Source organism: Ambystoma mexicanum, chromosome 1q, assembly GCF_040938575.1.
Source record: "Ambystoma mexicanum isolate Mex_15411 chromosome 1q, UKY_AmexF1_1, whole genome shotgun sequence".
Taxonomy (NCBI): domain Eukaryota; kingdom Metazoa; phylum Chordata; class Amphibia; order Caudata; family Ambystomatidae; genus Ambystoma; species Ambystoma mexicanum.
In genome coordinates, this window is record NC_090922.1 from 1,506,238,846 (window position 1) to 1,506,310,934 (window position 72,089).

Sequence of the window (72,089 nt, forward strand, 5' to 3'; positions counted from 1 at the left end):
TCTGGTCAGGATAACACAGTTCTAAGCAGAACTCAGGGTTTCCCTCCCCAGGTTCCAAAAGAACCTTGATTGCAAGTCAATAAATAGTTCAAGTCCAACAGCAAATCTCAGGTCTCCTTTACCACAAGACTTAATTTCAGCACAAAATTAGCCTTTGTCTCTTTAAAGTTGGTTGTCACTCTTGGGCCTTCTTTGTGTGTAGAAATTGTGACTGTATTAAAATAATCTTTAAGCTTTGTTTCAATATATAAAGTTCCTTTCACTTTAGGATACAGCACAATTGTTTTCAGTTGTAAGGAAAGTATCATTAATTTTTAAGGTACAGCATCTAGTGGTTTTAGTTGAAATGTTCTGTTTTACTTATGAACTAAGAAAGTAATAGTTCTGCTCTTTTGTGAGGTTTACACTAAGTTAAGTATTAACAAAATAAAGATTAACCTCTGTTTTCATATTCATTAAACACAGTTTGTATACATTTTGCTCTTCAATAAGTCTTCAATAAGTACGGGTTGCACTGGTTAAGATTTTCAGTCAGTTTGATATTCAAAAAGTACATGTTTTGTATTCCGAACACCTTTTGGTCAACCCGTGGTACAGTGTATTTTAATTTACTTCAAATGTAAAGTATATCCTTCTGAGACTTTTGAAAACGTGTTTTCACCTACACGTGACAACTCCGTTAAAACTGTATTCTTGGTTATTCAGTATTGAACAATGGATTGAATTGAAGACCTTTGAAAACATGTTTCCTCAAACACTCGACCACTCTGATATAAAGTATTCATTGAATAATACAGTTTAATACTCGCGCACAGGTTTCTCACTGGATTAGAAACTCAGCGGCTGCGTTCAAAGGCTTCATAGCAGTCCGGATATTGCAGCCTCCTGCACCTCACGTCAGGGCTCTCACACCTGTGTCCACGTCCCAGCACAGGGAAGCAAGCATCTTGAACAAACATCAAAGGGGCAGCCTCTTCACAAGGCTCCCTTCTTAGCGTTCGGTTTACTGCACAGAGCCCCAATTCGCACACCACACTTGCACCGGCCTTCCTGCTGCTGTTTCTGCCTCTTCTCCATGCATAGGCTTCCTCGTTGTCTCTCATACTGATGGCCTGGCCTCCTTTTATACACCAGCTGCCCCTTGACAGGCTGGAGGTGCGGATGTCCAATCAGCCCTGCCTGCCCACAATCAACAGGACATGCCTTACCTTTACAGTTCCTTGCAGGCATCTTCTGCGTTCCAGTACCGGAGTGGTGAAGGAGAGTGATCTTCATTTTTCCTAGTTGCCTCTTCTTCGTCTCAGTACTGGCAAGTGTCAAATGGGTAGAAATGAGGGGAATGGACTTATAGCAGCCCATGAAGATGGGAGAAGAGTTGGGTTGGTCTCTAACAGGAAAAGGGGGATACCATGTCTCACCCAAGGGCACCCCACTTCTATTCCCCAAGTACTCTCCACTCAGGTGGTCCTCCCTCACTGCTCCGCCCCTAGGGTCAGGATCCAATAGTGATGGCCCTTCCCTGGCCACCTGCAAAAAGGATCCAATGGGTTTAGGAGTGAGAATACCCTCAGGTTTCTCACAGCGGGCAAACAGGCAAGTATATCATGGAAGAAACTAGTGTGTAGAAATTGTGACTGTATTAAAATAATCTTTAAGCTTAACCCTTCCCCCTTTAGGTAAAGGGGGAAGGGTTAGCTTTGCCGGATATCGAGTTGTACTATGAGGTGGCTCAAGCAGGATTTCTGGCATATTGGTTTGAGGGAAGGGTGGGAAGGAGGCATGTGGAAACAGAAAGGGCGCTGGCGGCACTATTCTTGTTAAGGGCAATACTAATAACTGCCCCTGGAAGGGTATCTAAAGTATTGAATATGGTGGACATGTCTTGCAGATTGTGGGTTCGCATTCAGGAGACAGGGGAGTAAAGAACATTCCCTCTCCCCAAGTTCCCAGTCACCCACATTCCAGGGCTGCGATTGGCTAGTGAGCTTGAATACGTACAATGCATGAAACGGCTGGGTATATCATGTTTTCGCAACCTTTTCCCAGATGGGCAGTTCCTGACTGTGGAAGGGCTGCGGAGTAAAGGGTTCACCTTCGGATTTATTTCTGTATTTTTGGTTGAAAACCCTATTCTCCACCTTTCCGGATGAACCAGAGGTAGCTGCTACACTGGACAGAATGACAGGGAGGAAGGGAACCGGTAAGGTTGTGTCAGATTTCTATCGCAAAGCACAGGAAGTTAAGCCGGGGTACACAGATTCATCTTGATGACACTGAGAGGACTCCCTGGGTGATACTATGGACTGTATCACAGCCTTGGCGGTATACCGGCAGTAATTGCACCAGGATAGCGCCAACCCAAATAGCGTTACCACTATTCGGTTCAGCGCAATTTGCACCGGATCCCGAGTAGTGGTAAGGCTGTTAATCCCCATTTTTTAAGAGTCCATAGGACTCTATGGGGATTTTAGGTGCTATTACCGCCAGTATAGAGACAGAGGTAATAGCAACAAATACAGCTGAAAACTTTAAACTCCAACTTTATGCCAACTCGTGATTGGGCCCTATATCTGATGATATGTGGAAATACTGTTGTGCACAGACGAGGTGAGTCGCCCTTAATAGTAGGTTCAAGCTAATTCATGTTAAATACATGCATCAATTCTATTATACCCCAGCGAAACTGCACATATGATTTCCGGGTTACCCCAGATGAATGCACCCGGTGCGCCGCAACACCAGCAGATTTTCTACATGTAGGGCGCTGCCCTTCAATATTTCATCTTGGGGGAGGTTTTGGGACGCTGAGTGATATTAAAGGGGAGATGGTGTTACCCGATCCGAATGTGGCAGTACTAGGATATGCCAAGCAGATTCCTGGGCGGGGGCGGAAGTTGACCAGACTCTTGCTAGTTTTGGCTATAAGGAGGGTGCCAATGGTGAGGGGAAGAGCGACAAGTCACACATTGGTGCAGTGGACGAAAGATATTCTTTATTGCAACGAAATGGAAATGGAAAATGGGAGAATGGTTATTTGGGGACCACATAAGCACTATTCTGTTCTGCAGGCCCGGGAACGGGAACATGGGTCTGAAGAGGAGATGCTGACGGCAGTCATGGAGGGATTTGGGGTACACTGTCATATAAAAGGGAGTCAAGGACCATTGAGGAGGGCAGTATAACTGTGCAATCGAAAGTGGACCACAGGTGGATCTCTATGCTCAATGCATAACGACAACAGGAAATGTGATAGAGATGAGCTATAGGGTTAAGTGGCGGGACAAAAATCACTGAACAACTGTCTTTTCGGCTGTTGTTTCTAATTGATGACAATAAGAGTTTTTAAAAAAACATTTTTTTTCTTTTAACTTAAATTCTGTTAAGATACACCACATAATATATTTGCACTCTGAACGCACATTAGCAATTCTCCATTAGTTTGTTTTGTAAACTGCTGACACCAGAGGACCCGATGCTGCTTGCATCGTAATCACATAAAATCTCAAAATACGCTGTCTCAGTCACTGCCATATTGCAGAACAACTCGGTAGTTGATCACTTCCGTTTAACAACATACTGACCTTTGACCCGCTGAAGATAGACATGGCCGTCGCTATGGGAACCGTGCTTAGCCATATCAGCCTGGGAGCAGTGCAAAACAGCCCCCTGTACTATCGAGAAGTGGATATTTTGTTCATAGCTGCATGATTGCTGTCGCAAACAATGAAACCTACAATATACGTACACAAATTGTTTAACTCAGGGGTTCCAAGTATATAAAAAAAAGTAGTGGAACTATGCTCCATTCTGGCCCTGCTCCAAACCCCCACTACGCAAATGACTCCATATATGTTTAACAAATGGGGATTTGTGGGCAGAATGGTGCACACACCCCCGTTTTTTGGCGCACAAATTCCATGCATCAGCCCTGTGGCTCCTGCCTTTCCTGCTCTCCCAAGCACTGCGTTATAATAATTGTACTACAAACACTGTAAGAAACACAGTAAAATAAAAATTAACCACTACGTCATACACCATTCACAACTCTTAAGGGACACGTGCCACACACCAAAGCCACACCTGCAGTCCCCATTACATACTCTCACAGCTGTGCCTGCAGCAATTTCACGTTAATGGGTTGCTGGAATGCAAAAGACAAACGCTGAGCAAAGCCAGTAAGGAGGCATCAATTGAAAAGTGTCCTTCACCTGCCGTCCAGGAACGGTTCTCAGCCAACAAAAAGTAAGGGGAGGATGCTGACTTTGGAACGCTGTACCCTTTAGCTCTGGGCCACTCGCAAAAACAGACTAAGAACACATAACCCCTCACAACAGCACACGGGAAGTCCCACCGACCCAAAAACCTCACTCAAGCTCAGCGAACGGTGCAGACCGAACTGAAGCTGCCAACAGGAAATCACAACTCTCATTTTCCTATCCCACTACACCCTACTAATCCCCCAGTCCCTCATTTTTCCACACCGTCCTTTTCAGATCCGCCAGAGCGCCTGGGACCCACTCCAGTGGTGTTGGTGCGCGATACAAATATCTTTAACATTAACACTTAACCTTCTGGTAGAACCCACAGCAATGCATTGATAGAAACGCAACTGTGCAAAGTGCCATGGACGCGTCTAACGTCGTACATTTATTTTGAGGTATTAGAACCACTAACTACAAGGCAACCGCAGGCCGAAAAGAGACAATCTGAAATACAGCCGGAAAAGGCAGGGACATTCTTTAAAAATTCTAGAACTCTATCTCAATAGATAAGCAAGAAGCAACCAATTGCTATAAAACAAGCATTGCCAATGCCAACAGTTTGGGCTTTTGTGTTGATATGGGAAAGGCACTTGCCAGGCGCTGCCATTGTGGTATTAACTGGCCACTGCTGGTAGCAGCTGCAAAACAGGAGTACCTGGGCATCTAATAGCAGTGCCTTACAAATGTCTAATAATGAAAAACAAGCATTGGCAAAACCAACAGTTTTTCTTTTTTTTTTTTTTTGCAGGGCAAACATAGTGCTTATAAATCGAGTGGCTAAAGGCAGACCTGGCAAATACATTTTTATTACACCAGTGGTGTGTTCACAGCTCCAATTAAGTCATTAACTCCCAGAGGACTGCTTTGAAAAAACACTGGCAGTCACTTTGAGTGCAAAGTTTGATGGTAAAGTTTCATTAAAGCGAGCTCAATGGGTTCCAATGAGGAGGTGTTTATATAGTCATAGGGTGGGTAATAGCCAAACAACACCTTCAAGCTTTGTCTCCCTCCTCATATGCCATTCTCCCTATTTGTACTAAAAATGCAATAGTTTCGGCTTATAGATAGTGCTAAAGCTTCGATAATATCCCAAATTAAAAATGTACCATAGCCTTGTGGAAGGACAAAAAGCAATAATTTCCACTAGCATGAGTGCCTAGAAGCGCAGTTCACCTCCTGTGGCATTCAATACAGCACAATTTAATCTGTAAATGGCCACTTCAGTTCTTGCAGCGCATGCGCGGCTGCACCAATGAAATGCTTCAGCTGGAGAAGAGCCATCAGTGAAGCAACTCGGCCTGCGCTGAAACATTTCCCAAGAAGCGGCATTTCAGTAACTACGGATACCGCAGGTAGAACGCTGTAAGAAGGGGAGCAAATCACACACTGAGAACGAGCAGTGCTCATCTATTCATAGCCGATGATTGTATGCTATATTAATCATTTCATGCATGGTGTTACCGGCTCTGATACTGCATTTTCTTTTGGTTTCTTTGAGGCCCATCTGGTGCGATGAGACTGGCTCACAGCTGAACACCTGTGCCAAGCGAGGTCGCGACACTGCTGGATCGATTCACCAAGGCCAGAGGCTGCCTCACAGATATGGCAGCGAAAGCATTTCACCACTGCAGGCTACAATCCTTCCCCCTTTTCCCCGAAATTGACCTTTTTGTTATTATACATGTTTATTCATGAGTGGAAAATGGGTTTTGCCACTCCATTTGTATATAAGGATGAGCCAGGTATGGGAGGGGGCAGATCAGTAAGAAGCCCTCCATGCACTGGTCTGCTTGCATTACAAGCCATTACTTTCTACTTTTGGTATCCTGTGTATTATTTGTGTCAGAGTTCCTGAGGTGTCGTGGGGGAGCAGGACGAGCCTGTAACACATGGATACACAATTGTACACACAGTGCCATGGCCCTAGTAGGACACGGCCAGCAGCCAGGGCAGTATGGACTCCAGCGCAGTTCCAAAACTTTCAAAATGGTGCCATGCATGCACCACTGTGAACTCCGGTATGGTCAGAAGAAATGCCACAACATAGCTTGTTACCCCATTGCTAACATGGCTGTATCACCAGGTAAGCATGTGATGTTCCCCCCTCAAGCGCCTTGCTCTGAATCAGGCTGCACTGCCAATGGTAAAAATAAACATAACTGATAATAGTTTGTTGTATGTAGCGCTTCTTGTCATGCTTAACAGCAATGGTGTTAATGCAGATTATTACCCATACACAAAAACGTTACCCATACAGAACATGTTATCTTCAATGTGAGCACCAGCGACAGCAGCAAGCACCTAACATGAAGGGCTATCTGCCCTGAAGGTTAGCATTTTATTTGCTGTGTAGATGGGGCTGACCAGCAACCAACCCTACAGTGATGACAGCAGGAAGTCTCACCGGCTCTTCTATTATGCTAATTATGTATTTTTAATTGTTTTGTCTTTGTTGGGACATCCCTTGGCCTGAGAGGGATGGCATGCAGGGAGACAGACCTAAGACATTATCAGACCGGCTCTGGAGTCTTTGATGCTGCTGTTCCACCTGGCGAATGTCCGACCTGTTTAACAATCATTCTTCCCCTCTACCCGGACACGAAACTGAAAACGAACACGCAGCAGATCCACAATTCAGAACATTTTAATACACATTTTATTATACATATTACACACACAAAACACAACAATTCATGTGAAAAAAACAATATAAAAGACAATGGGCCTCATTATAAGTATGGCCCTTAGGCAACAACGGCACCGGTATCGCTACCGGCACCGTTGCTACCGTACTGCCATACTACGAGTTGTGCTTGCGTGTCTCGCTCTGGCCGCCAGGTCCGACTGAGCGGGCAGTGCGGCACCCGCGAGCACAACTCGTGGATGCACCGGCACCGCTATGATCTGTGCCGGTGCACGGTGCCGGTGCATCCGAGCTCTCCATTCCCATTCAGCCCTATGACCTGGTAATTGGCCAATCGTGGGTGCTGGTAAAATCACGGGTCGGCGTCAGACGTGCCTTTGTTACAGGCACGACTACCGCCAAACCCGGAATGAGGCCCAATGTACACAACTCATACTCCACAATAATACACATATGTAAACACATAGAAGATGTCAATTTCTCATGACCAATAGTTTATAATCACTTCAATGTGTAACTTTGTAGACAATTCTAAAACATAGCCCGACCTGCACAAGTTTCTGTCCTAACAGCGAAGTTCATAGATGGACATTCATCAGGGGCGTAGATAACTTCTTCTTGTGTGTTTTGTCTGTAGGGCAACATATATAGGGCAACAAATCGAGCCTTGCCGAGCGATATATGCGTGCTAGCCATTAGGCTTTTGGATACTGGATAAGGATATATATTTCTCAACGGGTATTCACCCTTTAAAGCCCAGTGTGGACTCTTGTATTCACTGGTCATTTCCAAATCTTTTTTGCCTTGAAGACTACGCAATGGTCGAAACACGTGTCGGCTGTTCTTCATTCCATTAAAATACTGTACTTTAATTGTTGTCATATAGTCTAATGGTGTTTAGCGCAATTCCATTTACACTCCACTAACTATTTATGTAGTAAGTATATTGTATGTTAGAAGTTGAGGGTATTCAGATAGTAAGCATACTGTATGTTAGAAGTTGAGGGTATTCAGTTAGAGTCATGCATGCTGGACATAGTACCCCTGGACCTGGAACAACATCTTCACGCAGAACGAGTTATGCTCATAGAACTGCTAGACCGTTCTATTCTAAATGGAGATTGTTTGATGCACTGCTGGGAAAACGACGTCTGCATTATTCACGTCTTTAAATTCACGTGATTTAGGTTAGTCATGTGTGTTTTGGCAGTACGTTCATAAGCAGCGTGACTACGTTGTTCGCTGCTTCTGATTGAACCATTATGGCGTTTGGTAGCTGAAACCCTTGATCTGCGTCCTCGCATTTTCTTCAGTTACTTCCTTGGCTTCTTCGGCGTGTTTCCTTCCACACGCGAATTCCTGGAGCTGCTGTCTGGAAGTCACAGGTTGGCCGCACTGTCTGCGTGCTCTTCAGTTGCGTGTATTCTGACACGCGGGTTCCTGATTTCTTCGCATGCTGTTTTCCTGACTACGTGAAGATGGTCGCGTGGAAATCCCACGCGGACGCTGTTTCCAAGCGCAGCTGACCTGGGCTGCATGTACTTTGTTCACGGGTAATTCACATGCAGATTTTGGAACTCTTCAGGTACGGCTGCTCTGACTGCGTGCACTTTTGTTTGCTTATCGCACGCAAGCTACTCTACTCTTTACATGCTGTGGTCCAAGTTGCGTGTCCTTGTGTTGAGTGTGAGCGGCTGTCCCGGCTGCGTGAACTCTGTCGCGTGTAAACCTACATGTGGGCTTTTTCCTCAGGCTTGCAAGAGCGGCTGTCCCGGGTGCGTGAACTCTGTCACGTGTAATCCTGCACGCGGGTTTTTGAACTCTGTTGAACGTGTAATTCCACACGCATACTATTCTTTGCTTTGGAGTGAATCCCTGGCACCTGTGAGGAGATAACAGATGGACTCAGTTCATCTTATTTCTGTTTCTAAGTGGGAAAGGAGTATTTCTTTTGAAGGTGATTGTGCACAGTACTTTGGATGCTATCCTGTGGTGCACCAACCCGGTATCTAGAGTGAGCCTTGTGCCGTTCGGGATAAGTCTCCCTTACTAACCTTACATTCCTTTTCGTTCTTTCAACTCCTGGATTTCTTCAGAGACTTGGTGAAGACTTCAGTTCTAAGCCCACAGGTCAGTGTTGTTAACTAGTGATATTGCTGTTGTATAGTCAGTTGATTTGGGACAATTTCTTATGATACTTTATTTATCCTAGGCTGACTTCCTATAAAGCTCCCACGCCCTTTCTAGTGATCCCTCTCTCTGCCTGTGTCATCGGTCAGAGAATGGTATCATTTGGAAATTCTTATTTGACTTCACAACTATCAAGTCGTGTGAATAAGGATCCGGAAGAGCCACTACCAATTGTATCCTTTTTGGTTACCGTATCCTTTTCAAAAGATACCTGGGTGATTTATGACAGAATCAGAAGCCATGGAGGGTACGGATCCTTTAACTGTCTTGACTGAGTTAATCACCGATTTGAGAAACTAAATGATTACGCCACAGGACATATTACGGCATTGCATGGATGTTATGCAAGACGCCATTCATGCCAGTCCTCAGGGAGCACAGGCTCCAGTGGCCACTGCATCTGGATCTGGGACATCAGCACCATCACAAGAGACTCTTAAAGTAGTTATGCCAACACAATTTCCTTTGGCTCCCCCGGAAAGGTTCACAGGTGATCCTAAAACCTATAGAACCTTTGTCAATCAGTGCCAACTCCATTTACTGTGCAGGCCTAACTCGTTTCCCAATTTAAATACAAAAGCAGCAATCGTGCTTTCTCATTTGGGGGGTATAGCTGCTGCTTGGGCTAATCCTTTATTGGAATCAAACAGTCCCTTGCTTTACGATTGCGATGATCTTCTGGCTGCTATGAGTAAGGTCTTTGATATGCGTTACGCCACTCAAGCCACAGATCTGGAGTTGCTAAGTCTACAACAAGGTCAAACTAAGTCAAACTCTGTTGGCTTACTTAGCCAGATTCAATCAAACAGCCGAAACCCAATGGCCTGAAGACAAGAAAACGGCTGTTTTTTTACAAGGGTCTTTCAGAAGAGCTAAAAAACGCCTTGTCTACGGTCCCTGTGGTTCCTGCAGGGTTCACAGAATTTCTCGATTTGATTCTACAAATCAATGCTCGAAGAAATGTTCGCAAACGAGAGAGAAAACCTTTTTTGCAAACACTGGTTCATCCAGAGGCACCGGCAGCTTCCTCGAGTGACCCTGAACCAATGTTTATTGGTGCCGTGAGAGGCCGGTTATCTAATGCAGAGAGAGAGAACCAGAGAAAAAACAATTTATGCATGTACTGCGGTTCATCTGAGCATTTACTGGCGGCATGTCTCAAGAAACCAGTTCGGGAAACGCCAAAACTCGGCAGTAGCAGGAGTCCCTGTGTCGAGTGCTACATCGGACTCCCATACCATTCCAGCGTACGCACCTATAGTTGTTGAGGTGACGTTACGTTTTGCTGACCAAGAATTAGTTTCCAGGGCTATGGTTGATTCCGGAGCCACAAAAAATTACATTGATATTACGTACGCTAAGAAATGTTCTATACCCCTTGTAAACAAGAACAAACCTGAAACAGTTAATACTGTAGATGGGTCAGTCTTGATTTCAGGTATGGTAACCCAGGAGACTGTACCTATTCGGATGACTTTATCAAACGGTCATTCAGAGGAAATGATTTTTGATGTCATTGCGGCTCCGCAGTAAAAACTATTGCTTGGTCTTGCCTGGTTGACTCTTCATAATCCAACCATTCACTGGGTTACGGGATTGATCCAATATCCTTCCAGTTATTGCAATGAACATTGCTTTGCCAGTCAGGAGGTGTCAACCAAATCACATATTTAGACCTCTATGGAGGGTGGTTCCACTATCAATGTGGTACATCAGATCGGTACACCTATACCAAGTGAATATACGGAATATGCTGATGTTTTTGACAAAGGCCAGGCAGAACAGCTGCCTCCACATAGACAGTATGATTGTCCGATTGAACTAATTCCTGGGGCTAAAATCCCTACTGGTCGTGTCTACTCTTTAACTCCCAAAGAAGATGTTGTCCTGAAAGAATACATTGATAAAGCTCTTGATATGGGTTTCATACAGCCATCCCAATCGCCTGCTGCCTCCCCATTATTCTTTGTTCCAAAGAAAGAGGCAGATCTAAGGCCCTGTATTGATTACAGAGCTCTTAATGACATCACCATAAAGACGCAGTACCCTTTGCCATTGATAAATGTTTTGTTAGATCAGCTAGGTACTTCTATGTACTTTTCTAAATTGGACTTACGAGGAGCCTACAATCTGGTTCGCATTTGTGAGGGCGACTAATGGAAGACCGCTTTCAAGACGCGGTACGGCCTTTATGAATACCTGGTGATGCCCTTTGGCCTCTGTAATGCTCCCGCCACATTTCACTTTTTCATGAACGATATCTTCAGGGACATGATGGATCAATTCGTGGTGATCTACTTGGATGACATATTGATATATTCATCATCTTTCCAAGAACATGTTAAACATGTGTCTGCTGCCCTACAAAGGCTCAGAGAGAACAAACTTCTTGTTAAAGCCGAGAAATGTGTCTTTCATACACAAGAAGTTGAATTCCTGGGTTACGACATTACCAATCATGGTGTTCGAATGAGCCGTTCCAAAGTGAAGACCATATTGAATTGGCCCATTCCACATAATGTCAAGTCACTACAGTCATTCCTTGGTTTAGCAAATTTTTATCGCAGATTTATTTGTTCTTTCTCCAAAACAGTGGCCCCCTTGACTGCGTTAACTAGTTCCAAAGTATCATTCTGTTGGAACCAGAACGCCCAAGCCTCTTTTGAGATGTTAAAGGAAGCATTTACTACTGCTCCTATACTTCAACATCCTGATCCTGATTGTCAGTTTATCGTTGAAGCGGATGCTTCCAGTGTCGCTATAGGAGCTGTACTATCGCAAGTTTGTGCAGAAACCAAGGAAGAGCATCCAGTTGCTTTTTTCTCCCGTAAGCTAACTTCATGCGAACAGAACTATACCGTTACTGAGCGGGAATTGCTTGCGATCAAGGATGCTTTCCGAGAATGGCGACATTATCTTCTGGGGGCCAAACATCAGGTGTTGGTGTACTCTGATCATCGGAATCTTCAAGCATTCAAAACTATGAAATGCCTTACGGCTTGACAGGCCAGATGGCATGTGTTTTTTACTCAATACAATTTCCAGATTACTTATCGCCCTGCCAGACAACATGTCAAATCGGATGCTTTATCCCGCATCGGTGAGGAGTTGAAGGAAGAACCACTGGTGCAAAATACGTTGTTGGCAAACCATGTGATATGTAGTTGTTCTGCACAACCTTCCCTAAAATGTGAATTACAGGAATGGGTGAAACAAAATCCCTGATTGGTTCAGGAACTGAATCTAGACATACACAACGGTTTGCCTTTCACACAAGGGGTGCTTTATCTACCAACAGTTACCACCCGGAACAAGGCTCTCAGTTGGGGACACGATTCCTTGATGGCAGCCCATCCTGGACAGAAGAAGACCCTAGAGCTGCACAAAAGATGGTGTTGGTGGCCTTCCATAACACAAGATGTTATAGATTATGTTTCAACATGTTCGTATGCTTCCAATGCAAAAACACTCCCGGCAAACCTGTGGGTTTAATACAATCCTTACCTGTTCCTCACAAACCATGGGAGAAGATATCGATGGATTTTGTGGTAGAACTCCCAAGAAACAATGGTTACAATACCATATGGATGGTGGTGGACTACTTTACGAAATTGGCTCGTTTTGTTCCCTGTATTGGGTTACCAACAGCTGCTGTCCTAGCTGACCAATTCATCCGGCATATATTCCGTTTTTTTGGTCTACCTTCAGTGATAATTACCGACAGGGGCTCTCAATTTCATCACGTTTTTGGAGAGCACTAACCTCTGCATTACTAATTGATGACAGGATGTCTAGTGCGTATCACCCCCAAACGGACGGACAGACTGAGAGGGTCAATAGCACTATGGAACAATACCTGCGTTGTTTGTGTCTGCAGTTCCAGTCAGACTGGGTCAATGTCCTGCCGGCAGCGGAATTTGCCTACAATAATTCCTACCATAGTGCCATAGGTACTTCACCTTTATATGCTCTGTATGGGAAACACCCCCGATCCATTCCTTTGGATTCCGGTTTGTCTATGGATACTCCTGCAGCAGTTTGTAATGTCAGAGATCTAAAGAGTCTACAGAAGAAGGTGAAACAGCAATTGGAGCAGGCTAAAAAACGGGATAAGACCTATGCTGATGCTCATCGAGTCCCTCGACCAGTTTACAAAGCAGCCATGAAAGTATGGCTGTCTACTAAGAACTTGAGGATACCTGGTAAAAAGAAACTGTTGCCTAAATACATTGGGCCATATGAAGTGATCAACGTGATTAACCCGGCTGCTGTCTGTCTGGCATTGCCAAAACGATGGTGAGTGCATCCAGTATTTCACGTGTCACTCAAAAAACCATGCTCCGATGCTACTAGATTGCCTATACGGCCTGTTGCTGTTTCTGTGAAAGGTTCGGACGAATTCGAGGTACAAGAAATACTGCATATGAGACTACGTTCTGGTAGGCCGTATTATCTGGTGGACTGGAAAGGCTATGGTCCCAAAGATAGGTCCTGGGAACCTCTTTCCAATATCCATGCTCCTGCTTTATTAAAAAAAATCCATTTGAAAAGGGGAGAGGCTGCTCCTTTGGGGGGTGGCACTGTCATGCATGCTGGACATAGTACCCCTGGACCTGGAACAACATCTTCAGGCAGAACGAGTTATGCTCATAGAACTGCTAGACCGTTCTATTCTAAATGGAGATTGTTTGATGCACTGCCAGGAAAACGACGTCTGCATTATTCACGTCGTTAAATTCACGTAATTTAGGTTAGTCACGTGTGTTTTGGCAGTACGTTCATAAGCAGCATGAATACGTCGCTCGCTGCTTCTGATTGAACCATTATGGCGTTTGGTAGATGAAACCCTTGATCTGCGTCCTCGCATTTTCTTCAGTTACTTCCTTGGCTTCTTCGGCGTGTTTCCTTCCACACGCGAATTCCTGGAGCTGCTGTCTGGAAGTCACAGGTTGGCCGCACTGTCTGCGTGCTCTTCAGTCGCATGTATTCTGACACGCGGGTTCCTGATTTCTTTGCATGCTGTTTTCCTGACTATGTGAAGTTGGTCGCGCGGAAATCCCACGTGGACGCTGTTTCCAAGCACGGCTGTCCTGGGCTGCGTGTACTTTGTTCGCGGGTAATTCACATGCAGATTTTGGAACTCTTCAGGTACGGCTGCTCTGACTACGTGCACTTTTGTTTGCTTATCGCACGCAAGCTACTCTACTCTTTACACGCTGTGGTCCTAGTTGCCTGTCCTTGTGTTGAGTGTGAGCGGCTGCCCCGGCTGCGTGAACTCTGTCGCGTGTAAACCTGTACGCTGACTTTTTCGTCACGCTTGCAAGAGTGGATGTCCCGGCTGCGTGAACTCCGTCGCATGTAAACCTACACGCGGGCTTTTTCCTCACGTTTGCAAGAGTGGCTGTCCCAGCTGCATGAACTCTGTCTTGTGTAATCCTGCACGCGGGTTTTTCAACTCTGTTGAACGTGTAATTCCACACGCATACTATTCTTTGCTTTGGAGTGAATCCCGGGCACCTGTGAGGAGATAACAGATGGACTCCGTTCATCTTATTTCTGTTTCTACGTGGCAAAGCAAAGGAGTATTTCTTTTGAAGGTGATTGTGCACAGTACTTTGGACGCTATCCTGTGGTGCACCAACCCGGTATCTAGCGTGAGCCTCGTGCCGTTCGGGATAAGTCTCCCTTACTAACCTTCCCTTCCTTTTCGTTGTTTCAACTCCTGGATTTCTTCAGAGACTTGGTGAAGACTTCAGTTCTAAGCCCAGGTCAGTGTTGTTAACTAGTGATATTGCTGTTCTATAGTAAGTTGATTTGGGACAATTTCTTATGATACTTTATTTATCCTAGGCTGACTTCCGATAAAGCTCCCACGCCCTTTCCAGTGTACTGCATGTTAGGAGTTGAGGGTATTCAAGGAGGAAGTATACTGTATGTTAGAAGTTGGGGGTATTCAGGAAGGAAGTATACTGTATGTTAAACATTGAAGTTAATCAGGTAGTAAGTATATTGTATGTTAGAAGTTGATGGTATTCAGATAGTAAGTTTACTGTATGTTAGAAGTTGGGGGTACTCAGGTATTAAGTATACTGTTTAGGTATTCAGGCAGTAAGTATATTGTATGTTAGAAGTTGAGGGTATTCAGATAGTAAGTATATTGTATGTTAGAAGTTAACGGTATTTAGGTAGTAAGTATACTGTATGTTAGAAGTTGAGGGTATTCCGATAGTAAGTATACTGTATGTTAGAAGTTGAGGTTATTTAGATAGTAAGTATATTGTATGTTAGAAGTTGATGGTATTCAGGTAGGAAGTGTATTGCATGTTAGAAGTTGAGGGTATTCAGGTAGGAAGTATATTGCATGTTAGAAGTTGAGAGTTTTGAAGTAGTAAGTATACTGCAAGTTAGAGGACTATTCAAGTTGGAAGTATACTGTATGTTAGACATTGCAGTTATTCTGGTAGTAAGTATACTGTATGTTAGAAGTTGAGGGTATTAAGGTAGTAAGTATACTGCATGTTAGAAGTTGAGGGTATTCAGGTAGCAAGTATACTGCATGTTAGGAGTTGAGGGTATTCTAGGAGGAAGTTTACTGTATGCTAGAAGTTGGGGGTATTCAGCAAGGAAGTATACTGTATGTTAGACATTGAGGGTATTCTATTCATGTAGTAAGTATACTGTATGTTAGAAGTTGAGGGTATTCAGGTAGAAAGTATATTGTATGTTAGACGTTGAGGGTCTTCAGGTAGTAAGTATATTGTATGTTAGAAGTTGAGTGTATTCAGGTAGTAAGTATATTGTATGTTAGAAGTTGAGGGTATTCAGGTAATAATTATATTGTATGTTACAAGTTGAGGGTATTCAGGTAGTAAGTATACTGTATGTTAGAAGTTGAAGGTATTCAGGTAGTAAGTATATTGTATGTTAGAAGTTGAGGGAATTCATGTATTAAGTATATTGTTTGCTAGAAGTTGATGGTATTCAGAAAGTAAGTATATTGTATGTTAGAAGTTGAGGGTATTCAGGTAGTAAGTATATTGTATGTAAGAAGTTGAGGGTATTCAGGTAGTAAGTATATTGTATGTTAGATGTTAATGGTATTCAGGTATTAAGTATATTGTATGTTAGAAGTTGAGGGTATTCAGGTAGTAAGTATATTGTATGTTACAAGCTGAGGGTATTCAGGTAGTAGGTATATTGTATGTTAGCAGTTGAGGGTAGTCTGGTAGTAAGTATACTGCATGTGAGAAGTTGAGGGTATTCAGGTAGTAAGTATACTGCATGTTAGGAGTTGAGGGTATTCAAGGAGGAAGTATACTGTATGTTAGATGTTGGGGCTATTCAGGTAGTAAGTATATAGTATGTTAGAAGTTAAGTATATTGTATGTTAGAAGTTGATGGTATTCAGACAGTAAGTATATTGTATGTTATATGTTGATGGTATTCAGGTATTAAGTATATTGTATGTTAGAAGTTGAGGATATTCAGGTAGAAAGTATATTGTATGTTAGATGTTGATGGTATTCAGGTATTAAGTATATTGTATGTTAGAAGTTGAGGGTATTCAGGTAGTAAGTATATTGTATGTTAGAAGTTGAGGATATTCAGGTAGAAAGTATATTGTATGTTAGATGTTGATGGTATTCAGGTATTAAGTATATTGTATGTTAGAAGCTGAGGGTATTCAGGTAGTAAGTATATTGTATGTTAGAAGCTGAGGGTATTCAGGTAGTAAGTATATTGTATGTTAGAAGTTGAGGGTATTCAGGTAGTAAGTATATTGTATGTTAGATGTTGATGGTATTCAGGTATTAAGTATATTGTATGTTAGAAGTTGAGGGTATTCATGTAGTAAGTATATTGTATATTAGATGTTGAGGGTATTCAGGTAGTAAGTATATTGTATGTTAGAAGCTGAGGGTATTCAGGTAGTAAGTATATTGTATGTTAGAAGTTGAGGGTATTCAGGTAGTAAGTATACTGTATGTTAGAAGCTGAGGGTATTCAGGTAGTAAGTATATGGTATGTTAGAAGCTGAGGGTATTCATGTATTAGGTATATTGTAAGTTAGAAGTTGATGGTATTCAGACAGTCACAGGCCGATTCATGGAGTAATTAGCGCGGCGCAAGTGGCCAAAAACGTGCGAATTGCAGTGGAATAGCGAAAATCGCAGTGCAAGTGCGAAAATCGCACGAAAAGCAGCGCACATCGATTCATGGAAGGCCGTGCGCGAGAAAACCATCGGATGTGTGATAAAAAAGTGCGCGGCGCACGTTGGCGCACAGGCCATCTAAGTGCGTGCACCAGGTCACAGCGAAAATCGCACAGGCCACAGCGAAAATCGCACATAGCGCGGCGCACGCAACAAAAGTAGGCGGAACACGGGGCGTAACACTCGGAATGGGGAACAACTTGCCAAAATGTGGGCGTCACGGGGGAAGTACAGGGTACAAGTGCGCGGAACGCCCACACGCTCACCTACAACACGTATTCATGGAATAGAATAGGGCAAAAAAGCGCACGCTCAAACCAGCGCACAGGCACAAACACGACCGCCACAAGAAAGCAGGCGGTAGCGTCTCTGCGCCTGTAAGAAATGTGCGCCAAAAGGTGCGCCAAAAAATAGCACCTATATACTGCCATGATGAATGTCCCATACTGTGGCCCTCCAGGACAAATGACGTGCAAAGGGGTACCCACAAACACGGACACCCACTGACAAAAAATACGTGTGCGTGTATACCGGGGTGCGCGGGAAGTCTCACATGCGAATTGGCAGGGCATGTGAATTCCACGGGTTTGCGGGAAGTTCCACACGCAATTTGTCAGGGTACGTGGATTACAGGGGTGCGCGGGAAGTTCCACACGCGATTTGGCCGTGTACGTGGATTTCAGGGGTGCGCGGGAAGTTCCACACGCGTTTTGACCGGGTACGTGGATTTCAGGGGTGCGCGGGAAGTTCCACACGAGATTTGTCAGGGTAGGTGGATTTCAGTGGTGTGCGGGAAGTTCCACACGCGATTTGGCCGTGTACGTGGATTTCAGGGTTGCGCGGGAAGTGCCACACGCGATTTGGCCGGGTACGTGGATTTCAGGGGTGCGCGGGAAGTTCCACACGCGATTTGTCAGGGTACGTGGATTTCAGGGGAGCGCGGGATGTTCCACACGCGATTTGGCCGTGTACGTGGATTTCAGGGGTGCGCGGGAAGTACCACATGTGATTTGGCCCGGTACGTGGATTTCAGGGGTGCGCGGGAAGTTCCACACGCGATTTGTCAGGGTACGTGGATTTCAGGGGTGCGCGGGAAATTCTACATGCGATTTGGCTGTGTGCTCCCAGGTATTCCCTGTACACCCTCCACGGCCCCTGCAGGCAGCACACACCACAGGGGACTACCCTGCACACCTGCTCATGTCACCCAGCACCCCCACCCCCCAGCATCCAGGGGCACCCTCCACCAGGCCCCCACTCATGTCCCCTATCACCCCCACCCCCCAGCAGTGCAGGGGCACCCTCCACCAGGCCCCCACTCATGTCCCCCTGCACCCCCACCCCCCAGCATCCAGGGGCACCCTCCACCAGGCCCCCACTCATGGCCCCTATCACCCCAACCCCCTGCCACCAGGGGCAGCCTCCACCAGGCCCCCACCCATGTCTCCCACCACCCCCACCCCCCAGCAGTGCAGGGGCACCCTCCACCAGGCCCCCACCCATGTCTCCCACCACCCCCACCCCCCAGCAGTGCAGGGGCAGCCTCCACCAGGCCCCCACTCATGTCTAAAACCACCCCCACCCCTCAGCCATCAGGGGCAGCCCCCACCAGGCCCCCACTCATGTCTCCCACCCACCCCCACCCCCCAGCCAACATGGGCAGCCCCCACCAGGCCCCCACTCATGTCCCCTATAACCCCCACCCCCCAGCAGTGCAGGGGCACCCTCCACCAAGCCCCCACTCATGTCCCCCTGCACCCCCACCCCCCAGCATCCAGGGGCACCCTCCACCAGGCCCCCACTCATGGCCCCTATCACCCCCACCCCCCCGCCACCAGGGGCAGCCTCCACCAGGCCCCCACCCATGTCTCCCACCACCCCCACCCCCCAGCAGTGCAGGGGCACCCTCCACCAGGCCCCCACTCATGTCTCCCACCACCCCCACCCCCAGCAGTGCAGGGGCGCCTCCACCAGGCCCCAACTCATGTCTACCACCACCTCCACCCCCCAGCCACCAGGGGCACCCTCCACCAGGCCCCCACTCATGTCTCCCACCACCCCACCCCCCAGCCACCAGGGGCAGCCTCCACCAGGCCCCCACTCATGTCTACCACCACCCCCACCCCCCAGCAGTGCAGGGGCACCCTCCACCAGGCCCCCACTCATGTCTCCCACCACCCCCACCCCCCACCATCCAGGGGCACCCTCCACCAGGCCCCCACTTATGTCTCCCACCACCCCCACCCCCCAGCAGTGCAGGGGCAGCCTCCACCAGGCCCCCACTCATGTCTACCACCACCCCCACCCCCCAGCCACCAGGGGCAGCCTCCACCAGGCCCCCACTCATGTCTCCCACCCACCCCCACCCCCCAGCCACCATGGGCAGCCCCCACCAGGCCCCCACTCATGTCCCCTATCACCCCCACCCCCCAGCATCCAGTGGCACCCTCCACCAGGCCCCCACTCATGTCTCCCACCACCCCCACCCCCCAGCAGTGCAGGGGCAGCCTCCACCAGGCCCCCACTCATGTCTCCCACCACCCCCACCCCCCAGCATCCAGGGGCACCCTCCACCAGGCCCCCACTCATGTCTACCACCACCCCCACCCCCCAGCATCCAGGGGCAGTCTCCACCAGGCCCCCACTCATGTCTCCCACCACCCCCACCCCCCAGCCACCAGGGACAGCCTCCACCAGGCCCCCACTCATGTCTACCACCACCCCCACCCCCCAGCAGTGCAGGGGCACCCTCCACCAGGCCCCCACTCATGTCTCCCACCACCCCCACCCCCCAGCAGTGCAGGGGCAGCCTCCACCAGGCCCCCACTCATGTCTACCACCACCCCCACCCCCCAGCCACCAGGGGCAGCCTCCACCATGCCCCCACTCATGTCTCCCACCCACCCCCACCCCCCAGCCACCATGGGCAGCCCCCACCAGGCCCCCACTCATGTCCCCTATCACCCCCACCCCCCAGCATCCAGTGGCACCCTCCACCAGGCCCCCACTCATGTCTCCCACCACCCCCACCCCGCAGCAGTGCAGGGGCAGCCTCCACCAGGCCCCCACTCATGTCGCCCACCACCCCCATCCCCCAGCATCCAGGGGCACCCTCCACCAGGCCCCCACTCATGTCTCCCACCACCCCCACCCCCCAGCAGTGCAGGGGCAGCCTCCACCAGGCCCCCACTCATGTCTCCCACCACCCCCACCCCCCAGCCACCAGGGGCACCCTACACCAGGCCCCCATCCATGTCTCCCACCACCCCCACCCCCCAGCAGTGCAGGGGCAGCCTCCACCAGGCCCCCACTCATGTCCCCTATCACCTCCACCCCCCAGCCACCATGGGCAGCCCCCACCAGGCCCCCACTCATGTCTCCCACCCACCCCCACCCCCCAGCCACCATGGGCAGCCCCCACCAGGCCCCCACTCATGTCTACCACCCCCCCCCACCCCGCAGCATCCAGAGGCACCCTCCACCAGCCCCCCACACATGTCTCCCACCACCCCCACCCCCCAGCAGTGCAGGGGCACCCTCCACCAGGCCCCCACTCATGTCTCCCACCACCCCCACCCCCCAGCCACCAGGGGCAGCCTCCACCAGGCCCCCACCCATGTCTCCCACCACCCCCACCCCCCAGCCACCATGGCCAGCCCCCACCATGCCCCCACTCATGTCCCCTATCACCCCCACCCCCCAGCAGTGCAGGGGCACCCTCCACCAGGCCCCCACTCATGTCCCCCTGCGCCCCCACCCCCCAGCATCCAGGGGCACCCTCCACCAGGCCCCACCCATGTCTCCCACCACCCCCACCCCCCAGCCACCAGGGGCAGCCTCCACCAGGCCCCCACCCATGTCTCCCACCACCCCCACCCCCCAGCAGTGCAGGGGCACCCTCCACCAGGCCCCCACTCATGTCTCCCACCACCCCCACCCCCCAGCAGTGCAGGGGCAGCCTCCACCAGGCCCCCACTCATGTCCCCCTGCACCCCCACCCCCCAGCATCCAGGGGCAGCCTCCACCAGGCCCCCACTCATGTCTCCCACCACCCCCACCCCCCAGCCACCAGGGGCAGCCTCCACCAGGCCCCCACCCAGGTCCCCCTGCACCCAGGTCCTCACAATCACCAACCATGTGCGCAATGGTCAGCCTCCACAGCCAAAAGGCCCTACCAAGTAACCCATTCACCCACATGGAAATAAAAATTACATGTTACACCCCCAACGTACATAAAGCAAATGAACCCATGTCTGTCACACACAATGGTTGCAAATGAATTTGAAAACACCCAACATGACATGCATGAAACCAATGAGATGATACCACACAGTGAAGTATGAAAACAAAAATGTATTAAAAAAATATGAATGCAAATAAAATGAAACAAACTACAATGCCAATGAAAAAAATAAAAGGTGCATGTCCGTCCCAAAAAATGAAAAACACCAAATCCAAAAAAAATGTACTTCAAAGTCACATTAAAAATGAAATCAATCCGACAGAAAAAAAATAAAATCCAAACACCATTGCTCCATGGAGAAGAAAAAATAAAATTAAAAAATAAAACAATCCAATGAAGAACTATGTACAAAATATCCAAGGGTCCATGAGCCCAACTGAACAAAGGAAACCTACAAAAAACCCTAACAAAAATGCAACTATATACAAAAAGTGGAGCTGTGTCCGTCGACTCCAAATCATAAGAATAAACAAATGAAACCTAAAACTAAAGAACTATATACAAAGGCGGCGGGAAAGTCCAGCGGCTCACTCCGTAGTGTTCCGGGCCAGGGCATCATCAAACTCCTCGTCTATGTCCCGGAGGCGGTCCTGTTCCATGGCAGGACCCGAGGGTCCGCAGGGATGACGCCATCTGCTCCTCCAACCCCATGCGGATTGCCCCGAGGCACTCGGCCCGCCTCAGGGCCCTCCGCATGGAGTTCTCCGCCCTGACCATCGTGAGCCGCTCCTCTTCCGCCCGCCGCCGCTCCGCACCTAACTGCTGGCCCAACCGCAGCCACACGGAAGACACTTCCTGTCCTGGGTCCTCCTGCCCTCCGGCCGATGCCTGCCCCTCCGATGTTGATGGCCCCGAGCCATGATGCCTCCCACGTTGACTCTGCTGCTGCCTCCGACGCAACTGCCTCTGCCAGCACGACGGCATCCAGGCTGATGGAATCCACCGACGCCGTCGTGCACGTGCCCTGCCTGATGATGCCGGCACATCCTCCATCTGCTGGGTTACAGTTCCTCTGGTGTCCACCCCTGCTGGACCTCCGACTCCCGACTGTGGCAGGGATGGGATCCCCACCGAGCTGGCTGCATAGGTCAGGGCAGGTCCACAGGGGGCCGCCAGATTGGCCGACACATGCAGGAAACCCCCGAACATGGAAGATCCCAATTGGGCCACGTCGGCACGGTGCTCTTCGTGATGATGTGCGTGCTCCTCCCGGGAAGCACGCACGTCATCACGAATTGCACCCGCACGCATCGCAACCCCAATCAGGACCTTCTCCATACGGACACGGGTCCCCTCGTCCGCAGGTGGAGGGGAGTCAGGTGACATGGACATCCCCTCTACCTGCGGACGGGCCTGGGACGGGGCAACCCTGCTGGTGCATGGTGGTGCACTCACAGGGTCAGGGACATCGACATGCACAGGCCCCTCCACGGTGACCTGTGCTGCCTCCTGCCCCTGGCCCTGGACTGCACCACTTGCACCAGCAGGGATGCCCCCACCAGGCCCCATGTGTGCCCCTGTGGCGGCCTCCTCCTCCTCTGTGGAAACCACCAACCTGGATGGCTCCTCACCGTCTTCCACCGTAGCAGGCCCCTGTGGGGGCTTACCCACCCCTTCCGCTGCAGCCGTGGGGGCATCCCCGCCGCCTTGCTCCACAGCGCCGTCTCCGCCCTCTTCTTCACTAGCCGCTGCATAGAGGGAGACAAAGAACACAAGCATCGGGGTACTGTACAATGGTCCCCTAGACAGGAAGCAATAGCAGATGAGTACCACTGTCAAAGTACACTTCCATCATGTCCCTCCACAACACATGGGTCAGTCCAGGCAAAACACACACAGTAACAGGCATGGTGCATGCCATGGACATTTCCATACATGTCCAATGGACTCTTGAAACATACAATGATATGGAACTCACATGCATCATGGGTCATGCTTATCACATGCACACACTTCACCTCAGTCACATCCATCTGGCCCCATACACCCCAAACACAGCGGATACAAGGGTAACTAGGCTGCATCAGTGAATCTGTGCATTGTCACACACATGTGTCAGGCATCCATGGCATGCACAAGTCACAGACACGCAGGTCAGGCACACAGACATGGCTACCATATATGTACCTGCCATCAGCACCCATCCCTCACCCGCACCCATGTCCAGGAACAGAGACTGGCATGCTCTCATGTCTAAAATCTGCATAGGGCTCCCCATGTGGCATTTAAACACATGCAACAACCATGTGGTTCACACATCACTGGTCGCACATGCATTACCATGATGCCCCTGCACACATACATGCATACATGGCCTATGTCACACATACAGACAAGTATCAGAGAACCAGCACACCGCAACATGCCCTGTCTCACACAGCAATGCTTGGACACTTACCGCTCAACTCCAGACGGGTCTCCCTCTCAAGGATCTGGGCGTGGAGCGCTGGGCGTACGCGTTCCAGGACCCTCATCTGGATGGAACTCATGCGGCCCCGGCCCCCCTCCACGAGGCGCCGGGCCTTCACGAGGGTCCTGGACCTCAAGTCCTCCCAGCGCTTCTTGATCTTCTGGACGTCGTGGGTTGCCACCCCCTCCGCGTTGATGGCAATCACACAGTCGGCCCAGATCCTCTCCCGTCCTTCCTTGCTGGCGCGGGACGATCCAAAGAGGGCATCATACTGCCCCAGGACATGCTCCACCAGGACACCAACTTCGGTGGCAGTGAAGCTGGTGCCCCTCTGCCCCTCTGGCCTGGGGTTGCCACTGGTGCCAGATGTGGAAGTGCCCGACATGGCAACCCCAGAGGCAGGTGTGGGTGGGCAACTGGGTCCTGGGGCTGGGCTGTGGAGCGATGTAATCCCAGTCGGGAGTCTTCAGTTCCAGCAGGGGTGGACACAGCAACTGGACCCCTGCAGATGGCTGATGTGCAGGCACCAAATGGCAGGGCACGGTGGCAGCAGGCAGGCAGGCAGGCAGGCAGCAGCAGATGGCACGTGGGAGGCTGCTCGGGGCACTGGGGGGCAGTAATTCGGCCTTCTGGGCAGGAGCGTGGTCTTCCGTGTGTTTTCGCGTGGCCTGCTTGATACGGAGTGATTTGGCAGGTGAAAATCCTGCACGTCAGCGTGAAATTCGAGGAAAGGCCCTTAGCGCGTAAGCGCGTCAGCACGCATACGCGATTCTATTGGACCAAAGGCCCTCAGCGCGTAAGCCCGTCTGTGACGTGACCCGCACGGGTGTTTCCCACACAGCACGTGATGACAGAGCACACGTGAAAAGACTGCACATCAGAGTATCATCGCGTGTAATTGGACAGCACGTCAGAGTGTCATCGCGTGTAATTGGACAAAAGTGCGCGTACACGCGATTGGCCTATGTACATGTATATCAGGGGTGCGCGGGCACTTACACACGCAAGTACGTCAGCGCACCTGTATCCCGGGGTGCGCTGGAATTTCCACACGCTATTGGACTGGGTACTGGATTTCAGGGGTGCGCGGGTCACACGCTCGCCTAGAACACGCGCAACGCATAAATTTGCGCGCTAACAAAATAACAAGCTCAGACTCAGGATGAACATACCGTTCCTAGCAGCAGTGGGCGTGGGCTACCAAAGGAGGAGGAGGAGGATAGTCAGGGCCAGAATATTCACACCCAGAACCAGCCTTTTCGGGATGCCTGATGACCAGGTTTATGGGAGGTACAGGTTTCCACCACACATAATACTGGACCTGGTGAGTGAGTGGGAGGATGACCTCACATCACCCACCCTGTGCTCCCAAGCACTCAGCCCCCTGGAGAAGGTCGTCAATGTACTGCACTTCTTAGCCACTGGATCATTTCAGCGGACAAGTGCCATAGTGGGTGGGGTATCACAGGCCACCCAGTCACGCTGCCTACACCAGGTCTTGAACATCATCACTGCACGCCCATCAGTCCGCAGGCACATATACCTGCCCAGAACACCTACAGAAAGGCATGCTGCCGCCCTGGATTTTTACGGTGTGGCACGATTTCCCCAAAGTGCTAGGTGCCATCGACTGCACCCATGTGGCTCTACGTCCCCCCAGGGCATCAGAGCACATCTATAGGAACCGCAAGCACTGGCATTCCATCAACGTGCAGGTAGTATGTAATGCCAAGGGAATCATCACCTCAGTATATGCCAACTATCCCGGGTCCACCCACGACAGCTTCATTTACCGAATGTCCACCCTAAGCCGGGACCTAGAAGCTGTGCGGCATGGCGATACATGGCTGCTTGGTGAGTATGAATGCCACTGCACATGCATGCATGTCAGATACTGAGCAAGGTCACAACCCCACCAATGATACCAATCACCACCTCCACAGGGGACAGTGCCTACCCTCTCAGCCCCCACATGATGACGCCAATTCGGAACCCCACCACGCCACCCCAGGTAAGATATAACACAGCCCACATTACAACCCGGGGCATAGTGGAGTGCACATTCGGAGTGCTAAAGTCACGCTTTCACTCCCTTGACCGTTCTGGCGGGCAGCTGTTATACGCTCCCCTAGTAGTGTGCAGGATCATAGTGGCAGCATGTGTCCTGCACAACGTTGCAACACGCCGGGGCCTGGCCGTGGACATGGTGGTGGCCCCACATCCCCAACCACATGCACAGCCGCTGCGCATGGGAGGGGAAAGGGCACGGGGGGAGGCAGCCCGTACACAGCTAGTGGCTAATTACTTCACATAGAAATTACACCCCTGTGGAGTGCACACTGCCCTGGCACATTCCATCTGACAATCAATGATGACTCAACCTGACACTGATCCTGAATGTCTGGAGAATCAACCGTGAAAACCATATCAGCCTGAGATTGTTCACTTGGAAGTGTTACAATGTGTGCATCCCTACCCACACAGACACCACCAACCACCAATGTAGTTTTGTGAAGAAACACATTCAAGCAGCTAAAATGAATACCCACTTGCAAAATGCAACAAGGGGACAGTGCCATGTCAGCCAACCCATCCCCAGCACCGCCACACAACACACCGTGCCATGTCATTCTATTTGCAGGTAAACAAAGTAATCCCCACAACATGACACTAGTGTCACAATGTACAGTGTCCCTAATTGAAACTTGCAACACCTGAAATGCTCACAGTAATGCAGGACCAACAACCAACTTGAGCAGGTACTACCATTAACATGACATCACAAATGTAATAAATTAGTAGTCTCACCACCTGGAAATGCCTGCACTCCCACCACTACCAACTGTGCAGTGTTGGCGCCATGTAGAGTTGTAGGTGCACTGCTGCCAACATGGACCCCATCTCCAAACTAGAGGGCCTTGTGTAGACATGAGGAAGGGACCTGCAAATTGGGAGGTAGACACAGATGATGAGTTACACATCAATGCAACATGCAGTGTACAACACAACAGCAATATGCACTAGGAATGTATACACAGTATTGACTAGACTACCCACATATGTAGTGGGAGTCCAATGTCACCATGTACGTCAATGTCACTTGGGCACACCCTTTGCAAGCCCATGGAAACGGGAAGCAGGAGGGGTGTGTGTGACTCAAACCCAAGCATCTGAACCAAATACATGACAAGCCTGCATGTGCCCAGCCACAATGCAGCATATGCCCACAGGAACCACGGAAGGCAACAAATTGTCCCAAAAAAATTGGGAAAAAAATAATTAAAAATAAAAATAAAAATAAAAATAAAAATAAAAATAAAAATAAAAAAAAATCAAAAATGGCCATTGATGGGCCCGGGGGGGTTGGGGAGGCCACCTAGGAGGTCCGAGGACAGGGTGCACACCAAAACCCACCTGTGTGGATCCTGGGGAAAAAAAACACCTCCATGGGCTCATGGCCCACACGGCTACCCTATTGTGGGAGTATCACTGCTGTCGCTATTATCACCCTGTGCAGCTGCATCCAGAGGTGGTTGCACTATGGGAGGCAGCCCACGCAAGGCCCTAGTCTGCTCCTCCATGGCTGCAAGCATGCGGGTGTTGTAGGTCTCGTTCTGGAGGATGAGTGTGCGGAGATCCCCATGCAACAACTCACGGGATGCCCGGACCTCCCCCCTCATTGCCTGCATCTCAGCTGAGAGCGTACGGGTGAGACGCTCCAGCTGCTGTTCTGTCCTTTGGTATGTTGAAGCCTCAAGCTCAACAAGAGTCGTCCTGAGGTGAAGGAGCTCCTGCCTCAGGGCTTCCCTGTGGCCCTGGGACTCTATGGAGATGGCCTCCTGAAGAGTTGCCAGTGTCGCCCGTCTGTCCCTGTTGGACGCCAACATGTCCTCCCTGTGTGACTGGCAGATGGAGTCGGTTGCCTGCTGTAGTCGCTCCATCAGCCTTTCAGGGGGTACAATGGAAGTGGCCACCCTATCCATGGCCTGAGCCATCATCTCGGATGATGCTGCCTGTTAGGTTGCCATACCGTAAATGGATTGCTCCCATGTGGTATTGCCAGGTGGCGTACGGCCACCACGTCGGCGGGCACCACACCTGTCTGGGTCAAGGCGAACTGCGCCTTGCTGTGCCGGCACTGCCTGAGGCTGCAGGACTGCATTCCCCCTCTGATCTGCTGGCCGAGGAACAGGATCAGATGTCGCGGAGTGTGAACCTGCATCCGTAACCACCAAAGGCGTAGCTGCCAACACTGACATCCCCATTGAGGGTTCTGACCCTGGTGCAGGTGGGTGGGACAGAACAGAATCCCTCCCTGGAACACTCACCTGCGACGGCACGTAGGTCTCATCATCCGAATCAACACCTGAGTACAGCTCGGGGGAGGTGCAGCCAGAGACACCCCTTGAGAGCACGACCTGCAGCACTTGTGGGTTCTCACCCACCACCACACCACGTCCCTCACTGGTGGTTGGTCGGCCCTCGGACCCCTCCTGGGTCTGCACCATCTCCACAACCCCAGCAGTATCAGGTGCGTCTTCCCCTGCAAAGACATAAAAACAAAGAAATGGAAACAGGCAATAGCACCATGGCACACAATGAGGGCTGAGAAGCAAGAGAACCAGTACTTGATTGACACAAGTCCCACATGACTAAAACCCTCCCATGCATGCACCCTCACTGCATATGAATGGCAGGCAAAGGGCACACACTGATGACACCAAGATGGAAGATGAACACATTTTCTGCATGCTGCCTGGCAGTGGCATCACACATTGGCCTGTGATTGATTGCCAGGTGAAACACACATGCCATCACACAGATGGCATGTACCATTGCTATTGAGTGAAGATGGAGAGGAGGGCAGCACCTATTCATTCAGTCCAGTTCCCGCATGTAATAGCTTTTCTAATTCAAACAGGTCAGATTTTTCACCTGGAGCTGCCAGTCCAAAATGGTCCAATTGCACAGGGACATGTGTGAACAAATGATATCCAGGTAACAAAGTCACTCCACTTTACCATAGCCATGTCAGACATGTGACTAGAGGACTACGAAATGCCTAGTAAAACTGGTGGAATGCAAACAATCTGACTGAATGAACAGTGAAAAATAAGCAACAATATTGTGGCAAGGTGACACTTCAAGGGCAACTGCCGTGCAGTTGGGCTAGATGTCTACTGTTGGCAGAAGGGATACTGCTATGGCCAAATGCAGCTGCGCAGGATGTATTGCATGAAGCACATAGCTGACCCATACGACTCAGGCGCACACACTCTCACCTGGCACACAAACAGAAGCCCTCACACACACACCATGCACATGGATGACACACACATGCATGTGCACTCACCGGACAATACTTCGTAATCAGGCAGATCTCCCACGCCTTGGATCTGTTCCTCCGTGACGTAGGTCCCAGCGACTGACTCATGTGGAGTGAGTTCCATGTCTACTACTGGAGACCCACCTCCAGTCACTAGAGTTGCGGCATGACTTGAGGCCAGCTTACTCTTTGCCCTGCGCTTTAGGTCATTCCAGCGCTTATAGCAATCATTGGCTGTGCGCCTCACGATTCCAAGGGCACTTACGATGTCTGCAACGGTCTGCCAGTGTGCCTGGCATTGTGCAGGTGTGGTCTTGGATCCTGCAACAATGACCATCTCGTTATCATGTGCGGACACATACTCGACAAGTGCATTCAGTTCGTCATCCGTGAAGCTGGGCTTCCTCGACGGGCCGGACTGTGTAGCCGTGTCTGGGGCATCAGCCTGTGCCGGACAAGCACTCTTCCTCTTCCGCTTGGAAGGTGGTGGTGATCCTGAGTGTCCTGCGCCGCTCTGGACACTAGGGGCAGGAGCCCTGGTGGACTCTGTATCAGGAGTGTGGGATTGCACACTCAGCATGGGAGTTGGTGCAGGCATTGGCTCAAGTGTAATGGTGTCAGGGGGAATGTCAGCAGGATGGACTAGGACCGACACTGTCCTGGCTGGGTGTGTGAGAGCTGGGGTGGATGGAGCCGCAGCTGCCCCTGCAGCCTCTCCGCCCTGCCTACTTGGGGCAGCAGATGACCTTGCTGCCCCAGATGCACGTGGCATGATGACATCAACGTGCACCAGCGCACGTGTCATAGGCCTGCTGACCTGGAAGTCAGCCATGGAGTCAGCCATGTCTGGTGCCACAATGGGCTGGTCCAACAAGGGCTGAGCATGGATGGTGTCAGCCACATCAGCCTCAACGGGAGGGGGGGGATTATGGGTGCCCTTGACTGGTCCTCCACACATGGGGGGACAGGCTCACCCTGCAAGTAACGACCACGTCCCCTACCGGATCCACCACGGCCACCACTTGTGGCTCTTCCACCTTTGCCACCCTTACGGAATCCTCGCCTCCCAGCCATGGCACTGATGTTAATGTGCGTATGGGAGTGGCTGTAAACTATTGTCCTGGGCAATTGGGGGTCAAAGGGGTTGGGTACCAGATGGTAATTGTACCCTAGTGCTCTAGCAAGGCTGAATGTAACCCCTGGGGAAAGATGACGGGTCACGCTACGCACAGGAGCCCCAAAAAAGGGAGATGACGTGCACGCAACCCCTCCTAGACGACGTGTGCAGAAAGAAAAACCTGCACTACGCTGTGGCACCCAGTAACACAAGAATGAACGTATGCGTGTCACACGCAGCCTAGAATGACTTCTGAAGGGGTAGGCTACACACGGGGCAAGCACAGATGTTAGATACGTGCGTGACTCACCGTCTGCCAGGTAAAAGAGCGTGAAAAAGGAGCGCGTTTGGTTGGCAACACCCCCGCCAAAAGAAGATTTGTACGCTGTCTGAGGAGACAGGACAACAGTAGAAGGGAACACTGTTTGAGGGAACAGGCCCAGGTAAACCAGTAAAAGAGAAAAAAGAGAACAAGCTGTCAGAGGTAACAGGGAATACGAACTTGAAACGCCGTGAAGTAAATCGCATGTGAAACGACAAGAAGTACAGAATTCACCCACTCGCTCTCCACGAAAAGCACGTACAAGGAAATGGTGTTCTACACGTACCTTTTATACAGGCACACACGTCCAGCGTCACTTACGCGGCGTGTACGCGCTAGGGCCATTTCCACCAATTACACGCTTTGTCACTTCTGCGTGTAGGGCCATTTCCACCAATTACACGCTTTGTCACCTCTGCGTGTAGGGCCATTTCCACTAATTACACGCTTTGTCACTGCCGCGTGTACGCGCTAGGCCCATTCCCACCAATTACACGCTTTGACACTCGGACGTGTCTTTCATTTTTTTCACACGCAACATTTTCAAACGTGTGCCCAATTCAACGTGCACGTGACTTCATAGACGCGCATACGCTGGCGACGTGTTTACGCGCTAAGGGCCTTTCCTCGAATTACACGCAGACGTGTTGGATTTTTCACGTGCCAAATCACTCCGTATCAAGCTGGCCACGTGTAAGCACACGGAAGACCACGCTCCTGCCCAGAAGGCCGAACTACTGCCCCCCAGAGCCCCGAGCACGCTCCCACCTGCCATCTGCTGCTGCCTGACTGCCTGCTGCCCACGTGCACTGCCATTTGCTGCCTGCACATCAGCCAGGGGTGCTGTTGCTGTGACCACCCCTGCTGGAACCGAAGACTCCCGGCTGGGATTCCATCGCTCCACAGCCCAGCTCCAGGACCCAGATGCCCACCCACTCCTGCCTCTGGGGTTGTCATGTCGGGGCAAACACCATCTGGGACCACTGACAACCCCCGGCCAGAGAGGCAGAGGGGCACCAGCTTCAGTGCCACCGAAGTTGGTGTCCTGGTGGAGCAAGTCCTGGGGCAGTATGATGCCCTCTTCGGAAGTTCCCGCGCCGACAAGGAAGGACGGACTCGGATCTGGACTGACATCGTGACTGCCATCAACGCGGAGGGGGTGGCAGTCCGCGACTTACAACATGCCAGGAAGCGCTGGGAGGACTTCAGGTCCAGGACCCTGAACAAGGCCTGGCGCCTCTTAAAGGCAGCGGGTGCCAAGGGGCACCGGGGCCACTTGTCGGAAGAACAGATGAGGGTCCTGGAACGCATATCCCCAGCGCTCCACGTCCAGGTCCTAGAGAAGCAGACCCGTCTGGAGTCGAGCGGTGAGTGTACATGCATCCTGATTGTGGGCAGTGCGTGTGGTGATTATTCGGTAGTGTGCAGGTTGCACATCTGTTTGTATGGGGTCGAATATGGGTGGGGGTGTACAGGGCCGTGGGGCTGACACATGCGAGGGCTGTAATGTGTGAGACATGGATGGTGCTTGTGTGTGTAGGCTTGCATGCCAAATGCAGTTGTGTGGGCACACATGTTTGGATGAATGTGTATGTAAGTAGACATGTCCGTGATGGCACGCATGTATGTTGTTTTCGGCTGCATGTATGAGCACTGTGTACATGTGCATGTGTGTGTATTTGACAAGGGTGCAACAGTGATGCAACATGGATGCATGTGACAGCGGTATGTGGAAGCCTGATTGGCAGATGTGACATGGATGCCCGTCTGAACAGTGCGACACTTGGCAGAGGTGTACACATGCATGCAAGTGTGGTGGTGTGTGTACATGTGTGGTGCACTTCCTGTGTTGCATGTGATGTCTGGCTCACCTTTGGTTGCTCATGCTGTTGTATGTGTAGGGATGGTGGTGGCAGTTGCGATATGGCTGTGGTATGGCTCATGTCTGCGAGTTGTAATGACATGTGTGTTGGGGATTGTGATGACATGGCTGAGGTTTGCCAATGCCACTCATGTGCAACTGTCATGTGTGTATGTGTCCATTGTACAGTGCCCTGATGCCTGTGTTTTGTTTCTCCCTGTCTGCAGCGTCAACTGATGAAGAGGGCGGAGAAGGTGCTGTGGAGCACAGCGGCGGGGATCCCACCGCCAGCCGGAGACGCAAGGCCCGGCTCCCCTCCCGTGTTGTCATCTCGTCGGGGAGTGAGGAGTCCGGTGCCGCATCCCAGGCCGCAGCTGCCGGGGGGAGGTCCAAGAGGCGGAGGTTGGAGTTGGACTCCTCGGCAGCAGAAGGGGCAGCTGGGACCCCACAGGGCCCAACAGGGGAAGATGGCACGGAGTCATCCAGGTTGGTGAGGGGTTTGGTGGAGGAGGAGGCCGTGCAAGCACCAGAGACGGGGTCTGGAGGTGGGGATCCCACTGGTGCTAGTGGTGCAGTGCAGGACCAGGGACAGGAGGCAGAACAGGCCGCCGCGGAGGTGCCTGTGTGCAATCCTGTCCCCGATCCTGTCCCTGCATCATCTTGCACCAGCAGGGATGCCTACGTCCAGACCCGTTTTCAGGCAGGGGATGAGCTGACGTCAACTGGCCTTCCTCTGCCTGCGGACGTGGCTATCCAGGTCCGGGTTGAGCCTGTCCTGGCTGGTGTGGCGTTGCGTCAACGGGCCATGCGAGGTGACCTGCAGTCTTTTCATGGAGAGACTGCACGTCATCTCAAATGGCTCGTTGACCACGTCAGCCTGCTGGGACAGGTCACCCAGGCCGGATTCCTCCGTCTGATGGGGCTTGCTCCGACCCCCTCCTCAACTGGACCCCCTACGCGCCAGTCATCCTCTGTGCCATCTTCCCACCCATCAGTCACCTGGGTGCCCTGTGGAGCTGCCTCTGACGGTGCGGCCAGGCTGGTGGAGGAGGCATCCCTGCCACAGTCGGGAGTCGGACGTCCAGCAGGGGTGGCCACATCAACAACTGCACCCCAGCCGGCGGAGGATGTGCAGGCAGCAGGAGGCAGTGCACAGGCAGAGGCACAGCAGCAGCAGCAACGTGGTGGGAGCCATGAAGGCTCGGGGCCTTCAACATCGGAGGGGCAGGCATCGGCCGGAGGGCAGGTTGACCCAGGACGGGGTGTGTCTTCTGTGTGGCAGCGGTTGGGCCAGCAGATAGGTGCGGAGCGGCGGCGGGCGGAAGAGGCGCGGCTCACAATGGTCAGGGCGGAGAACTCCATGCGGAGGGCCCTGAGGCGGGCCGAGTGCCTCGAGGCAATCCGCAGGGGGTTGGAGGAGGACACGGCGTCGTCCCTGCGGACCCTCAGGGCCATGGAACAGGACCGCCGCCAGGGCATCGAACAGGAGTTCGATGATGCCCTGGCCCGGAACACCACGGAGTGAGCCGCTGGACTTGCCCGCCGCCTTTGTATATAGTTCTTTAGTTTTAGGTTTCCTTTGTTTGTTCTTATGATTTGGAGTCGACAGACACTGCTCCACTTTTTGTATATAGTTGCATTTTAGTTAGGGTTTTTTGTAGGTTTCCTTTGTTCAGTTGGGCTCATGGACCCTTGGATGTTTTGTACATAGTTCTTCATTGGATTGATTTTATTTTTCATTTGACTTTGAACAACATTTTTTTGGATTAGGATTTGGTGTTTTTATTTATTTTAAACGGACATGCAGCTTATCTTTTTTTCATTGCCATTGTAGTTTGTTTCATTTCTTTTGCATTTATTTTTTTTTAATACAATTTTGTTTTCATACTTCACTGTGTGGTATCATCTCATTGGTTTCATGCATGTCATGTTGGGTGTTTTCCCATTCAATTGCAACCATTGTGTGTGACGGACATGGGTTCATTAGCTTTATGAACATTGGGGGTGTAACATGTAATTTCCATTTCCATGTGGGTGAATGGGTTACTTGGTAGGGCTTTTTGGCTGTGGAGGCTGACCATAACGCACATGATTGGGGATTGTGAGGACCTGGTGGAGGCTGCCCAGGGTGGCTGTTGGGTGGGGGTGGTGGGAGACATGGGTGGGGGCCTGGTGGAGGGTGCCCCTGCACTGCTGGGGGGTGGGGGTGGTGGGAGACATGAGTGGGGGCCTGGTGGAGGGTGCCCCTGCACTGCTGGGGGGTGGGGGTGGTGGGAGACATGAGTGGGGGCATGGTGGAGGGTGCCCCTGGTGGCTGGGGGGTGGGGGTGGTGGGAGACATGAGTGGGGGCCTGGTGGAGGGTGCCCCTGGTGGCTGGGAGGTAGGGGTGGTGGGAGACATGGGTGGGGGCCTGGTGGAGGCTGTCCCTGGATGCTGGGGGGTGGGGGTGCAGGGGGACATGAGTGGGGGCCTGGTGGGGGCTGCCCATGGTGGCTGGGGGGTGGGGGTGGGTGGGAGACATGAGTGGGGGCCTAGTGGGGGCTGCCCATGGTGGCTGGGGGGTGGGGGTGGTGGGAGACATGGGTGGGGGCCTGGTGGAGGGTGCCCCTGCACTGCTGGGGGGGTGGGGGTGGTGGGAGACATGAGTGGGGGCCTGGTGGAGGGTGCCCCTGCACTGCTGGGGGGTGGGGGTGGTGGGAGACATGAGTGGGGGCCTGGTGGAGGCTGCCCCTGGATGCTGGGGGGTGGGGGTGCAGGGGGACATGAGTGGGGGCCTGGTGGGGGCTGCCTATGGTGGTTGGGGGGTGGGGGTGGGTGGGAGACATGAGTGGGGGCCTGGTGGGGGCTGCCCATTGTGGCTGGGGGGCGGGGGTGATAGGGGACATGAGTGGGGGCCTGGTGGAGGGTGCCCCTGCACTGCTGGGGGGTGGGGGTGGTGGGAGACATGAGTGGGGGCCTGGTGGAGGGTGCCCTGGTGGCTGGGGTGTGGGGGTGGTGGGAGACATGAGTGGGGGCCTGGTGGAGGGTGCCCCTGGTGGCTGGGGGGTGGGGGTGGTGGGAGACATGGGTGGGGGCCTGGTGGAGGGTGCCCCTGGATGCTGGGGGTTGGGGGTGGTGGGAGACATGAATGGGGGCCTGGTGGAGGGTGCCCCTGGATGCTGGGGGGTGGGGGTGCAGGGGGACATGAGTGGGGGCCTGGTGGGGGCTGCCCATGGTGGCTGGGGGGTGGGGGTGGGTGGGAGACATGAGTGGGGGCCTGGTGGGGGCTGCCAATGGTGGCTGGGGGGTGGGGGTGGTGGGAGACATGGGTGGGGGCCTGGTGGAGGGTGCCCCTGCACTGCTGGGGGGGTGGGGGTGGTGGGAGACATGAGTGGGGGCCTGGTGGAGGGTGCCCCTGCACTGCTGGGGGGTGGGGGTGGTGGGAGACATGAGTGGGGGCCTGGTGGAGGCTGCCCCTGGATGCTGGGGGGTGGGGGTGCAGGGGGACATGAGTGGGGGCCTGGTGGGGGCTGCCCATGGTGGCTGGGGGGTGGGGGTGGGTGGGAGACATGAGTGGGGGCCTGGTGGAGGGTGCCCCTGCACTGCTGTGGGGTGGGGGTGGTGGGAGACATGAGTGGGGGCCTGGTGGATGGTGCCCCTGGTGGCTGGGGGGTGGGGGTGGTGGGAGACATGAGTGTGGGCCTGGTGGGGGGTGCCCCTGGTGGCTGGGGGGTGGGGGTGGTGGGAGACATGGGTGGGGGCCTTGTGGAGGGTGCCCCTGGATGCTGGGGGGTGGGGGTGGTGGGAGACATGAGTGGGGGCCTGGTGGAGGGTGCCCCTGGATGCTGGGGGGTGGGGGTGCAGGGGGACATGAGTGGGGGCCTGGTGGGGGCTGCCCATGGTGGCTGGGGGGTGGGGGTGATAGGGGACATGAGTGGGGGCCTGGTGGAGGGTGCCCCTGCACTGCTGGGGGTGGGGGTGGTGGGAGACATGAGTGGGGGCCTGGTGGAGGGTGCCCCTGCACTGCTGGGGGGTGGGGGTGATAGGGGACATGGGTGGGGGCCTGGTGGAGGGTGCCCCTGGTGGCTGGGGGGTGGGGGTGGTGGGAGACATGAGTGGGGGCCTGGTGGAGGGTGCCCCTGCACTGCTGGGGGTGGGGGTGGTGGGAGACATGAGTGGGGGCCTGGTGGAGGGTGCCCCTGCACTGCTGGGGGGTGGGGGTGGTGGGAGACATGAGTGGGGGCCTGGTGGAGGGTGCCCCTGGTGGCTGGGGGGTGGGGGTGGTGGGAGACATGGGTGGGGGCCTGGTGGAGGGTGCCCCTGGTGGCTGGGGGGTGGGGGTGGTGGGAGACATGGGTGGGGGCCTGGTGGAGGGTGCCCCTGGTGGCTGGGGGGTGGGGGTGGTGCGAGACATGAGTGGGGGCCTGGTGGAGGGTGCCCCTGCACTGCTGGGGGTGGGGGTGGTGGGAGACATGAGTGGGGGCCTGGTGGAGGGTGCCCCTGCACTGCTGGGGGGTGTGGGTGATAGGGGACATGGGTGGGGGCCTGGTGGAGGGTGCCCCTGGTGGCTGGGGGGTGGGGGTGGTGGGAGACATGAGTGAGGGCCTGGTGGAGGGTGCCCCTGCACTGCTGGGGGGTGGGGGTGGTGGGAGACATGAGTGGGGGCCTGGTGGAGGGTGCCCCTGCACTGCTGGGGGGTGGTGGTGATAGGGGACATGGGTGGGGGCCTGGTGGAGGGTGCCCCTGCACTGCTGGGGGGTGGGGGTGGTGGGAGACATGAGTGGGGGCCTGGTGGAGGGTGCCCCTGGTGGCTGGGGGGTGGGGGTGGTGGGAGACATGGGTGGGGGCCTGGTGGAGGGTGCCCCTGGTGGCTGGGGGGTGGGGGTGGTGGGAGACATGAGTGGGGGCCTGGTGGAGGGTGCCCCTGGTGGCTGGGGGGTGGGGGTGGTGGGAGACATGAGTGGGGGCCTGGTGGAGGGTGCCCCTGCACTGCTGGGGGTGGGGGTGGTGGGAGACATGAGTGGGGGCCTGGTGGAGGCTGCCCCTGGATGCTGGGGGGTGGGGGTGCAGGGGGACATGAGTGGGGGCCTGGTGGGGGCTGCCCATGGGGGGTGGGGGTGGGTGGGAGACATGAGTGGGGGCCTGGTGGGGGCTGCCCATGGTGGCGGGGGGGTGGGTGAGAGACATGAGTGGGGGCCTGGTGGGGGCTGCCCATGGGGGGTGGGGGTGGGTGGGAGACATGAGTGGGGGCCTGGTGGGGGCTGCCCATGGTGGTTGGGGGGTGGGAGTGATAGGGGACATGAGTGGGGGCCTGGTGGAGGGTGCCCCTGCACTGCTGGGGGTGGGAGACATGAGTGGGGGCCTGGTGGAGGGTGCCCCTGGTGGCTGGGGGGTGGGGGTGGTGGGAGACATGAGTGGGGGCCTGGTGGAGGGTGCCCCTGGTGGCTGGGGGGTGGGGGGGTGGGAGACATGGGTGGGGGCCTGGTGGAGGGTGCCCCTGGATGCTGGGGGGTGGGGGTGGTGGGAGACATGAGTGGGGGCCTGGTGGAGGGTGCCCCTGGATGCTGGGGGGTGGGGGTGAAGGGGGACATGAGTGAGGGCCTGGTGGGGGCTGCCCATGGTGGCTGGGGGGTGGGGGTGGGTGGGAGACATGAGTGGGGGCCTGGTGGGTGCTGCCCATGGTGGCTGGGGGGTGGGGGTGGTGGGAGACATGGGTGGGGGCCTGGTGGAGGGTGCCCCTGCACTTCTGGGGGGGTGGGGTGGTGGGAGACATGAGTGGGGGCCTGGTGGAGGGTGCCCCTGCACTGCTGGGGGGTGGGGGAAGTGGGAGACATGGGTGGGGGCCTGGTGGAGGGTGCCCCTGCACTGCTGGGGGGTGGGGGTGGTGGGAGACATGAGTGGGGGCCTGGTGGAGGGTGCCCCTGGTGGCTGGGGGGTGGGGGTGGTGGGAGACATGGGTGGGGGCCTGGTGGAGGGTGCCCCTGGTGGCTGGGGGGTGGGGGTGGTGGGAGACATGAGTGGGGGCCTGGTGGAGGGTGCCCCTGGTGGCTGGGGGGTGGGGGTGGTGGGAGACATGAGTGGGGGCCTGGTGGAGGGTGCCCCTGCACTGCTGGGGGTGGGGGTGGTGGGAGACATGAGTGGGGGCCTGGTGGAGGCTGCCCCTGGATGCTGGGGGGTGGGGGTGCAGGGGGACATGAGTGGGGGCCTGGTGGGGGCTGCCCATGGGGGGTGGGGGTGGGTGGGAGACATGAGTGGGGGCCTGGTGGGGGCTGCCCATGGTGGCGGGGGGGTGGGTGAGAGACATGAGTGGGGGCCTGGTGGGGGCTGCCCATGGGGGGTGGGGGTGGGTGGGAGACATGAGTGGGGGCCTGGTGGGGGCTGCCCATGGTGGTTGGGGGGTGGGAGTGATAGGGGACATGAGTGGGGGCCTGGTGGAGGGTGCCCCTGCACTGCTGGGGGTGGGAGACATGAGTGGGGGCCTGGTGGAGGGTGCCCCTGGTGGCTGGGGGGTGGGGGTGGTGGGAGACATGAGTGGGGGCCTGGTGGAGGGTGCCCCTGGTGGCTGGGGGGTGGGGGGTGGGAGACATGGGTGGGGGCCTGGTGGAGGGTGCCCCTGGATGCTGGGGGGTGGGGGTGGTGGGAGACATGAGTGGGGGCCTGGTGGAGGGTGCCCCTGGATGCTGGGGGGTGGGGGTGAAGGGGGACATGAGTGAGGGCCTGGTGGGGGCTGCCCATGGTGGCTGGGGGGTGGGGGTGGGTGGGAGACATGAGTGGGGGCCTGGTGGGTGCTGCCCATGGTGGCTGGGGGGTGGGGGTGGTGGGAGACATGGGTGGGGGCCTGGTGGAGGGTGCCCCTGCACTTCTGGGGGGGTGGGGTGGTGGGAGACATGAGTGGGGGCCTGGTGGAGGGTGCCCCTGCACTGCTGGGGGGTGGGGGAAGTGGGAGACATGAGTGGGGGCCTGGTGGAGGCTGCCCCTGGATGCTGGGGGGTGGGGGTGCAGGGGGATATGAGTGGGGGCCTGGTGGGGGCTGCCCATGGTGGCTGGGGGGTGGGGGTGGGTGGGAGACATGAGTGGGGGCCTGGTGGGGACTGCCCATGGTGGCTGGGGGGTGGGGGTGGTAGGGGACATAAGTGGGGGCCTGGTGGAGGGTGCCCCTGCACTGCTGGGGGGTGGGGGTGGTGGGAGACATAAGTGGGGGCCTGGTGGATGGTGCCCCTGGTGGCTGGGGGGTGGGGGTGGTGGGAGACATGAGTGGGGGCCTGGTGGAGGGTGCCCCTGGTGGCTGGGGGGTGGGGGTGGTGGGAGACATGGGTGGGGGCCTGGTGGAGGGCGCCCCTGGATGCTGGGGGGTGGGGGTGGTGGGAGACATGAGTGGGGGCCTGGTGGAGGGTGCCCCTGGATGCTGGGGGGTGGGGGTGCAGGGGGACATGAGTGGGGGCCTGGTGGGGGCTGCCCATGGTGGCTGGGGGGTGGGGGCGATAGGGGACATGAGTGGGGGCCTGGTGGAGGGTACCCCTGCACTGCTGGGGGTGGGGGTGGTGGGAGACATGAGTGGGGGCCTGGTGGAGGGTGCCCCTGCACTGCTGGGGGGTGGGGGTGATAGGGGACATGGGTGGGGGCCTGGTGGAGGGTGCCCCTGGTGGCTGGGGGGTGGGGGTGGTGGGAGACATGAGTGGGGGCCTGGTGGAGGGTGCTCCTGGTGGCTGGGGGGTGGGGGTGGTGGGAGACATGGGTGGGGGCCTGGTGGAGGGTGCCCCTGGTGGCTGGGGGTGGGGGTGGTGGGAGACATGAGTGGGGGCCTGGTGGAGGGTGCCCCTGGTGGCTGGGGGGTGGGGGTGGTGGGAGACATGAGTGGGGGCCTGGTGGAGGGTGCCCCTGCACTGCTGGGGGTGGGGGTGGTGGGAGACATGAGTGGGGGCCTGGTGGAGGCTGCCCCTGGATGCTGGGGGGTGGGGGTGCAGGGGGACATGAGTGGGGGCCTGGTGGGGGCTGCCCATGGGGGGTGGGGGTGGGTGGGAGACATGAGTGGGGGCCTGGTGGGGGCTGCCCATGGTCCGGGGGGGTGGGTGAGAGACATGAGTGGGGGCCTGGTCGGGGCTGCCCATGGGGGGTGGGGGTGGGTGGGAGATATGAGTGGGGGCCTGGTGGGGGCTTCCCATGGGGGGTGGGGGTGGGTGGGAGACATGAGTGGGGGCCTGGTGGGGGCTGCCCATGGTTGCTGGGGGGTGGGGGTGGGTGGGAGACATGAGTGGGGGACTGGTGGGGGCTGCCCATGGTGGCTGGGGGGTGGGAGTGATAGGGGACATGAGTGGGGGCCTGGTGGAGGGCGCCCCTGCACTGCTGGGGGTGGGGTGGTGGGAGACATGAGTGGGGGCCTGGTGGAGGGTGCCCCTGGATGCTGGGGGGTGGGGGTGGTGGGAGACATGAGTGCGGGCCTGGTGGAGGGTGCCCCTGGATGCTGGGGGGTGGGGGTGAAGGGGGACATGAATGAGGGCCTGGTGGGGGCTGCCCATGGTGGCTGGGGGGTGGGGGTGGGTGGGAGACATGAGAGGGGGCCTGGTGGGTGCTGCCCATGGTGGCTGGGGGGTGGGGGTGGTGGGAGACATGGGTGGGGGCCTGGTGGAGGGTGCCCCTGCACTTATGGGGGGGTGGGGTGGTGGGAGACATGAGTGGGGGCCTGGTGGAGGGTGCCCCTGCACTGCTGGGGGGTGGGGGAAGTGGGAGACATGAGTGGGGGCCTGGTGGAGGCTGCCCCTGGATGCTGGGGGGTGGGGGTGCAGGGGGATATGAGTGGGGGCCTGGTGGGGGATGCCCATGGTGGCTGGGGGGTGGGGGCGGGTGGGAGACATGAGTGGGGGCCTGGTGGGGGCTGCCCATGGTGGCTGGGGGGTGGGGGTGGTAGGGGACATGAGCGGGGGCCTGGTGGAGGGTGCCCCTGCACTGCTGGGGGGTGGGGGTGGTGGGAGACATGAGTGGGGGCCTGGTGGAGGGTGCCCCTGGTGACTGGGGGGTGGGGGTGGTGGGAGACATGAGTGGGGGCCTGGTGGAGGGTGCCCCTGGTGGCTGGGGGGTGGGGGTGGTGGGAGACATGGGTGGGGACCTGGTGGAGGGTGCCCCTGGATGCTGGGGGGTGGGGGTGGTGGGAGACATGAGTGGGGGCCTGGTGGAGGGTGCCCCTGGATGCTGGGGGGTTGGGGTGCAGGGGGACATGAGTGGGGGCCTGGTGGGGGCTGCCCATGGTGGCTGGGGGGTGGGGGTGGGTGGGAGACATGAGTGGGGGCCTGGTGGGGGCTGCCCATGGTGGCTGGGGGGTGGGCGTGATAGGGGACATGAGTGGGGGCCTGGTGGGGGTTGCCCATGGGGGGTGGGGGTGGGTGGGAGACATGAGTGGGGGTGTGGTGGGGGCTGCCCATGGTGGCTGGGGGGTGGGGGTGGGTGGGAGACATGAGTGGGGGCCTGGTGGGGGCTGCCCATGGTGTCTGGAGGGTGGGGGTGATAGGGGACATGAGTGGGTGCCTGGTGGAGGGTGCCCCTGCACTGCTGGGGGGTGGGGGTGGTGGGAGACATGAGTGGGGGCCTGGTGGAGGGTGCCCCTGGTGGCTGGGGGTGGGGGTGGTGGGAGACATGGGTGGGGGCCTGGTGGAGGGTGCCCCTGGATGCTGGGGGGTGGGGGTGGTGGGAGACATGAGTGGGGGCCTGGTGGAGGGTGCCCCTGGATGCTGGGGGGTGAAGGGGGACATGAGTGGGGGCCTGGCGGGGGCTGCCCATGGTGGCTGGGGGGTGGGGGTGGGTGGGAGACATGAGTGGGGGCCTGGTGGGTGCTGCCCATGGTGGCTGGGGGGTGGGGGTGGTGGGAGACATGGGTTGGGGCCTGGTGGAGGGTGCCCCTGCACTGCTGGGGGGGTGGGGGTGGTGGGAGACATGTGTGGGGGCCTGGTGGAGGGTGCCCCTGCACTGCTGGGGGGTGGGGGTGTTGGGAGACATGAGTGGGGGACTGGTGGAGGCTGCCCCTGGATGCTGGGGGGTGGGGGTGCAAGGGGACATGAGTGGGGGCCTGGTGGGGGCTGCCCATGGTGGCTGGGGGTGGGGGTGGGTGGGAGACATGAGTGGGGGCCTGGTGGGGGCTGCCCATGGTGGCTGGGCGGTGGGGGTGGTAGGGGACATGAGTGGGGGCCTGGTGGAGGGTGCCCCTGCACTGCTGGGGGGTGGGGGTGGTGGGAGACATGAGTGGGGGCCTGGTGGAGGGTGCCCCTGGTGGCTGGGGGGTGGGGGTGGTGGGAGACATGAGTGGGGGCCTGGTGGAGGGTGCCCCTGGTGGCTGGGGGGTGGGGGTGCAAGGGGACATGAGTGGGGGCCTGGTGGAGGGTGCCCCTGGATGCTGGGGGGTGGGGGTGGTGGGAGACATGAGTGGGGGCCTGGTGGAGGGTGCCCCTGGATGCTGGGGGGTGGGGGTGCAGGGGGACATGAGTGGGGGCCTGGTGGGGGCTGCCCATGATGGCTGGGGGTGGGGATGGGTGGGAGACATGAGTGGGGGCCTGGTGGGGGCTGCCAATGGTGGCTGGGGGGTGGGGGTGATAGGGGACATGAGTGGGGGCCTGGTGGAGGGTGCACCTGCACTGCTGGGGGGTGGGGGTGGTGGGAGATATGAGTGGGGGCCTGGTGGAGGGTGCCCCTGGTGGCTGTGGGGTGGGGGTGGTGGGAGACATGAGTGGGGGCCTGGTGGAGGGTGCCCCTGGTGGCTGGGGGGTGGGGGTGGTGGGAGACATGGGTGGGGGCCTGGTGGAGGGTGCCCCTGGATGCTGGGGGGTGGGGGTGGTGGGAGACATGAGTGGGGGCCTGGTGGAGGGTGCCCCTGGTGGCTGGGGGGTGGGGGTGGTGGGCGACATGGGTGGGGGCCTGGTGGAGGGTGCCCCTGGTGGCTGGGGGGTGGGGGTGGTGGGAGACATGAGTGGGGGCCTGGTGGAGGGTGCCCCTGGTGGCTGGGTGGTGGGGGTGGTGGGAGACATGAGTGAGGGCCTGGTGGAGGGTGCCCCTGGATGCTGGGGGGTGGGGGTGGTGGGAGACATGAGTGGGGGCCTGGTGGAGGGTGCCCCTGCACTGCTGGGGGGTGGGGGTGGTAGGGGACATGGGTGGGGGCCTGGAGGAGGGTGCCCCTGGTGGCTGGGGGGTGGGGGTGGTGGGAGACATGAGTGGGGGCCTGGTGGAGGGTGCCCCTGCACTGCTGGGGGGTGGGGGGTGTGGGAGACATGAGTGGGGGCCTGGTGGAGGGTGCCCCTGCACTGCTGGGGGGTGGTGGTGATAGGGGACATGGGTGGGGGCCTGGTGGAGGGTGCCCCTGCACTGCTGGGGGGTGGGGGTGGTGGTAGACATGAGTGGGGGCCTGGTGGAGGGTGCCCCTGGTGGCTGGGGGGTGGGGGTGGTGGGAGACATGGGTGGGGGCCTGTTGGAGGGTGCCCCTGGTGGCTGGGGGGTGGGGGTGGTGGGAGACATTAGTGGGGGCCTGGTGGAGGGTGCCCCTGGTGGCTGGGGGTGGGGGTGTTGGGAGACATGGGTGGGGGCCTGGTGGAGGGTGCCCCTGGATGCTGGGGGGTGGTGGTGGTGGGAGACATGAGTGGGGGCCTGGTGGAGGGTGCCCCTGGATGCTGGGTGGTGGGGGTGAAGGGGGACATGAGTGGGGGCCTGGCGGGGGCTGCCCATGGTGGCTGGGGGGTGGGGGTGGGTGGGAGACATGAGTGGGGGCCTGGTGGGTGCTGCCCATGGTGGCTGGGGGGAGGGGGTGGTGGGAGACATGGGTTGGGGCCTGGTGGAGGGTGCCTCTGCACTGCTGGGGGGGTGGGGGTGGTGGGAGACATGTGTGGGGGCCTGGTGGAGGGTGCCCCTGCACTGCTGGGGGGTGGGGGTGTTGGGAGACATGAGTGGGGGCCTGGTGGAGGCTGCCCCTGGATGCTGGGGGGTGGGGGTGCAAGGGGACATGAGTGGCGGCCTGGTGGGGGCTGCCCATGGTGGCTGGGGGTGGGTGGGAGACATGAGTGGGGGCCTGGTGGGGGCTTCCCATGGTGGCTGGGCGGTGGGGGTGGTAGGGGACATGAGTGGGGGCCTGGTGGAGGGTGCCCCTGCACTGCTGGGGGGTGGGGGTGGTGGGAGACATGAGTGGGGGCCTGGTGGAGGGTGCCCCTGGTGGCTGGGGGGTGGGGGTGGTGGGAGACATGAGTGGGGGCCTGGTGGAGGGTGCCCCTGGTGGCTGGGGCGTGGGGGTGGTGGGAGACATGGGTGGGGGCCTGGTGGAGGGTGCCCCTGGATGCTGGGGGGTGGGGGTGGTGGGAGACATGAGTGGGGGCCTGGTGGAGGGTGCCCCTGGATGCTGGGGGGTGGGGGTGCAGGGGGACATGAGTGGGGGCCTGGTGGCGGCTGCCCATGATGGCTGGGGGTGGGGATGGGTGTGAGACATGAGTTGGGGCCTGGTGGGGGCTGCCAATGGTGGCTGGGGGGTGGGGGTGATAGGGGACATGAGTGGGGGCCTGGTGGAGGGTGCCCCTGCACTGCTGGGGGGTGGGGGTGGTGGGAGATATGAGTGGGGGCCTGGTGGAGGGTGCCCCTGGTGGCTGGGGGGTGGGGGTGGTGGGAGACATGAGTGGGGGCCTGGTGTAGGGTGCCCCTGGTGGCTGGGGGGTGGGGATGGTGGGAGACATGGGTGGGGGCCTGGTGGAGGGTGCCCCTGGATGCTGGGGGGTGGGGGTGGTGGGAGACATGAGTGGGGGCCTGGTGGAGGGTGCCCCTGGTGGCTGGGGGGTGGGGGTGGTGGGCGACATGGGTGGGGGCCTGGTGGAGGGTGCCCCTGGTGGCTGGGGGGTGGGGGTGGTGGGAGACATGAGTGGGGGCCTGGTGGAGGGTGCCCCTGGTGGCTGGGTGGTGGGGGTGGTGGGAGACATGAGTGTGGGCCTGGTGGAGGGTGCCCCTGGATGCTGGGGGGTGGGGGTGGTGGGAGACATGAGTGGGGGCCTGGTGGAGGGTGCCCCTGCACTGCTGGGGGGTGGGGGTGATAGGGGACATGGGTGGGGGCCTGGAGGAGGGTGCCCCTGGTGGCTGGGGGGTGGGGGTGGTGGGAGACATGAGTGGGGGCCTGGTGGAGGGTGCCCCTGCACTGCTGGGGGGTGGGGGGTGTGGGAGACATGTGTGGGGGCCTGGTGGAGGGTGCCCCTGCACTGCTGGGGGGTGGTGGTGATAGGGGACATGGGTGGGGGCCTGGTGGAGGGTACCCCTGCACTGCTGGGGGGTGGGGGTGGTGGTAGACATGAGTGGGGGCCTGGTGGAGGGTGCCCCTGGTGGCTTGGGGGTGGGGTGGTGGGAGACATGGGTGGGGGCCTGGTGGAGGGTGCCCCTGGTGGCTGGGGGGTGGGGGTGGTGGGAGACATGAGTGGGGGCCTGGTGGAGGGTGCCCCTGGTGGCTGGGTGGTGGGGGTGGTGGGAGACATGAGTGGGGGCCTGGTGGAGGGTGCCCCTGCACTGCTGGGGGGTGGGGGTGGTGGGAGACATGAGTGGGGGCCTGGTGGAGGCTGCCCCTGGATGCTGGGGGGTGGGGGTGCAGGGGGACATGAGTGGGGGCCTGGTGGGGGCTGCCCATGGGGGGTGGGGGTGGGTGGGAGACATGAGTGGGGGCCTGGTGGGGGCTGCCCATGGTGGCGGGGGTGTGGGGGTGGTGGGAGACATGGGTGGGGGCCTGGTGGAGGGTGCCCCTGTTGGCTGGGGGGTGGGGGTGGTGGGAGGCATGAGTGGGGGCATGGTGGAGGGTGCCCCTGGTGGCTGGGGGGTGGGGGTTGTGGGAGACATGGGTGGGGGCCTGGTGGAGGGTGCCCCTGCACTGCTGGGGGGTGGGGGTGGTGGGAGACATGAGTGGGGGCCTGGTGGAGGCTGCCCCTGCACTGCTGGGGGGTGGGGGTGGTGGGAGACATGAGTGGGGCCCTGGTGGAGGCTGCCCCTGCACTGCTGGGGGGTGGGGGTGGTGGGAGACATGCATTGTTGATCAGTAGTGCAAGGTGACATGTGGGTTGGCTGGAGGGCATGCCCATGGTGGATGGGCTGCCTGCGGGACATGAGCAGGGGTGCAGGGTAGTTCCCCGTGGTGTGGGCTGCCTGCAGGGGCCATGGAGGTTGTGTAGCGTACACCTGGGAGGACCCACACGGCCAATTCACGTGTAGTACTCCCCAGAACCCCTGAAATACACATACCCTGCTGAAATCGCGTGTGGAACTTCCCGCGCACCCCTGAAATACACGTACCCTGCTGGAATCGCGTGTGGAACTTCCCGTGCACCCATGGAATACACGTACCCTGCTCGCACTGGGCCAATCGCATGTGGAACTTCCCGCGCACCCCTGAAATACACGTACCCTGCTTGCACGGGGCCAATCGCGTGTGGAACTTCCCACGTACCCCTGAAATACACGTACCCTGCTCGCACTGGCCCAATCGCGTGTGGAACTTCCCGCGCACCCCTGAAATACACGTACCCTGATGAAATCACGTGTGGAACTTCCCGCGCACCCATGGAATACACGTACCCTGCTCGCACTGGGCCAATCGCGTGTGGAACTTCCCGCGCACCCCTGAAATACATGTACCCTGCTGAAATCGCGTGTGGAACTTCTCGCGCACCCCTGGAATACACGTACCCTGCTGAAATCGCGTGTGGAACTTCCCGCGCACCGATGGAATACACGTACCCTGCTCGCACTGGGCCAATCGCGTGTGGAACTTCCCGCGCACCCCTGGAATACACGTACCCTGCTTGCACGGGGCCAATCGCGTGTGGAACTTCCCGCGCACCCCTGAAATACACGTACCCTGCTTGCACTGGGCCAATCGCGTGTGGAACTTCCCGCGCACCCCTGAAATACACGTACCCTGATGAAATTGCGTGTGGAACTTCCCGCGCACCCCTGAAATACACGTACCCTGCTTGCACGGGGCCAATCGCGTGTGGAACTTCCCGCGCACCCCTGAAATACACGTTCCCCGCTTGGCGTTTGCTGTTTGCCAGCCCGGTGAACTGGTCCAGGGTTAGCGCAGCCCTTTGCGATGATTTAGTGATTTTGATGGCTTTTCCTTGCGCAAGGGCCTTCTTGGGGGCGTTACTGGCGCTGCTGCAGGGTCGCTGCGATTCTCTGCGCCACGGCTGGTTTGGGAGCCTAAAATCCATGAATACGCTGTGTGCGGAAATCGGTTTTAGCGCAAGTGCCTGGCGCAGACAATCGCACGCGGACACTCTGCGCCAGCCGCTTGCGACACTTTTCTGCGAAATTCTATGAATTACCCTGTCAGTATATTGTATGTTAGAAGTTGAGGGTATTCAGGTAGTAAGTATATTTTATGTTAGAAGATGAGGGTATTCAGGTAGTAAGTATATTGTATGTTAGAAGTTGAGGGTATTCAGGTAGTAAGTATATTGTATGTTAGATGTTGAGGGTTTTCAGGTATTAAGTATATTGTATGATAGAAGCTGAGGGTATTCAGGTAGTAAGTATATTGTATGTTAGCAGTTGAGGGTAGTCTGGTAGTAAGTATACTGCATGTTAGAAGTTGAGGGTATTCAGGTAGTAAGTATACTTCATGTTAGGAGTTGAGGGTATTCAAGGAGGAAGTATACTGTATGTTAGATGTTGGGGCTATTCAGGTAGTAAGTATATAGTATGTTAGAAGTTAAGTATATTGTATGTTAGAAGTTGATGGTATTCAGACAGTAAGTATATTGTATGTTAGATGTTGATGGTATTCAGGTATTAAGTATATTGTATGTTAGAAGTTGAGGGTAGTCAGGTAGTAAGTATACTGTATGTTAGAAGTTGAGGGTATTTATGTAGTAAGTATATTGTATATTAGATGTTGAGGGTATTCAGGTAGTAAGTATATTGTATGTTAGAAGTTGAGGGTATTCAGGTAGTAAGTATATTGTATGTTAGAAGTTGAGGGAATTCATGTATTAAGTATATTGTATGTTAGAGGTTGATGGCATTCAGACAGTAAGTATATTGTATGTTAGAAGTTGAGGGTATTCAGGTAGTAAGTATATTGTATGTTAGAAGTTGAGGGTATTCAGGTAGTAAGTATATTGTATGTTAGATGTTGAGGGTATTCAGGTAGTAAGTATATTGTATGTTAGCAGTTGAGGGTAGTCAGATAGTAAGTATACTGTATGTTAGAAGTTGAAGGTATTCAGGTAGTAAGTATATTGTATGTTATATGTTGAGGGTATTCAGGTAGTAAGTATATTGTAAGTTAGAAGTTGCTGGTATTCAGACAGTAAGTATACTGTATGTTAGAAGTTGAGGGTATTCAGGTAGTAAGTATACTGTATGTTAGAAGTTGAGGGTATTCAGGTAGTAAGAATACTGCATGTTAGGAGTTGAGGGTATTCAAGGAGGAAGTATACTGTATGTTAGATGTTGGGGCTATTCATGTAGTAAGTATATAGTATGTTAGAAGTTGATGGTATTCAGACAGTAAGTATATTGTATGTTAGAAGTTGAGGGTATTCAGGTAGTAAGTATATTGTATGTTAGATGTTGAGGGTATTCAGGTATTAAGTATATTGTATGTTAGAAGTTGAGGGTATTCAGGTAGTAAGTATATTGTATGTTAGAAACTGAGGGTATTCAGGTAGTAAGTATATTGTATGTTAGCAGTTGAGGGTAGTCAGGTAATAAGTATACTGTATGTTAGAAGTTGAGGGTATTCATGTAGTAAGTATATTGTATGTTAGATGTTGAGGGTATTCAGGTAGTAAGTATATTGTATGTTAGATGTTGAGGGTATTCAGGTAGTAAGTATATTGTATGTTAGCAGTTGAGGGTAGTCTGGTAGTAAGTATACTGCATGTTAGAAGTTGAGGGTATTCAGGTAGTAAGTATACTTTATGTTAGATGTTGGGCTATTCAGGTAGTAAGTATATAGTATGTTAGAAGTTAAGTATATTGTATGTTAGAAGTTGATGGTATTCAGACAGTAAGTATATTGTATGTTAGATGTTGATGGTATTCAGGTATTAAGTATATTGTATGTTAGAAGTTGAGGGTAGTCAGGTAGTAAGTACACTGTATGTTAGAAGTTGAGGGTATTTATGTAGTAAGTATATTGTATATTAGATGTTGAGGGTATTCAGGTAGTAAGTATACTGCATGTTAGGAGTTGAGGGTATTCAAGGAGGAAGTATACTGTATGTTAGATGTTGGGGCTATTCAGGTAGTAAGTATATAGTATGTTAGAAGTTGATGGTATTCAGACAGTAAGTATATTGTATGTTAGAAGTTGAGGGTATTCAGGTAGTAAGTATATTGTATGTTAGAAGTTGAGGGTATTCAGGTAGTAAGTATATTGTATGTTAGATGTTGAGGGTATTCAGGTAGTAAGTATATTGTATGTTAGCAGTTGAGGGTAGTCAGATAGTAAGTATACTGTATGTTAGAAGTTGAAGGTATTCAGGTAGTAAGTATATTGTATGTTATATGTTGAGGGTATTCAGGTAGTAAGTATATTGTAAGTTAGAAGTTGCTGGTATTCAGACAGTAAGTATACTGTATGTTAGAAGTTGAGGGTATTCAGGTAGAAAGTATATTGTATGTTAGATGTTGAGGGTATTCAGGTAGTAAGTATATAGTATGTTAGAAGTTGAGGGTATTCAGACAGTAAGTATATTGTATGTTAGAAGTTGAGGGTATTCAGGTAGTAAGTATATTGTATGTTAGATGTTGAGGGTATTCAGGTATTAAGTATATTGTATGTTAGAAGTTGAGGGTATTCAGGTAGTAAGTATATTGTATGTTAGATGTTGAGGGTATTCAGGTATTAAGTATATTGTATGTTAGAAGTTGGGGGTATTCAGGAAGGAAGTATACTGTATGTTAGACATTGAGGGTATTCAGGTAGTAAGTATATTGTATGTTAGAAGTTGGGGGTATTCAGGAAGGAAGTATACTGTATTTTAGAAGTTGATGGTATTCATGAAGTTAGTATATTGTATGTTAGATGTTGAGGGTATTCAGGTAGTAAGTGTATTGTATGTTAGAAGTTGGGGTATTCAGGAAGGAAGTATACTGTATGTTAGACATTGAGGGTATTCAGGTAGTAAGTGTACTGTATGTTAGAAGTTGAGGGTATTCAGGTAGAAAGTATATTGTATGTTAGAAGTTGAGGGTATTCAGGTAGTAAGTATATTGTATGTTAGCAGTTGTGGGTATTCAGGTAGTAAGTATACTGTATTTTAGAAGTTGATGGTATTCATGAAGTTAGTATATTGTATGTTAGATGTTGAGGGTATTCAGGTAGTAAGTGTATTGTATGTTAGAAGTTGGGGTATTCAGGAAGGAAGTATACTGTTTGTTAGACATTGAGGGTATTCAGGTAGTAAGTGTACTGTATGTTAGAAGTTGAGGGTATTCAGGTAGAAAGTATATTGTATGTTAGAAGTTGAGGGTATTCAGGTAGTAAGTATATTGTATGTTAGAAGTTGAGGGTATTCAGACAGTAAGTATATTGTATGTTAGACATTGAGGGTATTCAGGTAGTAAGTGTACTGTATGTTAGAAGTTGAAGGTATTCAGGTAGAAAGTATATTGTATGTTAGAAGTTGTGGGAATTCAAGTATTAAGTATATTGTATGTTAGAAGTTGATGGTATTCAGACAGTAAGTATATTGTATGTTAGAAGTTGAGGGTATTCAGCTAGTAAGTATATTGTATGTTAGATGTTGATGGTATTCATGTATTAAGTATATTGTATGCTAGAAGTTGAGGGTATTCAGGTAGTAAGTATTTTGTATTTTAGAAGCTGAGGGAATTCAGGTAGCAAATATATTGTATGTTGGCAGTTGAGGGTAGTCAGGTAGTAAGTATACTGTATGTTAGAAGTTGAGGGTATTCATGAAGTTAGTATATTGTATGTTAGATGTTGAGGGTATTCAGGTAGTAAGTATATTGTATGTTAGAAGTTGGGGGTATTCAGGAAGGAAGTATATTGGGCCTCATTACACGGTAGGCGGTAACCATTGCGCTATTAGCACCCTGGTTGACGCCGGTATTTTATCGTGTCTGCCTTGGTGGATGGCAGAATTACCGCCCTACTCCAAGGTGAGCGGGGACGGTAATTCCCCATTCACCAAGGCACTTCCCCATTCCCATTTTTGCCCCCATAGGGCATCATGGGAATGGGGAAGGAGCTAATTACAGTATCACAAATTGAGGTACCGTAATTAGCACCGAGGTCCCTTTGCGGCACCCTACTTAAGGTCGGGTCCCGCAAAGGGAACTCATAGTAAGGCGGTAAATGTTTACCGGTACCGGTAAATGAGGCTCATTGTATGTTAGATGTTGAGGGTATTCAGGTAGTAAGTATATAGTATGTTAGAAGTTGAGGGTATTCAGGTAGTAAGTATATTGTATGTTAGCAGTTGTGGGTATTCAGGTAATAAGTATATTGTATGTTAGATGTTGAGGGTATTCAGGTAGTAAGTATATTATATGTTAGAGGTTGAGGGTATTCAGGTAGAAAGTATATTGTATGTTAGAAGATGAGGGTATTCAGGTAGTAAGTATATTGTATGTTAGAAGTTGAGGGTATTCAGGTAGTAAGTTTATTGCATGTTAGAAGTTTAGGATATTCAGGTAATAATTATATTGTATGTTAGAAGTTGAGGGTTGTCAGGTAGTAAGTATACTGTATGTTAGAAGTTGAGGGTATTCAGGTAGTAAGTATATTGTATGTTAGAAGTTGAGGGTATTCAGGTAATAATTATATTGAATGTTAGAAGTTGAGGGTAGTCAGGCAGTAAGTATACTGTATGTTAGAAGTTGAGGGTATTAATGTAGGAAGTATACTGTATGTTAGAAGTTGAGCGTATTCAGGTAGTAAGTATATTGTATGTTAGAAGTTGAGGGAATTCATGTATTAAGTATATTGTATGTTAGAGGTTGATGGCATTCAGACAGTAAGTATATTGTATGTTAGAAGTTAAGGGTATTCAGGTAGTAAGTATATTGTATGTTAGAAGTTGAGGGTATTCAGGTAGTAAGTATATTGTATGTTAGATGTTGAGTGGGGGCCTGGTGGAGGGTGCCCCTGGTGGCTGGGGGGTGGGGGTGGTGGGAGACATGGGTGGGGGCCTGGTGGAGGGTGCCCCTGGTGGCTGGGGGGTGGGGGTGGTGGGAGACATTAGTGGGGGCCTGGTGGAGGGTGCCCCTGGTGGCTGGGGGTGGGGGTGTTAGGAGACATGGGTGGGGGCCTGGTGGAGGGTGCCCCTGGATGCTGGGGGGTGGTGGTGGTGGGAGACATGAGTGGGGGCCTGGTGGAGGGTGCCCCTGGATGCTGGGGGGTGGGGGTGAAGGGGGACATGAGTGGGGGCCTGGCGGGGGCTGCCCATGGTGGCTGGGGGGTGGGGGTGGGTGGGAGACATGAGTGGGGGCCTGGTGGGTGCTGCCCATGGTGGCTGGGGGGAGGGGGTGGTGGGAGACATGGGTTGGGGCCTGGTGGAGGGTGCCCCTGCACTGCTGGGGGGGTGGGGGTGGTGGGAGACATGTGTGGGGGCCTGGTGGAGGGTGCCCCTGCACTGCTGGGGGGTGGGGGTGTTGGGAGACATGAGTGGGGGCCTGGTGGAGGCTGCCCCTGGATGCTGGGGGGTGGGGGTGCAAGGGGACATGAGTGGCGGCCTGGTGGGGGCTGCCCATGGTGGCTGGGGGTGGGTGGGAGACATGAGTGGGGGCCTGGTGGGGGCTTCCCATGGTGGCTGGGCGGTGGGGGTGGTAGGGGACATGAGTGGGGGCCTGGTGGAGGGTGCCCCTGCACTGCTGGGGGGTGGGGGTGGTGGGAGACATGAGTGGGGGCCTGGTGGAGGGTGCCCCTGGTGGCTGGGGGGTGGGGGTGGTGGGAGACATGAGTGGGGGCCTGGTGGAGGGTGCCCCTGGTGGCTGGGGCGTGGGGGTGGTGGGAGACATGGGTGGGGGCCTGGTGGAGGGTGCCCCTGGATGCTGGGGGGTGGGGGTGGTGGGAGACATGAGTGGGGGCCTGGTGGAGGGTGCCCCTGGATGCTGGGGGGTGGGGGTGCAGGGGGACATGAGTGGGGGCCTGGTGGGGGCTGCCCATGATGGCTGGGGGTGGGGATGGGTGTGAGACATGAGTTGGGGCCTGGTGGGGGCTGCCAATGGTGGCTGGGGGGTGGGGGTGATAGGGGACATGAGTGGGGGCCTGGTGGAGGGTGCCCCTGCACTGCTGGGGGGTGGGGGTGGTGGGAGATATGAGTGGGGGCCTGGTGGAGGGTGCCCCTGGTGGCTGGGGGGTGGGGGTGGTGGGAGACATGAGTGGGGGCCTGGTGGAGGGTGCCCCTGGTGGCTGGGGGGTGGGGATGGTGGGAGACATGGGTGGGGGCCTGGTGGAGGGTGCCCCTGGATGCTGGGGGGTGGGGGTGGTGGGAGACATGAGTGGGGGCCTGGTGGAGGGTGCCCCTGGTGGCTGGGGGGTGGTGGGCGACATGGGTGGGGGCCTGGTGGAGGGTGCCCCTGGTGGCTGGGGGGTGGGGGTGGTGGGAGACATGAGTGGGGGCCTGGTGGAGGGTGCCCCTGGTGGCTGGGTGGTGGGGGTGGTGGGAGACATGAGTGTGGGCCTGGTGGAGGGTGCCCCTGGATGCTGGGGGGTGGGGGTGGTGGGAGACATGAGTGGGGGCCTGGTGGAGGGTGCCCCTGCACTGCTGGGGGGTGGGGGTGATAGGGGACATGGGTGGGGGCCTGGAGGAGGGTGCCCCTGGTGGCTGGGGGGTGGGGGTGGTGGGAGACATGAGTGGGGGCCTGGTGGAGGGTGCCCCTGCACTGCTGGGGGGTGGGGGGTGTGGGAGACATGAGTGGGGGCCTGGTGGAGGGTGCCCCTGCACTGCTGGGGGGTGGTGGTGATAGGGGACATGGGTGGGGGCCTGGTGGAGGGTACCCCTGCACTGCTGGGGGGTGGGGGTGGTGGTAGACATGAGTGGGGGCCTGGTGGAGGGTGCCCCTGGTGGCTTGGGGGTGGGGGTGGTGGGAGACATGGGTGGGGGCCTGGTGGGGGCTGCCCATGGGGGGTGGGGGTGGGTGGGAGACATGAGTGGGGGCCTGGTGGGGGCTGCCCATGGTGGCGGGGGTGTGGGGGTGGTGGGAGACATGGGTGGGGGCCTGGTGGAGGGTGCCCCTGTTGGCTGGGGGGTGGGGGTGGTGGGAGGCATGAGTGGGGGCATGGTGGAGGGTGCCCCTGGTGGCTGGGGGGTGGGGGTTGTGGGAGACATGGGTGGGGGCCTGGTGGAGGGTGCCCCTGCACTGCTGGGGGGTGGGGGTGGTGGGAGACATGAGTGGGGGCCTGGTGGAGGCTGCCCCTGCACTGCTGGGGGCTGGGGGTGGTGGGAGACATGAGTGGGGCCCTGGTGGAGGCTGCCCCTGCACTGCTGGGGGGTGGGGGTGGTGGGAGACATGCATTGTTGATCAGTAGTGCAAGGTGACATGTGGGTTGGCTGGAGGGCATGCCCATGGTGGATGGGCTGCCTGCGGGACATGAGCAGGGGTGCAGGGTAGTTCCCCGTGGTGTGGGCTGCCTGCAGGGGCCATGGAGGTTGTGTAGCGTACACCTGGGAGGACCCACACGGCCAATTCACGTGTAGTACTCCCCAGAACCCCTGAAATACACATACCCTGCTGAAATCGCGTGTGGAACTTCCCGCGCACCCCTGAAATACACGTACCCTGCTGGAATCGCGTGTGGAACTTCCCGTGCACCCATGGAATACACGTACCCTGCTCGCACTGGGCCAATCGCATGTGGAACTTCCCGCGCACCCCTGAAATACACGTACCCTGCTTGCACGGGGCCAATCGCGTGTGGAACTTCCCACGCACCCCTGAAATACACGTACCCTGCTCGCACTGGCCCAATCGCGTGTGGAACTTCCCGCGCACCCCTGAAATACACGTACCCTGATGAAATCACGTGTGGAACTTCCCGCGCACCCATGGAATACACGTACCCTGCTCGCACTGGGCCAATCGCGTGTGGAACTTCCCGCGCACCCCTGAAATACATGTACCCTGCTGAAATCGCGTGTGGAACTTCCCGCGCACCCCTGGAATACACGTACCCTGCTGAAATCGCGTGTGGAACTTCCCGCGCACCGATGGAATACACGTACCCTGCTCGCACTGGGCCAATCGCGTGTGGAACTTCCCGCGCACCCCTGGAATACACGTACCCTGCTTGCACAGGGCCAATCGCGTGTGGAACTTCCCGCGCACCCCTGAAATACACGTACCCTGCTTGCACTGGGCCAATCGCGTGTGGAACTTCCCGCGCACCCCTGAAATACACGTACCCTGATGAAATCGCGTGTGGAACTTCCCGCGCACCCCTGAAATACACGTACCCTGCTTGCACGGGGCCAATCGCGTGTGGAACTTCCCGCGCACCCCTGAAATACACGTTCCCCGCTTGGCGTTTGCTGTTTGCCAGCCCGGTGAACTGGTCCAGGGTTAGCGCAGCCCTTTGCGATGATTTAGTGATTTTGATGGCTTTTCCTTGCGCAAGGGCGTTCTTGGGGGCGTTACTGGCGCTGCTGCAGGGTCGCTGCGATTCTCTGCGCCACGGCTGGTTTGGGAGCCTAAAATCCATGAATACGCTGTGTGCGGAAATCGGTTTTAGCGCAAGTGCCTGGCGCAGACAATCGCACGCGGACACTCTGCGCCAGCCGCTTGCGACACTTTTCTGCGAAATTCTATGAATTACCCTGTCAGTATATTGTATGTTAGAAGTTGAGGGTATTCAGGTAGTAAGTATATTTTATGTTAGAAGATGAGGGTATTCAGGTAGTAAGTATATTGTATGTTAGAAGTTGAGGGTATTCAGGTAGTAAGTATATTGTATGTTAGATGTTGAGGGTTTTCAGGTATTAAGTATATTGTATGATAGAAGCTGAGGGTATTCAGGTAGTAAGTATATTGTATGTTAGCAGTTGAGGGTAGTCTGGTAGTAAGTATACTGCATGTTAGAAGTTGAGGGTATTCAGGTAGTAAGTATACTTCATGTTAGGAGTTGAGGGTATTCAAGGAGGAAGTATACTGTATGTTAGATGTTGGGGCTATTCAGGTAGTAAGTATATAGTATGTTAGAAGTTAAGTATATTGTATGTTAGAAGTTGATGGTATTCAGACAGTAAGTATATTGTATGTTAGATGTTGATGGTATTCAGGTATTAAGTATATTGTATGTTAGAAGTTGAGGGTAGTCAGGTAGTAAGTATACTGTATGTTAGAAGTTGAGGGTATTTATGTAGTAAGTATATTGTATATTAGATGTTGAGGGTATTCAGGTAGTAAGTATATTGTATGTTAGAAGTTGAGGGTATTCAGGTAGTAAGTATATTGTATGTTAGAAGTTGAGGGAATTCATGTATTAAGTATATTGTATGTTAGAGGTTGATGGCATTCAGACAGTAAGTATATTGTATGTTAGAAGTTGAGGGTATTCAGGTAGTAAGTATATTGTATGTTAGAAGTTGAGGGTATTCAGGTAGTAAGTATATTGTATGTTAGATGTTGAGGGTATTCAGGTAGTAAGTATATTGTATGTTAGCAGTTGAGGGTAGTCAGATAGTAAGTATACTGTATGTTAGAAGTTGAAGGTATTCAGGTAGTAAGTATATTGTATGTTATATGTTGAGGGTATTCAGGTAGTAAGTATATTGTAAGTTAGAAGTTGCTGGTATTCAGACAGTAAGTATACTGTATGTTAGAAGTTGAGGGTATTCAGGTAGTAAGTATACTGTATGTTAGAAGTTGAGGGTATTCAGGTAGTAAGAATACTGCATGTTAGGAGTTGAGGGTATTCAAGGAGGAAGTATACTGTATGTTAGATGTTGGGGCTATTCATGTAGTAAGTATATAGTATGTTAGAAGTTGATGGTATTCAGACAGTAAGTATATTGTATGTTAGAAGTTGAGGGTATTCAGGTAGTAAGTATATTGTATGTTAGATGTTGAGGGTATTCAGGTATTAAGTATATTGTATGTTAGAAGTTGAGGGTATTCAGGTAGTAAGTATATTGTATGTTAGAAACTGAGGGTATTCAGGTAGTAAGTATATTGTATGTTAGCAGTTGAGGGTAGTCAGGTAATAAGTATACTGTATGTTAGAAGTTGAGGGTATTCATGTAGTAAGTATATTGTATGTTAGATGTTGAGGGTATTCAGGTAGTAAGTATATTGTATGTTAGATGTTGAGGGTATTCAGGTAGTAAGTATATTGTATGTTAGCAGTTGAGGGTAGTCTGGTAGTAAGTATACTGCATGTTAGAAGTTGAGGGTATTCAGGTAGTAAGTATACTTTATGTTATATGTTGGGCTATTCAGGTAGTAAGTATATAGTATGTTAGAAGTTAAGTATATTGTATGTTAGAAGTTGATGGTATTCAGACAGTAAGTATATTGTATGTTAGATGTTGATGGTATTCAGGTATTAAGTATATTGTATGTTAGAAGTTGAGGGTAGTCAGGTAGTAAGTACACTGTATGTTAGAAGTTGAGGGTATTTATGTAGTAAGTATATTGTATATTAGATGTTGAGGGTATTCAGGTAGTAAGTATACTGCATGTTAGGAGTTGAGGGTATTCAAGGAGGAAGTATACTGTATGTTAGATGTTGGGGCTATTCAGGTAGTAAGTATATAGTATGTTAGAAGTTGATGGTATTCAGACAGTAAGTATATTGTATGTTAGAAGTTGAGGGTATTCAGGTAGTAAGTATATTGTATGTTAGAAGTTGAGGGTATTCAGGTAGTAAGTATATTGTATGTTAGATGTTGAGGGTATTCAGGTAGTAAGTATATTGTATGTTAGCAGTTGAGGGTAGTCAGATAGTAAGTATACTGTATGTTAGAAGTTGAAGGTATTCAGGTAGTAAGTATATTGTATGTTATATGTTGAGGGTATTCAGGTAGTAAGTATATTGTAAGTTAGAAGTTGCTGGTATTCAGACAGTAAGTATACTGTATGTTAGAAGTTGAGGGTATTCAGGTAGAAAGTATATTGTATGTTAGATGTTGAGGGTATTCAGGTAGTAAGTATATAGTATGTTAGAAGTTGAGGGTATTCAGACAGTAAGTATATTGTATGTTAGAAGTTGAGGGTATTCAGGTAGTAAGTATATTGTATGTTAGATGTTGAGGGTATTCAGGTATTAAGTATATTGTATGTTAGAAGTTGAGGGTATTCAGGTAGTAAGTATATTGTATGTTAGATGTTGAGGGTATTCAGGTATTAAGTATATTGTATGTTAGAAGTTGGGGGTATTCAGGAAGGAAGTATACTGTATGTTAGACATTGAGGGTATTCAGGTAGTAAGTATATTGTATGTTAGAAGTTGGGGGTATTCAGGAAGGAAGTATACTGTATTTTAGAAGTTGATGGTATTCATGAAGTTAGTATATTGTATGTTAGATGTTGAGGGTATTCAGGTAGTAAGTGTATTGTATGTTAGAAGTTGGGGTATTCAGGAAGGAAGTATACTGTATGTTAGACATTGAGGGTATTCAGGTAGTAAGTGTACTGTATGTTAGAAGTTGAGGGTATTCAGGTAGAAAGTATATTGTATGTTAGAAGTTGAGGGTATTCAGGTAGTAAGTATATTGTATGTTAGCAGTTGTGGGTATTCAGGTAGTAAGTATACTGTATTTTAGAAGTTGATGGTATTCATGAAGTTAGTATATTGTATGTTAGATGTTGAGGGTATTCAGGTAGTAAGTGTATTGTATGTTAGAAGTTGGGGTATTCAGGAAGGAAGTATACTGTTTGTTAGACATTGAGGGTATTCAGGTAGTAAGTGTACTGTATGTTAGAAGTTGAGGGTATTCAGGTAGAAAGTATATTGTATGTTAGAAGTTGAGGGTATTCAGGTAGTAAGTATATTGTATGTTAGAAGTTGAGGGTATTCAGACAGTAAGTATATTGTATGTTAGACATTGAGGGTATTCAGGTAGTAAGTGTACTGTATGTTAGAAGTTGAAGGTATTCAGGTAGAAAGTATATTGTATGTTAGAAGTTGTGGGAATTCAAGTATTAAGTATATTGTATGTTAGAAGTTGATGGTATTCAGACAGTAAGTATATTGTATGTTAGAAGTTGAGGGTATTCAGCTAGTAAGTATATTGTATGTTAGATGTTGATGGTATTCATGTATTAAGTATATTGTATGCTAGAAGTTGAGGGTATTCAGGTAGTAAGTATTTTGTATTTTAGAAGCTGAGGGAATTCAGGTAGCAAATATATTGTATGTTGGCAGTTGAGGGTAGTCAGGTAGTAAGTATACTGTATGTTAGAAGTTGAGGGTATTCATGAAGTTAGTATATTGTATGTTAGATGTTGAGGGTATTCAGGTAGTAAGTATATTGTATGTTAGAAGTTGGGGGTATTCAGGAAGGAAGTATATTGGGCCTCATTACACGGTAGGCGGTAACCATTGCGCTATTAGCACCCTGGTTGACGCCGGTATTTTATCGTGTCTGCCTTGGTGGATGGCAGAATTACCGCCCTACTCCAAGGTGAGCGGGGACGGTAATTCCCCATTCACCAAGGCACTTCCCCATTCCCATTTTTGCCCCCATAGGGCATCATGGGAATGGGGAAGGAGCTAATTACAGTATCACAAATTGAGGTACCGTAATTAGCACCGAGGTCCCTTTGCGGCACCCTACTTAAGGTCGGGTCCCGCAAAGGGAACTCATAGTAAGGCGGTAAATGTTTACCGGTACCGGTAAATGAGGCTCATTGTATGTTAGATGTTGAGGGTATTCAGGTAGTAAGTATATAGTATGTTAGAAGTTGAGGGTATTCAGGTAGTAAGTATATTGTATGTTAGCAGTTGTGGGTATTCAGGTAATAAGTATATTGTATGTTAGATGTTGAGGGTATTCAGGTAGTAAGTATATTATATGTTAGAGGTTGAGGGTATTCAGGTAGAAAGTATATTGTATGTTAGAAGTTGAGGGTATTCAGGTAGTAAGTTTATTGCATGTTAGAAGTTTAGGATATTCAGGTAATAATTATATTGTATGTTAGAAGTTGAGGGTTGTCAGGTAGTAAGTATACTGTATGTTAGAAGTTGAGGGTATTCAGGTAGTAAGTATATTGTATGTTAGAAGTTGAGGGTATTCAGGTAATAATTATATTGTATGTTAGAAGTTGAGGGTAGTCAGGCAGTAAGTATACTGTATGTTAGAAGTTGAGGGTATTAATGTAGGAAGTATACTGTATGTTAGAAGTTGAGCGTATTCAGGTAGTAAGTATATTGTATGTTAGAAGTTGAGGGAATTCATGTATTAAGTATATTGTATGTTAGAGGTTGATGGCATTCAGACAGTAAGTATATTGTATGTTAGAAGTTAAGGGTATTCAGGTAGTAAGTATATTGTATGTTAGAAGTTGAGGGTATTCAGGTAGTAAGTATATTGTATGTTAGATGTTGAGGGTATTCAGGTAGTAAGTATATTGTATGTTAGCAGTTGAGGGTAGTCAGATAGTAAGTATACTGTATGTTAGAAGTTGAAGGTATTCAGGTAGTAAGTATATTGTATGTTATATGTTGAGGGTATTCAGGTAGTAAGTATATTGTAAGTTAGAAGTTGCTGGTATTCAGACAGTAAGTATACTGTATGTTAGAAGTTGAGGGTATTCAGGTAGTAAGTATACTGCATGTTAGAAGTTGAGGGTATTCAGGTAGTAAGTATACTGCATGTTAGGAGTTGAGGGTATTCAAGGAGGAAGTATACTGTATGTTAGATGTTGGGGCTATTCAGGTAGTAAGTATATAGTATGTTAGAAGTTGATGGTATTCAGACAGTAAGTATATTGTATGTTAGAAGTTGAGGGTATTCAGGTAGTAAGTATATTGTATGTTAGATGTTGAGGGTATTCAGGTATTAAGTATATTGTATTTTAGAAGTTGAGGGTATTCAGGTAGTAAGTATATTGTATGTTAGAAACTGAGGGTATTCAGGTAGTAAGTATATTGTATGTTAGCAGTTGAGGGTAGTCAGGTAGTAAGTATACTGTATGTTAGAAGTTGAGGGTATTCATGTAGTAAGTATATTGTATGTTAGATGTTGAGGGTATTCAGGTAGTATGTATATTGTATGTTAGAAGTTGAGGGTATTCAGGTAATAATTATATTGTATGTTAGAAGTTGATGGTATTCAGACAGTAAGTATATTGTATGTTAGAAGTTAAGGGTATTCAGGTAGCAAGTATATTGTATGTTAGATGTTGAGGGTATTCAGGTATTAAGTATATTGTATGTTAGAAGTTGAGGGTATTCAGGTAGTAAGTATATTGTATGTTAGAAGCTGCGGGTATTCAGGTAGTAAGTATATTGTATGTTAGCAGTTGAGGGTAGTAAGGAGGTAAGTATACTTTATGTTAGAAGTTGAGGGTATTCATGTAGTAAGTATATTGTATGTTAGATGTTGAGGGTATTCAGGTAGTAAGTATATTATATGTTAGAAGTTGAGGGTATTCAGATAGTAAGTATATTCTATGTTAGACATTGCTGGTATTCAGACAGTAAGTATACTGCATGTTAGAAGTTGAGGGTATTCAGGTAGTAAGTATACTGCATGTTAGGAGTTGAGGGTATTCATGGAGGAAGTATACTGTGTGTTAGAGGTTGGGGCTATTCAGGTAGTAAGTATATAGTATGTTAGAAGCTGGGGGTATTCAGGAAGGAAGTATACTGTATGTTAGACATTGAGGGTATTCAGGTTGTAAGTATACTGTATGTTAGAAGTTGAGGGTATTCAGGTAGAAAGTATATTGTATGTTAGATGTTGAGGGTATTCAGGTAGTAAGTATATAGTATGTTAGAAGTTAAGGGTATTCAGGTAGTAAGTATATTGTATGTTAGGAGTTGAAGGGATTCAAGTAGTAAGTTTATTGCATGTTAGAAGTTTAGGATATTCAGGTAATTATATTGTATGTTAGAAGTTGAGGGTAGTCAGGTAGTAAGTATACTGTATGTTAGAAGTTGAGGGTATTCAGGTAGTAAGTATATTGTATGTTAGAAGTTGAGGGTATTGAGGTAATAATTATATTGTATGTTAGAAGTTGAGGGTAGTCAGGCAGTAAGTAGACTGTATGTTAGAAGTTGAGGGTATTCATGTAGGAAGTATACTGTATGTTAGAAGTTGAGGGTATTCACGTAGTAAGTATATTGTATGTTAGAAGTTGAGGGAATTCATGTATTAAGTATATTGTATGTTAGAAGTTGATGGCATTCAGACAGTAAGTATATTGTATGTTAGAAGTTGAGGGTATTCAGGTAGTAAGTATATTGTATGTTAGATGTTGAGGGTATTCAGGTAGTAAGTATATTGTAAGTTAGAAGTTGCTGGTATTCAGACAGTAAGTATACTGTATGTTAGAAGTTGAGGGTATTCAGGTAGTAAGTATACTGCATGTTAGAAGTTGAGGGTATTCAGGTAGTAAGTATACTGCATCTTAGGAGTTGAGGGTATTCAAGGAGGAAGTATACTGTATGTTAGATCATGTGGCTATTCAGGTAGTAAGTATATAGTATGTTAGAAGTTGGGGGTATTCAGGAAGGAAGTATACTGTATGTTAGACATTGAGGATATTCAGGAAGTAAGTATACTCTATGTTAGAAGTTGAGGGTATTGAGGAAGTAAGTATATTGTATGTTAGAAATTGAGGGTATTCAGGTAGAAAGTATATTGTATGTTAGAAGTTGAGGGTATTCAGGTAGCAAGTATACTGCATGTTAGGAGTTGAGGGTATACAAGGAGGAAGTATACTGTATGTTAGAAGTTGGGGGTATTTGGGTAGTAAGTATATAGTAATTTAGAAGTTGGGGGTATTCAGGAAGGAATTATACTGTATGTTAGACATTGAGGGTATTCAGGTAGTAAGTATACTCTATGTTAGAAGTTGAGGGTATTCAGGTAGAAAGTGTATTGTATGTTAGAAGTTGAGGGTATTCAGGTAGTAAGTATATTGTATGTTAGAAGTTGAGAGCATTCAAGTAGGAAGTATACTGTATGTTACAAGTTGGGGGTATTCAGGAAGGAAGTATACTGCATGTTAGACATTGAGGTTATTCAGGTAGTAAGTATACTCTATGTTAGAAGTTGAGGGTATTCAGGTAGCAAGTATACTGCATGTTAGGAGTTGAGGGTATTCAGGTAGCAAGTATACTGCATGTTAGGAGTTGAGGGTATAGAAGGAGGATGTATACTGTATGTTAGAAGTTGGGGGTATTCAGCAAGGAAGTATACTGTATGTTAGACATTGAGGGTATTCAGGTAGTAAGTATACTGTATGTCAGAAGTTGAGGGTATTCAGGTAGAAAGTATATTGTATGTTAGAAGGTGAGGGTATTCAGGTAGTAAGTATATTCTATGTTAGAAGTTGAGGGTATTCAGGTAGAAAGTATACTGTATGTTAGAAGTTGTGGGAATTCAAGTATTAAGTATATTGTATGTTAGAAGTTGATGGTATTCTGACAGTAAGTATATTGTATGTTAGAAGTTGAGGGTATTCAGGTAGTAAGTATATTGTATGTTAGATGTTGATGGTATTCATGTATTAAGTATATTGTATGTTAGAAGTTGAGGGTATTCATGTAGTAAGTATTTTGTATTTTAGAAGCTGAGGGAATTCAGGTAGCAAATATATTGTATGTTGGCAGTTGAGGGTAGTCAGGTAGTAAGTATACTGTATGTTAGAAGTTGATGGTATTCATGAAGTTAGTATATTGTATGTTAGATGTTGAGGGTATTCAGGTAGTAAGTATATTGTATGTTAGAAGTTGGGGGTATTCAGGAAGGAAGTAGACTGTATGTTAGACATTGAGGGTATTCAGGTAGTAAGTATATTGTATGTTAGAAGTTGGGGGTATTCAGGAAGGAAGTATACTGTATTTGAGAAGTTGATGGTATTCATGAAGTTAGTATATTGTATGTTAGATGTTGAGGGTATTCAGGTAGTAAGTGTATTGTATTTTAGAAGTTGGGGTATTCAGGAAGGAAGTATACTGTATGTTAGACATTGAGGGTATTCAGGTAGTAAGTGTACTGTATGTTAGAAGTTGAGGGTATTCTGGTAGAAAGTATATTGTATGTTAGAAGTTGAGGGTATTCAGGTAGTAAGTATATAGTATGTTAGAAGTTGAGGGCATTCAGGTAGTAAGTATATTGTATGTTAGAAGTTGAGGATATTCAGGTAGTAAGTATATTGTATGTTAGCAGTTGTGGGTATTCAGGTAGTAAGTATACTGTATTTTAGAAGTTGATGGTATTCATGAAGTTAGTATATTGTATGTTAGATGTTGAGGGTATTCAGGTAGTAAGTGTATTGTATGTTAGAAGTTGGGGTATTAAGGAAGGAAGTATACTGTATGTTAGACATTGAGGGTATTCAGGTAGTAAGTGTACTGCATGTTAGAAGTTGAGGGTATTCAGGTAGAAAGTATATTGTATGTTAGAAGTTGAGGGTATTCAGGTAGTAAGTATATTGTATGTTAGAAGTTGAGGGTATTCAGGTAGAAAGTATATTGTATGTTAGAAGTTGATGTTATTCAGACAGTAAGTATATTGTATGTTAGAAGTTGAGGGTATTCAGGTAGTAAGTATATTGTATGTTAGAAGTTGAGGGTATTCAGGTAGTAAGTATATTGTATGTTAGAAGTTGTGGGAATTCAAGTATTAAGTATATTGTATGTTAGAAGTTGATGGTATTCAGACAGTAAGTATATTGTATGTTAGAAGTTGAGGGTATTCAGGTAGTAAGTATATTGTATGTTAGATGTTGATGGTATTCATGTATTAAGTATATTGTATGTTAGAAGTTGAGGGTATTCATGTAGTAAGTATTTTGTATTTTAGAAGCTGAGGGAATTCAGGTAGCAAATATATTGTATGTTGGCAGTTGAGGGTAGTCAGGTAGTAAGTATACTGTATGTTAGAAGTTGAGGGTATTCATGAAGTTAGTATATTGTATGTTAGATGTTGAGGGTATTCAGGTAGAAAGTATATTGTATGTTAGAAGTTGATGGTATTCAGACAGTAAGTATATTGTATGTTAGAAGTTGAGGGTATTCAGGTAGTAAGTATATTGTATGTTAGAAGTTGAGGGTATTCAGACAGTAAGTATATTGTATGTTAGACATTGAGGGTATTCAGGTAGTAAGTATATTGTATGTTAGAAGTTGAGGGTATTCAGGTAGTAAGTATATTGTATGTTAGATGTTGAGGGTATTCAGGTAGTAAGTATATTGTATGTTAGCAGTTGAGGGTAGTCAGATAGTAAGTATACTGTATGTTAGAAGTTGAAGGTATTCAGGTAGTAAGTATATTGTATGTTATATGTTGAGGGTATTCAGGTAGTAAGTATATTGTAAGTTAGAAGTTGCTGGTATTCAGACAGTAAGTATACTGTATGTTAGAAGTTGAGGGTATTCAGGTAGAAAGTATATTGTATGTTAGATGTTGAGGGTATTCAGGTAGTAAGTATATTGTATGTTAGAAGTTGAGGGTATTCAGACAGTAAGTATATTGTATGTTAGATGTTGAGGGTATTCAGGTATTAAGTATATTGTATGTTAGAAGTTGGGGGTATTCAGGAAGGAAGTATACTGTATGTTAGACATTGAGGGTATTCAGGTAGTAAGTATATTGTATGTTAGAAGTTGGGGGTATTCAGGAAGGAAGTATACTGTATTTTAGAAGTTGATGGTATTCATGAAGTTAGTATATTGTATGTTAGATGTTGAGGGTATTCAGGTAGTAAGTGTATTGTATGTTAGAAGTTGGGGTATTCAGGAAGGAAGTATACTGTATGTTAGACATTGAGGGTATTCAGGTAGTAAGTGTACTGTATGTTAGAAGTTGAGGGTATTCAGGTAGAAAGTATATTGTATGTTAGAAGTTGAGGGTATTCAGGTAGTAAGTATATTGTATGTTAGCAGTTGTGGGTATTCAGGTAGTAAGTATACTGTATTTTAGAAGTTGATGGTATTCATGAAGTTAGTATATTGTATGTTAGATGTTGAGGGTATTCAGGTAGTAAGTGTATTGTATGTTAGAAGTTGGGGTATTCAGGAAGGAAGTATACTGTTTGTTAGACATTGAGGGTATTCAGGTAGTAAGTGTACTGTATGTTAGAAGTTGAGGGTATTCAGGTAGAAAGTATATTGTATGTTAGAAGTTGAGGGTATTCAGACAGTAAGTATATTGTATGTTAGACATTGAGGGTATTCAGGTAGTAAGTGTACTGTATGTTAGAAGTTGAAGGTATTCAGGTAGAAAGTATATTGTATGTTAGAAGTTGTGGGAATTCAAGTATTAAGTATATTGTATGTTAGAAGTTGATGGTATTCAGACAGTAAGTATATTGTATGTTAGAAGTTGAGGGTATTCAGCTAGTAAGTATATTGTATGTTAGATGTTGATGGTATTCATGTATTAAGTATATTGTATGCTAGAAGTTGAGGGTATTCAGGTAGTAAGTATTTTGTATTTTAGAAGCTGAGGGAATTCAGGTAGCAAATATATTGTATGTTGGCAGTTGAGGGTAGTCAGGTAGTAAGTATACTGTATGTTAGAAGTTGAGGGTATTCATGAAGTTAGTATATTGTATGTTAGATGTTGAGGGTATTCAGGTAGTAAGTATATTGTATGTTAGAAGTTGGGGGTATTCAGGAAGGAAGTATATTGGGCCTCATTACACGGTAGGCGGTAACCATTGCGCTATTAGCACCCTGGTTGACGCCGGTATTTTATCGTGTCTGCCTTGGTGGATGGCAGAATTACCGCCCTACTCCAAGGTGAGCGGGGACGGTAATTCCCCATTCACCAAGGCACTTCCCCATTCCCATTTTTGCCCCCATAGGGCATCATGGGAATGGGGAAGGAGCTAATTACAGTATCACAAATTGAGGTACCGTAATTAGCACCGAGGTCCCTTTGCGGCACCCTACTTAAGGTCGGGTCCCGCAAAGGGAACTCATAGTAAGGCGGTAAGTGTTTACCGGTACCGGTAAATGAGGCTCATTGTATGTTAGATGTTGAGGGTATTCAGGTAGTAAGTATATAGTATGTTAGAAGTTGAGGGTATTCAGGTAGTAAGTATATTGTATGTTAGCAGTTGTGGGTATTCAGGTAATAAGTATATTGTATGTTAGGTGTTGAGGGTATTCAGGTAGTAAGTATATTATATGTTAGAGGTTGAGGGTATTCAGGTAGAAAGTATATTGTATGTTAGAAGATGAGGGTATTCAGGTAGTAAGTATATTGTATGTTAGAAGTTGAGGGTATTCAGGTAGTAAGTTTATTGCATGTTAGAAGTTTAGGATATTCAGGTAATAATTATATTGTATGTTAGAAGTTGAGGGTTGTCAGGTAGTAAGTATACTGTATGTTAGAAGTTGAGGGTATTCAGGTAGTAAGTATATTGTATGTTAGAAGTTGAGGGTATTCAGGTAATAATTATATTGTATGTTAGAAGTTGAGGGTAGTCAGGCAGTAAGTATACTGTATGTTAGAAGTTGAGGGTATTAATGTAGGAAGTATACTGTATGTTAGAAGTTGAGCGTATTCAGGTAGTAAGTATATTGTATGTTAGAAGTTGAGGGAATTCATGTATTAAGTATATTGTATGTTAGAGGTTGATGGCATTCATACAGTAAGTATATTGTATGTTAGAAGTTAAGGGTATTCAGGTAGTAAGTATATTGTATGTTAGAAGTTGAGGGTATTCAGGTAGTAAGTATATTGTATGTTAGATGTTGAGGGTATTCAGGTAGTAAGTATATTGTATGTTAGCAGTTGAGGGTAGTCAGATAGTAAGTATACTGTATGTTAGAAGTTGAAGGTATTCAGGTAGTAAGTATATTGTATGTTATATGTTGAGGGTATTCAGGTAGTAAGTATATTGTAAGTTAGAAGTTGCTGGTATTCAGACAGTAAGTATACTGTATGTTAGAAGGTGAGGGTATTCAGGTAGTAAGTATACTGCATGTTAGAAGTTGAGGGTATTCAGGTAGTAAGTATACTGCATGTTAGGAGTTGAGGGTATTCAAGGAGGAAGTATACTGTATGTTAGATGTTGGGGCTATTCAGGTAGTAAGTATATAGTATGTTAGAAGTTGATGGTATTCAGACAGTAAGTATATTGTATGTTAGAAGTTGAGGGTATTCAGGTAGTAAGTATATTGTATGTTAGATGTTGAGGGTATTCAGGTATTAAGTATATTGTATTTTAGAAGTTGAGGGTATTCAGGTAGTAAGTATATTGTATGTTAGAAACTGAGGGTATTCAGGTAGTAAGTATATTGTATGTTAGCAGTTGAGGGTAGTCAGGTAGTAAGTATACTGTATGTTAGAAGTTGAGGGTATTCATGTAGTAAGTATATTGTATGTTAGATGTTGAGGGTATTCAGGTAGTATGTATATTGTATGTTAGAAGTTGAGGGTATTCAGGTAATAATTATATTGTATGTTAGAAGTTGATGGTATTCAGACAGTAAGTATATTGTATGTTAGAAGTTAAGGGTATTCAGGTAGCAAGTATATTGTATGTTAGATGTTGAGGGTATTCAGGTATTAAGTATATTGTATGTTAGAAGTTGAGGGTATTCAGGTAGTAAGTATATTGTATGTTAGAAGCTGCGGGTATTCAGGTAGTAAGTATATTGTATGTTAGCAGTTGAGGGTAGTAAGGAGGTAAGTATACTTTATGTTAGAAGTTGAGGGTATTCATGTAGTAAGTATATTGTATGTTAGATGTTGAGGGTATTCAGGTAGTAAGTATATTATATGTTAGAAGTTGAGGGTATTCAGATAGTAAGTATATTCTATGTTAGACATTGCTGGTATTCAGACAGTAAGTATACTGCATGTTAGAAGTTGAGGGTATTCAGGTAGTAAGTATACTGCATGTTAGGAGTTGAGGGTATTCATGGAGGAAGTATACTGTGTGTTAGAGGTTGGGGCTATTCAGGTAGTAAGTATATAGTATGTTAGAAGCTGGGGGTATTCAGGAAGGAAGTATACTGTATGTTAGACATTGAGGGTATTCAGGTTGTAAGTATACTGTATGTTAGAAGTTGAGGGTATTCAGGTAGAAAGTATATTGTATGTTAGATATTGAGGGTATTCAGGTAGTAAGTATATAGTATGTTAGAAGTTAAGGGTATTCAGGTAGTAAGTATATTGTATGTTAGGAGTTGAAGGGATTCAAGTAGTAAGTTTATTGCATGTTAGAAGTTTAGGATATTCAGGTAATTATATTGTATGTTAGAAGTTGAGGGTAGTCAGGTAGTAAGTATACTGTATGTTAGAAGTTGAGGGTATTCAGGTAGTAAGTATATTGTATGTTAGAAGTTGAGGGTATTGAGGTAATAATTATATTGTATGTTAGAAGTTGAGGGTAGTCAGGCAGTAAGTAGACTGTATGTTAGAAGTTGAGGGTATTCATGTAGGAAGTATACTGTATGTTAGAAGTTGAGGGTATTCACGTAGTAAGTATATTGTATGTTAGAAGTTGAGGGAATTCATGTATTAAGTATATTGTATGTTAGAAGTTGATGGCATTCAGACAGTAAGTATATTGTATGTTAGAAGTTGAGGGTATTCAGGTAGTAAGTATATTGTATGTTAGATGTTGAGGGTATTCAGGTAGTAAGTATATTGTAAGTTAGAAGTTGCTGGTATTCAGACAGTAAGTATACTGTATGTTAGAAGTTGAGGGTATTCAGGTAGTAAGTATACTGCATGTTAGAAGTTGAGGGTATTCAGGTAGTAAGTATACTGCATCTTAGGAGTTGAGGGTATTCAAGGAGGAAGTATACTGTATGTTAGATCATGTGGCTATTCAGGTAGTAAGTATATAGTATGTTAGAAGTTGGGGGTATTCAGGAAGGAAGTATACTGTATGTTAGACATTGAGGATATTCAGGAAGTAAGTATACTCTATGTTAGAAGTTGAGGGTATTGAGGAAGTAAGTATATTGTATGTTAGAAATTGAGGGTATTCAGGTAGAAAGTATATTGTATGTTAGAAGTTGAGGGTATTCAGGTAGCAAGTATACTGCATGTTAGGAGTTGAGGGTATACAAGGAGGAAGTATACTGTATGTTAGAAGTTGGGGGTATTTGGGTAGTAAGTATATAGTAATTTAGAAGTTGGGGGTATTCAGGAAGGAATTATACTGTATGTTAGACATTGAGGGTATTCAGGTAGTAAGTATACTCTATGTTAGAAGTTGAGGGTATTCAGGTAGAAAGTGTATTGTATGTTAGAAGTTGAGGGTATTCAGGTAGTAAGTATATTGTATGTTAGAAGTTGAGAGCATTCAAGTAGGAAGTATACTGTATGTTACAAGTTGGGGGTATTCAGGAAGGAAGTATACTGCATGTTAGACATTGAGGTTATTCAGGTAGTAAGTATACTCTATGTTAGAAGTTGAGGGTATTCAGGTAGCAAGTATACTGCATGTTAGGAGTTGAGGGTATTCAGGTAGCAAGTATACTGCATGTTAGGAGTTGAGGGTATAGAAGGAGGATGTATACTGTATGTTAGAAGTTGGGGGTATTCAGCAAGGAAGTATACTGTATGTTAGACATTGAGGGTATTCAGGTAGTAAGTATACTGTATGTCAGAAGTTGAGGGTATTCAGGTAGAAAGTATATTGTATGTTAGAAGGTGAGGGTATTCAGGTAGTAAGTATATTCTATGTTAGAAGTTGAGGGTATTCAGGTAGAAAGTATACTGTATGTTAGAAGTTGTGGGAATTCAAGTATTAAGTATATTGTATGTTAGAAGTTGATGGTATTCTGACAGTAAGTATATTGTATGTTAGAAGTTGAGGGTATTCAGGTAGTAAGTATATTGTATGTTAGATGTTGATGGTATTCATGTATTAAGTATATTGTATGTTAGAAGTTGAGGGTATTCATGTAGTAAGTATTTTGTATTTTAGAAGCTGAGGGAATTCAGGTAGCAAATATATTGTATGTTGGCAGTTGAGGGTAGTCAGGTAGTAAGTATACTGTATGTTAGAAGTTGATGGTATTCATGAAGTTAGTATATTGTATGTTAGATGTTGAGGGTATTCAGGTAGTAAGTATATTGTATGTTAGAAGTTGGGGGTATTCAGGAAGGAAGTATACTGTATTTGAGAAGTTGATGGTATTCATGAAGTTAGTATATTGTATGTTAGATGTTGAGGGTATTCAGGTAGTAAGTGTATTGTATTTTAGAAGTTGGGGTATTCAGGAAGGAAGTATACTGTATGTTAGACATTGAGGGTATTCAGGTAGTAAGTGTACTGTATGTTAGAAGTTGAGGGTATTCTGGTAGAAAGTATATTGTATGTTAGAAGTTGAGGGTATTCAGGTAGTAAGTATATAGTATGTTAGAAGTTGAGGGCATTCAGGTAGTAAGTATATTGTATGTTAGAAGTTGAGG